At 36.5% G+C, this 72,089-nt stretch overlaps 3 protein-coding genes across 3 annotated transcripts; all 3 read left to right on the top strand.

Moving 5' to 3' along the window:
- The first annotated feature begins 38,818 nt into the window (after positions 1–38,818).
- On the top strand, positions 38,819–39,722 carry LOC131656348 (agamous-like MADS-box protein AGL80). Its single transcript, XM_058926083.1, has one exon. It carries the CDS (start codon positions 38,862–38,864, stop codon positions 39,504–39,506), a length of 645 nt encoding a protein of 214 aa, XP_058782066.1. The 5' UTR covers positions 38,819–38,861; the 3' UTR covers positions 39,507–39,722.
- A 1,219-nt stretch (positions 39,723–40,941) lies between these two features.
- On the top strand, positions 40,942–43,912 carry LOC131658562 (ATP-dependent 6-phosphofructokinase 1-like). The gene is made up of 6 exons (XM_058927841.1): positions 40,942–40,969; positions 41,348–41,427; positions 41,821–42,009; positions 42,073–42,121; positions 42,206–42,342; positions 43,841–43,912. Exons 1-6 carry the CDS (start codon positions 40,942–40,944, stop codon positions 43,910–43,912), a joined length of 555 nt encoding a protein of 184 aa, XP_058783824.1.
- A 17,859-nt stretch (positions 43,913–61,771) lies between these two features.
- Positions 61,772–62,478, top strand: LOC131656347 (agamous-like MADS-box protein AGL80). Its single transcript, XM_058926082.1, has one exon. The coding sequence runs from the start codon at positions 61,772–61,774 to the stop codon at positions 62,405–62,407; it is 636 nt and encodes a 211-aa protein (XP_058782065.1). The 3' UTR covers positions 62,408–62,478.
- Positions 62,479–72,089: the final 9,611 nt, after the last annotated feature.

Here is a 72,089-nt window from a genome sequence, read left to right as displayed (position 1 = left end):
TATAACACCTTGTCTTTTACATAATTTATTTTATAACATAAGAAAGCTGGACTCATTTCAAACAATTATTATCTCTCTAACTTATGCTTACAATGGAAAATAAAATTAATATAAAATTCATATTTGTGTAGTAGCACTCCATGTGGGTACGATACTCTTAATATTTATCACTTATTGCAATTGAAACATGTATACTTGCATGTGACACTATAGAATTGCAATCACCGAGATGTTGAGATATGGTGAATGATGTATGAGAATCACTCGAATATACCATTTTTATTTGATGAAATGATTATTCCGCTTGTGGCTTTGCATGTTATTTTAATTCCGTGTTACTTGAAAATGACCATTGCATGTTAAAGTGTTATTTTTGGTTTTAAAATGTGTAATGGCCTCATGTGGTGCATGCTTGTTACTCTGATATGTTCAAATGTATGTGTCATACCCCAATTTTTGTTCCTAAGAACATACATCATTTGCATCTCAATCATTATTCAAGAGCTCCATCTTGGAGATTAGTTTTCGGTATTGTGCCTACTTTATCTCTGAGGAGAACCATCAAGCACATATATTTATTTAATTGTTTTTATACTAACCAAAATCCAAAAATATGCATTTTGTTTCTTTTGTTTGTGTTTTACAGATAAGAGATCGAGCAAGAACCAAAGCAGTTCAAAAAAGAAATTTTTTTGAAAATTTTGCTAAGGAAATCGATTTACCCATATGGGAAATCGATTTCCATGGACGAAATTTAAAAAATAAAAATAGGGAAGCATGACATCATTTTGGAACCAATGAAATTTCATTGATTATTCATTGTCATTACCAATATTCCACCTCTCACGATAATTAATTTCTTTCATTAACCTCATTTTAACAATTAAATTCAAATTAATCTCCAAGAGACAATTACCAATTTGCCACTACCCTCACTTCCAATTCTATAAATAGAGGACTCTGCCTCTTCATTTAATAAGCTTGAAAAGCCAAAGAGAACTCTTGAAATTTCTCTTCTCATGCCCTCCCAAGTCACTCAAAGCTCTTCTTCCATAAAAAGTTAGTGAGATTCACATTGAATCTCACTAATCTTTGAGCTAAACCTTCATTCAAATACTCTTACTTCATACACTTTTGGTATATCAAAGAATTTGGTGGTTGTTCTTGAAGTAGATTCAAAGTTTGTGAAAGAATTGGTAAATCTCTAGATTCATATCCATTCTTCAAGATGTGATCCTTTGTTGATTATGTGTGCTACATCTTGTTTACGGTGAATTCCGGTAAACAACCGCTAGTCCTCAAAACTATGAATATACTTTGGTTACTAGCAGGATCGACTAAATTGATTCTAGGACATGTGTCGAAAAGTTATCTTTTATGATGATTGAATTCATATTTTTTGAGTTCTGAATTTTAACGAAATGATCCTAGTCTATGACTGGTTGTAAAGTAAAACATAAATACAATGCAACGAAAGAAATTGCAAAGAGTAAATCGAAATGATTAAACTAGAAATATAAATGGCTCGACAAGAAATATAAATGAATTTAAAATACTTTGTTTTTATAAAAAAGAAAGACAAATATTGAAAAGATAATGGTGTTACACGTACATTTCTCAGCGAAAACTCTTTCTCTTACGCTTGATACTTGAGTGATTTATGACTGATTTGTACAAAATGAACACCCTTGGATCCTACCACTAAGACCCTTATTTATACTAATTCGAACCTAACAGTCCTACTCTAACGATATGCCATGTTACTCATTTGCATGTGCCTCGAATTCCTGGGGCTCCACATGTCCTCCTTTGTTCAAACGAAACATTTTGAATTTCAAATCTTCTCACTTGAAAACTCTTCGACGTGTAGCAACGTGTTTTTTTCAAAAATATATTAGAATATCCTAAGTCTTTTTAGTCCTTAGGCTTTGAAGGTAACTCATTCATATTTAACGCCGATTCAAGAAACCATCCTGATACATAACAATCTTAAAAATAGCCATTCAACAACCATTCTTTCTTAGAAACCTATATCTTCGAAGAACATAATCATTAGTCGAAATCTCCAGCTAACACATCTATGGTGTTATTTTGATGTTATTTGATGGTGAATTGATGGAAATTTCATGCAAATTGGTATCCAAGATCATAAGATGTTTGTTTATATGTTTAACCAAGGTTTTGTGCTTCCTAATGTTGTCTCTTTGAAAATTGTGCCCAGGAAATTGATTCCATACAAAGATAAATCGATTTCCACTCTCAATTTTGCGCCAGATTTGAAAAACTGCACTCAGGAAATCAATTTCCTACAAAGATAAATGGATTTACTGCAGGCAGAATGTGTTTTTTTTGCTTTTTTAAACTTGTTTTTGGTTCTAACTTTTCTAGTGCTCCATTCTTTTGATAATTTATTTGAATTACAAGTTTAGAGGTCTAATTCCTCTTCAAAGTCAATGTACTTAGGGCGTTGATGGGATGAGAATCCTAATCCGCAATATTAAGTGATTGGACTTGAAGATGGATGAGCCTTTCAATGTGATTCCATCTTTAATTTCTTTTTATTTTGGTCGATGAAAATCTTAGATATCATTGGAATTATTTTGAATTCTTGATGAAGATGAGGCCGCTACCTATTTTCTTTTCGTGCGGTATTGCTTTTGTAGAACGATATATATATCGTTTCTCTCGCATGCATTAGCATAATAATTGTTGACCGGCCTCGTTGTAGGGCAACTTCTATATAAGTTACTTGGAGATCTTCTTAAGATAGCGTAACATTCATTGTCCTAAATCGGAAAAAAAATCAAATATGGCAGAGATTGTATGCGGTAGGTTTAAGACTTAAGGAAGTTTATCGTATATTCGCTGTGATTCTATCAAGCTTCTGATGAACATCCATTGAGTTTAAACCTGAGATCATCATTCACTCACCATCGATCTCTATTCAAAAATCGATGATATACTTGACAAGTTTCAAGATGGTCATCTTGCTAACATTTCCAAATTGATGATATACTTGACAAGTTTCAAGATTGTCATCTTGCAAACAATTAACAATTGACTTTAATTTCCGCACTTTAATATATTTCTCGCTTTATGCTTCATTTTATCATTCATCATGTTTAAGTTTCCTCTATTTTCCTTTTGTCCATTTGACGTGTGTTTATGTTTCCGCTATTTTCCCTTTGTCCATTTGGACGTATGTTTATGTTTACGCCATTAATCTTTTATCCATTTGGACCATATTTTATTTTTATACTAAAACATTAATAAACAACTTAAAATGATAAAAAATACTTAAGGCTCTTCATGGACTATTGGTTACTATCCCGAGCACTTTGGAGACTTGGACTTTTTGGACTTAATATCTCTGGACCTTTTATCATACTGTTATTCTCTCTGGAAGTCCTTGCAATTTACTCCAAGGAATTGCGTTGGTTTATGTTTGTGCATGCGGGTATTTCCTCGAAAGTCCTTGATGGTTAATTCCAAGGCATGATAAGGAGTTCATCTGGACACAGCCGATACTCTGCCTGATTTTCTTCAAGATTTTATGATATATTCCAAAGACTTGGTGCAAGTTGTGCTAAAGATATTAAGTTCATCTGGATCCCCAAGTGGTATTTTGTTGGTTTAGTTTGGTAGTCCAAAGGATGTGAAATCTACCGTGACTCTCAATGTCAAGTGTTAGCTTTTATTTTGGTTAGATCGTTCTTTTCCTTAGCTTTTATTTTATGCTTTAGGATAGTCCCTTCATCTCCTCCCCTTCTTAGATTTTCAAAATCTTCTCCCTTTTTCCAAAAACTTCTTATGTTAGAAAACTCTTTAAAAATCTTTCTTTAAAAAATATCTTTTGCCCTTGGTGGCATTTCTTTCAAAGTTTAGACACAATTAATTGTTGTAGTGAGTTGCGATACCCCACGATTTTGACATTGATTGATATGATGAAATCTTTTCCACTTGAGAGAGCTAGTGACATACTTGTTGATTTTACCCATTTTGGGGACCTTCTATCATGTGTGACCCAAAGGATCCATCTGTTCTCATGTTTAAGATCAATGATTGACTATTCTCTCCTATGATGATAAAGTGTTTATTCCTTTTAAAAATCTTCCCTTTTAAGTGGAACTACATTTGCTATGACTTCTCCATTGCACCGAGGAGGTATGTAGGCATAAGATGTAATGTCTTGTCGAGCTTATTTTAAAAATCAAACAAACCGTTTCTTTCGCACACGATATCTTTTTCATAAAACACAAATTTTCAAAAAGGTTCATGTGGAGTACCACAAATATGAGGGGTGCTTAAATCCTTCCCCTTGTATAATCAATACCCGTACCTAAAATCTCTTTTTGCTTTAAAACAAAATTTGGGTTTATTTAGCTCTTTTCCCATTCCTTTGGAAACAATAAAGCACGGTGGCGACTTTCACTAAAATAATGAGTCAAGTCAACCAATGGCTTTGATCTCATATTTTCCCGCTATAATATGCTTTAATTAGTAGTATAGATTTGGGGGTGTTACATAGTGGTATCAGGTTGTTAAAGATCGCTTTCCCCTTTTATATTCTGTTTCACAGTTGTAGGTCGTTATCGTGGCTCTCATGGGAGGGTTGTGCAATGGTGTTTGGGTGTGGGGGATTTTGGCATCCCACACAATCCCTCGAACAACTATGTTACTCCTGTTGTTTTTTCCTCCGTAGAAGGGCGTGATCAGCACATTGTGGCCTTAGCCGATCTGTCTAGCAGTAGCATTTTTTCTGAATATATATTGCGGCTGTAGTAGGTTGTTCAATCGATTTCTATTGATTATAACAGGACTGATATAATGAAATGGCAGGCTGAACTGATAGGTGTTTTTTCGGTTAAAAGTTGTTATAATCTTATAAATGCTAAGCGTATTCCGTATGGTCCTTTTGGGCGAATTTGATAAGGCTTTAACAATTGTTTGGAAGATGGACGTATCGATGAAGATTAGAGCTTTTGTCATCACTATTTTTGTCAATCCAGACCGTCATATAAATATGCAATGCATGTGACTCGCACATGCAACATCATATCACAACATTAATCATTCGTCACAAAGGCAAAAGCCTATATCACCATTGTGTTAGAAAGTATAGGATAAATATTTCTAGTATCGTCTCCTCAGGGATTGATGCGATGTTATCGCCGTTCTACAGCTTAGTGTATTTTGAGTTAAGATTCTGGATGTTTTTAGTGTCATGAAAGATAAATAGCATGAAAAGAAAGTAAAGACAATAGCTTAGGGTTTAAAAATGGTTTAGTAAAACTGTGTCAAGATTATTTTTCGTTAGCTTGCTTTTGTATATACTTTAATGATCATGTATATGAACATATCAATGATTAATATAATCATGTATCCTCTCGATACCGTTTATCTCTAAAGCAGTATCGTGATTGTTATTATATTAACCGTCAGATGATCTCTCATGCCGACAATTGACATAATAACCTTTAAAGTTTGATACAAGTGATTATCAACTCACAAATCTATCTCTAGAGTTTGATTATTGATAAATGAATACCCTTTTGGTCAAGATTTGAAACATATCTCTCAATGGTGTATCAAAACAACATATAAACATGAATACAAAGATATTCACCATATATTAATCATCAACAAGGTTCATATACAAAAGATCAAGCCAAATACATACTATACAAGCTAACTACCTCTAATATTGACACATGAGGAGTTTAGCTATCCATAGCTTCAACAACAAACATCAACCCAAGATCTCCTAGCATAGAAATCCAAAGATGATGAAGAAATATGCTTGAGAAATCTTGAATACTTAAGAGTTTTTCTCTCCTCTTCTCTTGCCCTAGAGTGTGTGGTTGGTAAGAATCCAAAGAACAGAATAAGAATGACCCAAAATATCTCTAAGTGCCTAAAAGTAGTCACTTGAAAAAGTACCTCCGCTTAGCGCCCAGACGGCCGCTAAGCGGACCTCACAAAATATCTGCTTCCACGCTGGAGGCCGCTAAGCGGGCTTAGGCCGCTAAGCGGGATTTGCTGATCACAAATTTTCCTTTCGCCCCTGGAAAGCGCGCTTACACGCCGCTGAGCGGCCCTTGCTGAACAAAACTTCTTCCCTTGGCCTCCAAACTTGCTCCAAAATGTCTCAATACCTCCTAATACTTCCCAAAATTCATAAAATCTACAAAAAACATAAGAAAAGCTTATAAATAATATATTTACTACTAAACTCGGCTTTATTTATTTACACGATTACGAACCGTAATTAAGTGGAAAAGAATTGAGAAAAGTTATCAAAATACCACAAAAGTTATCAACAATTATCCACATTTTGGATTCTAACAACTCTCCCCAACTTTGACCTTTGTTTGTCGTCAAACAAGAACAACTCAACAAGCACAAAAATAAAATTTACAAGGTTAGCAACATAAAGAGAATGGTTACATGCATGCTCCATAACCATCCCTTGCTTGTACAAGATCAAAACATGAATATGAGTTAGGTTCTAAACACAAACACTTCACCACACTTGCATTTTTCAAAATAATGTTCAAACTTGAATCACCTACAATCAACTTCAAAAATGAAGGACAAAGTGCTATAATCATGTTAACACAAAGGACTTATCACTCTCCCTAGCAATTATGCACATTCAAGACAATTCATACATTCATCTAAACTAAGTAACAAAAGTGATAGAAACAAAGATCACGAGGGCTTTTTCGGTTGTAACTTGGCTTGGTTCCAAACAAGTGATATTTCTACATGGCCAATGAATCAAAAAGGGACAATTGCATGAAGAGCATTTATTCAATCACACTATTTACACAAACATTCTTATTTCTCCCTTTTGACTTTACAACACTAATCACTACAATGCATTCTTTCTTTTATCTTTTGATTTTTCTTAACATTGTAATTTTTCTTTTCTTTTTCAATTCATTTTTTTTCTTTGTTATGAATGCATTGTTCTATTATGCCACCATTTCCCTTTTTTTTCTTTTTCTCAAGTAAACTCCTCTCCCCAACTTTGAACAATTCAATAATTCAACACAATTATGCTCTTCATTTAAGATTTAAGTGCAATAGGGTTAAGTATCTACCAAAAAAAATATTTTCCAAGTGAGTCAAAAGTTTTCTTTCTTTGCTTTTCTTCAACAAACTCAATAAGGGAGTACTTACTAGCTTGTCGGTTCTCATTCGACTCACTTGGCAAAATCAAAATTTAAGGCTCAAAATTGGTTTCAATTGATCACACTCTCACAAGTGGCCTTTTGGAAGGTGGTTTTTCTCGTACTACACAAATTTTTTTTGCCTCGATCACTTCTAAGTTCTAACACTTTAAACAAAGCAGATTAAGCATGAATCGTCCCAGTTAACACCAATTGCTAGCACACACAAAAGTTTCTAGTACACAATGGAAAGTCCTCTCACTTATGTAGTTATGTCCTAACTTGATTCAACTATGAACAAAATCTTTCAAATGCAAAGTGATGACAAGTTTTTGTATAAAGCACCTAAATCATATTCACACTAATATCTACAAAGCAAGAAACTCGTTACCTTAGCATACACCGCATCAAGAGCATTATCATCACCATCCAACTTTGATGTTACAACTCTTTGATGAAACTTTGCTTGCTTGAGTTTTCTATTCATCACAAGGACAAACAACAAAAAATTTCTTATGATTACTAATATTATATTAAAACATAATTACTACTATTATATTATTAATACTATTATAATATTACTAGCACTACTATTAGATTTACTAAATGATCGGGTGAGGGTCACCTAACTTAGAGGGTTATTTTTCAATTAAAACATTTATTTATTAAAAACTGGATCATTCACTTATATTCATCGACTCCCTACGTAGTTTGTGCTTAAGATGGTGCCGACTGCTAATATAAACTACTTAAGAGCTACTTTGAAAACTTGATCCTAAGGTCTCGGCATAATGGGTACTCAAATTGATATCACATAATTAGGGGGTTTAGGGTGTCAGGACGGTATCAATGTTATTGAAACATTCCTAAGTCTTTCCAACAAAGCCTAAAGTGTGACGACCTAAATACTTTCAGAGCGTGCATGCCATGTATCAAAAACCAAATAATTTTTGTTGGTGGAATAAAATTTTAAATTTCGGGGAAATTCAATAGCAACAGAAAATCACGTATAAAGACTCGACAACATAACTAGGATACAATAAATAAAGCAATAAATGAAAGCGGTAAAGCTTCTCCCCCACACTTAAACCAAACATTGTCCTCAATGTTTCGATCTGTAATCTCGGTGAACTGACTTTTATTTTTTAATGCAACAATGTTGCGGTGAGCATGAGTCGCCACCGACTTTTATTTTGTCCAATGTTAGGAAAGGTAAAAAGTACAGAAAAAGACCTTTTTGAAAGAAAACGGGCTCGGGGGGTACGTTATGAAAAGGGAAGGTGCAAGCACCCTTTTCATCCGCAGTTATCTACGGGATCTTAACTTGCTTAGCTCATGTTTGTTTGTTTTTTGAGTTGAAAAGGAGTATAAGGACTTTAGCGTAAATGCGTAGCCTTAGTTTTTTTGAAATGATATTGAAAAGATATTTTTATTGAGCTAGGCAGTTTAAGAGCACTACCCTATTTGACTGGTCTTTTTCTGTAAATTTTAAAGTTCCCAGGACTATCCATACTATATAGGAGTAGGTAGTCCTTGTTATATTGGACGTGTGCGGGACAATCAAAGGGTCATCAGATGGTCATAGAAGGAAACTTGTAAGGATGTCTTAGCATTCGAAGGGCCTATCATCATTCTTGTAGGCAACTCGAGGGACTAGATCATATTTCGTAGGCAACGTCGAAGGGACTATGATGATTTTAATCGGAGGCAACCTTGCTAAGACATCCCTACATTCGAGGGACTTGACCATGTATCGAAAGGCAACGAAGAGGGGCGTACCCTAGAGGTGAGTGCGTGCAAATGTGTTCAATTCAGATATTTATCTTTGAATTAAAGTTATTCTAAGTTCAGTTATCAATCTTGCCATACACACCCTAATTAGCATACATCTAAGCAGTTAAATGGTGCAGAAAGTTATTCTAAGTTCAGTTATCAATCTTGCCATACACAAATTTTTTTTGCCTCGATCACTTCTAAGTTCTAACACTTTAAACAAAGCAGATTAAGCATGAATCGTCCCAGTTAACACCAATTGCTAGCACACACAAAAGTTTCTAGTACACAATGGAAAGTCCTCTCACTTATGTAGTTATGTCCTAACTTGATTCAACTATGAACAAAATCTTTCAAATGCAAAGTGATGACAAGTTTTTGTATAAAGCACCTAAATCATATTCACACTAATATCTACAAAGCAAGAAACTCGTTACCTTAGCATACACCGCATCAAGAGCATTATCATCACCATCCAACTTTGATGTTACAACTCTTTGATGAAACTTTGCTTGCTTGAGTTTTCTATTCATCACAAGGACAAACAACAAAAAATTTCTTATGATTACTAATATTATATTAAAACATAATTACTACTATTATATTATTAATACTATTATAATATTACTAGCACTACTATTAGATTTACTATAACTATATTATATACTACCCAAACTTAACACTATAACAAAAACACAAAATATAACACACACCTAATATGATAATATATTAGAGACAAATTACCAATGGCAAATGCCTCAAAGATGTCTTAGTAACACCATTTGCCACTTCATTACAATAACAAAAACACACATCCCTAAGGATGGTAACAAAACATTCCTAAATGTTCAACATAAAATTAAAGTACTAATAAACAAGACACAATAAAACACAACAACATCACCATAAAGGTATCATCACTCATCACCATCTTCCTCTCCTTCTTGATTTTCTTCTTCACCTTCCTCTTCATTAGCTCCTTCCTCATTCACTCCTCCTCCATCCCTAAAGAATGGCCTATCCTCCGGATAGTTACAAATGGCCTCATACTGCTCATTTGTAGTAAACGAAGTCACACTGGAAGGATCGCTCATCTTCAGGTACAAGCGGTGCAAAGAGTCATGAATGGTAGCCTCCGACCTTCGCAAAGCATCCATATAATCCCAACTGTACCTGAACGCCATTTGTTGATTATACCTTGCTGGGCCGGCAGGAGGAGCTACTGCTTCAGGTTGCGGCTGATGACGACCCCTTACCCTAGGAGAACAAAACCGAGCAACATAATTGTCATCCACCTTACTAGTAATAGCCATCTGAACCTCATCTGGAATCTCCACCCTAGCCCTCCTGCACAATCCCATAATCATAGCAGGATAAGGAAGTTGACCAGCAGGTCGATTCCCTAAAGCATGCCCACTAGAAGCCACCTCTCGCATCTCCTCAGAAATAATCTGAGCAATGTCAGTTTCAACACCTGTCATCATAGCAAATAACAAACAAGATTTAGCTAATGTGAGATCACTGTTGTGGCTCTTTGGCTTCAAGTTGTTCAGAAGCAAGGTCAGGTAGAGTTGAGCCATCCGATTCATGTTCCCTCGGTCCATCTTCACTGGTATGCCAGCCGGGTTAAGAGAAAAACCACGACCCTGAAAGGAAAGGACCTCTGCAACTTGTTCCATATTCCATTGCCTTCCTCTATGCATCCTTGCATACTCACAACCATTTTCAGGAATAGCCATTGGATCACCAAGATAAGAACTAATGGCAGCCCGGTTGAATGAAATGGCTCTTCCCCTCACAACTGTTTTGCGCACATACTTTGTATCTTCCGTAGGCATTGCATTCGCATAAAACTCCCTCACAATATCAACATTAATATGAGTGTTCGGCTGAAGAAGAACATCCCACCCACAGTTATGCATGTCTTTCACAAATTGCCTATACTCCCCATTAGGCTTGAGGTCAAAGATTTTCTCCGGTAAAATTTTTCTTCCGCACAACCGTCCAAACCACTCTTGGTGCTCAGCACTCAAAAACCTTGCATTGTCAAATTGGGGTGCTTCGGGAACGGGAGCTTGTCCAGAACTAGAGCCTGGAAATCGTCCTCTTTTGCTTCGGCTTTGGCGAGAAGTCATATGCAAATCACAACAAAAATCACACCACACTGTTAAACACATAATATTGCATTTAAACAGAGCCATTTGATTGCATTGGACCCAACTTAGGGTGACTGAACCGCACCAGAAACAGAAAAAAATTTTCTGTCATCAGCATCAGCCGCTTAGCGGGGTTATGGCCGCTTAGCGGACCGACGATTTCTCAGAAAAATTTCTGCAGAAACGCAGTCTGCTATGACTTGCTAAGTCATACACTTTCTTCACTCCTTCTGCATTAGAATGGCAACCAGTGATGAATACTAACACTCAGTCTTATCCTAATCACTACACTAACCTAATTTACACAAACTAGGGTTCTTAACACACATTCCAGAAATTAGTTCACAAAAACAACAACCTAATCATAATCTAAACCCAAAATCTATATTTATGAACATATCTAAACATCAACTACTATTGCTATCAATTTATAAAACTTTTTCAAAGAAAATAAACAAAACATTTACCTTGCAAACACAAATGAAAGAGATACTTGATGGAAATGATTTGAACACAAGAACTTCCTTCCAATGATGGATGCAAAGATTGAGTTAGGAAAAGAGGGAACTTGGAAACACTTGAAAATTTTTGGGAGAAATGAGGTGGCTAGGGTTTCTGGCCGCTCAGCCCCTCATAACTTGTTTCTCTTTTGATCTGGGCCGGGTCAGACCCTCTGGCCCACTAAATTTTTTTTCTGCATTTTTGTATGGCCGCTTAGCGGCGGGACGGCCGCTTAGCGGTATCAGTAAAATTCTGTTTTCTGCAGAATTCTCAGCAGTCCCCCAAGTTCCGATTTTTCCCGACTTTCCTAACAGTCACAACACACACAAAGCATAAAATACTTACAATGTTGGGGTGCCTCCCAACTAGCGCTTTGTTTAACGTTGGTTAGCTCGACGGTCCGAGGCGGCTTTACGGATCAAAAATCGGAACGGCTTCCGAACTTCGATCGACTTCACCACCAAGATACGGCTTGAGTCTTTGACCATTCACAGTCCAACATTCATTTGTTGTCGGATTTTCAAGCACAACCGCTCCATAGTCTTTTAATTCCATGATTCGGAACGGACCCGACCATTTGGATTTCAATTTGCCCGGAAACAACTTCAATCTTGAATTGAACAATAGAACCATTTGGCCTTCCTTGAACTCCTTCTCCACAATCTTTTTATCATGATAACCTTTCACTTTCTCCTTGTAGATTTTGTTGGATTCATAGGCTTGTAATCGCAATTCTTCCATCTCAAGCAATTGCAATCTTCTCATTTCACCACTTGCCTTAGGATCAAAATTAAGCAACTTCAAGGCCCAAAAAGCCTTATGCTCCAATTCCACGGGTAAATGAAAACTCTTCCCGTAAACCATTTGAAACGGAGTAAAACCAATCGGTGCCTTGTATGCCGTACGGTAAGCCCATAAAGCATCATCCAACTTTTGTGACCAATCCTTTCTTGATGAAGAAACAGTTTTTTCCAAGATTCTATTAATTTCTCGGTTGGACACTTCGGCTTGACCATTAGCTTGTGGATGATAGGCCGTTGTTACTTTGTGCTTCACACCATATTGTTGTAAGACTTTTTCAAGTTGTGTGCTGCAAAAATGTGAGCCACCATCACTAATGAGAATCCTCGGTGTTCCAAACCTTGTAAAAATGTTTTTCTTCAAGAACTTGATTACGGTCTTTCCATCCGCCTTTGGACACGCTATTGCTTCCACCCATTTTGAAACGTAATCAACCGCAACCAATATATACTCACAACCAAAAGATGAAGGAAATGGTCCTACAAAGTCTATTCCCCAACAATCGAACACTTCCTTTTCTAACATATTTGTCAATGGCATCTCATTCCTTTTGCTCACACCATCACTTCTTTGACAATTGTCACAACTTTGTGCATGCAAATAGGCATCTTTGAATAACGTCGGCCAATAGAACCCGGATTGGAGAACTTTTGCCGCCGTCCTTTGTCCACCATAGTGTCCACCATAAGTTGAGTTATGACAATGCCATAAAATTCTCATTGCTTCTTCCCTTGTCACACATCTCCTTAACACACCATCCACACCAATTTTGAACAAATATGGATCATCCCACACATAAAATTTGGCATCATGAAGGAACTTCTTTGTTGCACTTTTACTCCAATCTTCCGGTATCCATCCCGATGCCTTGTGATTAGCCATGTCAACAAACCACGGCCTTTCTTCTACCATGAACAACTTTTCATCAGGGAATGATTCCAAAACTTCTTCCTCTTTGTTTGTTACCTCCTCATTCACTAACCTTGACAAATGATCCGCTACCAAGTTTTCCGCTCCTTTCTTGTCTCTAATCTCTAAGTGGAATTCTTGTAGCAACAATATCCACCTGATGAGCCTTTGCTTTGAATCCGGCTTGGTAAGCAAATACTTTATCGCTGCATGGTCAGTGTAAACAACAACTTTCGAACCAATTAAGTAGGACCTAAATTTTTCTAATGCATATACAATAGCTAGTATTTCTTTTTCAGTTGTTGCATAATTAACTTGTGCCTCATTAAGAACCTTACTAGCATAATGTATAGCATGAAAAATTTATCCTTTCCTTTGACCCAACACCGCTCCTACCGCATAATCACTAGCATCACACATTAGTTCAAAATCAAGTTTCCAATCGGGCGCTATGATTATGGGTGCGGTAGTCAATCTTTGTTTCAATTCATTAAAAGCTAAAAGACATGCATTATCAAAATTAAAAGGATTATCTTTGTTGAGCAAATTGCTCAAAGGCTTTGCAATCTTTGAGAAGTCCTTGATGAACCTTCTATAGAATCCCGCATGGCCTAAGAAGCTTCGAATTCCTTTGACATTTGTTGGCGGTGGCAACTTTTCAATAACCTCCATTTTTGCTCGATCGACTTCAATTCCTTTGGAATAAACTTTGTGACCAAGAACTATGCCTTCGGTAACCATGAAATTGCATTTTTCCCAATTGAGGACCAAGTTGGTTTCAACACATCTTTTCAACACGGCATCCAAATTCTTTAAACAAAGATCAAATGAAGCTCCAAAAACGGAGAAGTCATCCATGAAAACTTCCATTGTCTTTTCTATGAAGTCCGAGAAGATAGCTTGCATACATCTTTGGAAAGTGGCCGGTGCATTGCACAATCCAAACGGCATTCGCCTATAAGCAAAAATTCCAAAAGGACAAGTGAACGCCGTTTTCTCTTGATCTTCCGGATTGACCGAAATTTGGTTGTACCCGGAATAGCCATCCAAGAAACAATAGAACTCTTGACCCGATAACCTTTCCAACATTTGGTCCATAAAAGGTAAAGGGAAGTGATCTTTCCTAGTATCTTGGTTAAGCTTTCGGTAATCAATGCACATCCTCCATCCCGTCACGGTCCTTGTCGGAATCAACTCATTCTTGTCATTTGTAATCACGGTCATTCCTCCTTTCTTTGGTACCACTTGGACTGGACTCACCCATGCACTATCGGAAATAGGATAAATCACTCCGGCTTCCAATAGTTTCACCACTTCCTTTCTTACAACTTCTTTCATTGTAGGATTCAACCGGCGTTGAGGTTGAGCTACCGGTTTAAAATCCTCCTCCATCATAATTTTATGCATACAATAGGCCGGACTAATCCCTTTTAAATCGGAAAGAACCCATCCTATCGCCTCCTTGTTCGCTTTCAACACATGAATTAATTTCTCTTCCTCCTTGTTAGACAATGAACCACTAATGATCACCGGCTTCTTACCTCCTTCTTCAAGAAAAACATATTTGAAATGAGATGGTAACATCTTCAATTCTAACTTAGTTTCTTCCACCTTTGGCTCATCTTTCAACTCCTCCATCTTTGCTTCAAAAGGACTTATCTCTTCAAAAGCATCAAGATCTCGCAAACAATCTTCAATCTCTTTTTCTTCTTCTTCATTGAGAACATCAAGAGCTTTGGTTAATGTTTTCTCAAGAGGATTGAACACATGAGCTCGACTTTCAACTTGCATGATAACTTCCTCCATAGCATCAATTCTAAAACAATCACTTGTATCATTTGGATGTTTCGTTGCTTCCGAGAGATCAAAACACACTTCCTCATCTTGGAACCTCAATTTCATCAAACCATCATCAATGTCTATCATCGTCCTCGCCGTCTTCATAAAAGGTCTTCCTAGAATCAATGGGGTATCAACATCTTCCTCCATATCAATGACAACAAAATCAACTGGAAAAAAGAACTTGTCAACTTTCACAAGCAAATCTTCCGCTATCCCAAAAGGCATAGTTGTAGACTTATCGACTAATTGAAGTGACATTCTTGTATTTTTCATATCAACAATGCCTAACCTCTTGACCATGGATAAAGGAATCAAATTGATACTTGAACCCGTGTCGACCAAACTTCTTCCAATATAGTAACCGGCAAAGTAACTCTTCCCGGATCTCTTTCCTTTCTTGGTAAAGTACTTTGAATGATTGCACTACATTTAGCATCTAGGACAACCGTTTCGGGCTCAGTGTAACTTCTTTTCTTTGTGAGGATGTCCTTCATAAACTTGGCATATTTTGGCATTTGCTCTAAAGCTTCACCAAAAGGAATATTAATTTGCAATTGCCCAAATATGTCCAGAAAACGCGCATATTGCTTCTCATTATCTTTCTTTGAAGGAGCATGAGGGTAAGGTAGATTACGAACGGGAGGACTCATAACTTTCTTCTTTCCCTCTTGAATCTTTCTCTTTTTCTTCCTCACTTTTTTCTTCACTCTCATTTCCAACTAAAACTCCCTCATTTTTCTTTGGTTCAACTTCACTTTCTACCTCTTTCTCCTTTTCTATCCTAACTTCCTCCTTATCAACCTCCTTCTCCACTTCACTTTCAAGCACTCTCCCACTCCTAGTTACAACCGCTTTGCAATGCTCCTTAGGATTGGTTTGAGTGTTTGCCGTGAATGATGGTCCGATTTGCTTCTCGGCTAGTTGTTTCGCAAGTTGGCCGACTTGAGTCTCTAAATTCTTTATTGCCTCTTCATTACTCTTTTGATTCGCCATTGATGCTTGCATGAATTAATTTAGAGTCACCTCCAACTTTGAAGGCTTGTCTTGAGAAGGTGGTTGTTGTTGATAAGGACTTTGTCTTTGTTGATAATTATCTTGTCTCCACCCTTGGCCATATTGTGGTGCATTAGGCCTTTGTTGGTATCCACCTTGATTTTGGTAAGGAGCTTGTCTTTGTTGATAGCCTCCTTGATTTTGATTCGCCATGTAATTCACTTCATTCACCGGTGGACAATATCCGGTAGGGTGGTCTCCACTACAAAGCTCGCACAACGCAATTTGTTTATTCTTGTTAGGATCTTGTAGCTCTTTGAGTTGTTGAGGTAACCTTGCCATTTGTTCTGTAAGCTCCTCCACTTGTTGAGAAAGAAGCTTATTCTGAGCAAGAATAGCATCATTGGTTCCTAATTCAATAAGCCCCGGTTTCTTTTGAACAACTCCTCGGTTATGTTGCACCTGATGATCATTTCTGGCCATTTTCTCAATTATCTCTATGGCCTCCTTTGCTGTCTTAGCCATCAAGGAACCTCCAGCTGTAGCATCTAACAGAAGCTTAGGTTGTGGTTGTAAGACATTACGAAAAATGTGAATCTGAGTAAGTTCATCAAATCCATGACTAGGACACTTTCTCAACATTGACTTATACCTTTCCCATGCCTCATTGAGAGTTTCATTCACACCTTGAGAAAACACTGAAATTGCTGTTTTTGCTTCAAGTAACCGTGACTGAGGGAAGAACCTATCAAGAAACTTTTCTTCTAACTCATTCCAATTTGTCATGGTTTGAGTGGGTTGATCAAGGTACCAATCCTTTGCTTTACCAATCAATGAGTGAGGGAATAATCTCTTAAACACCTGCTCTTCCTCTCTTTCAGGGGCTCCGACTGCTCCAGCAATTTCATAAAACTTTTTCAAGTGTGTATATGGGTCCTCATGATCAAGTCCTGCAAAGGGACTAGCATAAAGTAGCTGAAGAATGCCAGTCTTCATTTCAGAATTTCTTGCATTGTTGTCATTTCGTGCAAACTGGGCTGCTCTTCTTGGACTGTTAGCACATGGTGCTCTAGGTGGTGGTGGTGGTGGATCTTGTTCTCCATGCCCTGCCATCTCTTCTTCTATAACTTGTGGTGCTGATGAAGTAGTTGCTTCTTGGGCTAATCTTCGTTCTTTGGCTAGTTTCCTTCTTCTTCTGGTTTTACTGTTCAATCTCCTTGCGGTTCTTTCAATTTCTAGATCAAACAGAAGCTGATCTGCTGGTACACTCCCACGCATAAACCAGAGCTGAAACACTACCTAAAAAGTGAGCAAAGACTAGGCAATAATAATAATATTTATACTCAAAACACACAAAAACTATTGCTATGCTTATAATATCTTAACGCCAATCCCCGGCAACGGCGCCATTTTGTTAGAAATTATAGGATAAATATTTCTAGTATCGTCTCCTCAGGGATTGATGCGATATTATCGCCGTTCTACAGCTTAGTGTATTTTGAGTTAAGATTCTGGATGTTTTTAGTGTCATGAAAGATAAATAGCATGAAAAGAAAGTAAAGACAATAGCTTAGGGTTTAAAAACAGTTTAGTAAAACTGTGTCAAGATTAGTTTTCGTTAGCTTGCTTTTGTATATACTTTAATGATCATGTATATGAACATATCTATGATTAATATAATCATGTATCCTCTCGATACCGTTTATCTCTAAAGTAATATCGTGATTGTTATTATATTAACCGTCGGATGATCTCTCATGCCGACAATTGACATAATAACCTTAAAAGTTTGATACAAGTGATTATCAACTCACAAATCTATCTCTAGAGTTTGATTATTGATAGATGAATACCCTTTTTGGTCAAGATTTGAAACATATCTCTCAACAGTGTATCAAAACAACATATAAACATGAAGACAAAGATATTCACCATATATTAATCATCAACAAGGTTCATATACAAAAGATCAATCCAAATACATACTATACAAGCTAACTACCTCTAATCTTGACACATGAGTGATCGCGACTTTGCGTGTCTATTAGTCGGGATAACTGCAAGTGCACAGTCGTGTCGTGTAGTTTTAAAAGATATCGAATCCACAGGGACTATAAATCGACCTACCGTTATCTAAAGTTACTATGTAAGGCTAAGGCTAATGATATTTGGTTTTTTTATAAATGGGGAAACTAAAATCTTAAATCTAGGTAAAATATAATAAGAAACGGATATGAGTATGTATTTCATCTAACTTAGGTGATCCGAAGTTCCATTGGCCAGATTCTAATTAAATCAAAGATCTTTACTAACTATGTTATTTAAAGGTCCTCCTCTCAAACTCTCGCTCTATTGATTCAGACTACGATCCTAACTCTTAATGTACGCTTTCGCCATCCCACCAGAATTAGAAACGCTTTTTGAAAACAACATAGTTAATAAAATGCTTGTTTTATGAAGTCGTTATCTACTTAAATCTCCTAATCTCAAACTCTCGCTCTGTTGACTCGGAACATGCTAATATCCCTAACGTACGCTTTCGCCATCCCGCGCGGGTTTAAAAACACTTTTTGAAAATAAATAAGTTCTAATTAGTTCTAATACGCTTTCGCCATCCTTAAAACCAATGTCCTATGTCTACTATCCAGTTAAAGATCTCAAACTTTCGCTCTATTGATTTTAACCTTTGACCGTCTTAACCCCTCAAACTTTCGCTCTATTGGTTTTAAGACTTACTAATTAAATTAGACATACAAACCAAAAACAAGTGATATTTAATAAAATATAATTAAGCCAATTTATTTCGGATCCCTTTAATTAGAATACTTTACATACGGACATCTAAGTAAATTAGTCAGACATATTGATACGGTTAAACATGCATAAATAGATTCGGTTTATAATAATAGGCATATTAATTGGCATACAATATATCATGCATATAAATATAAATAAAGGCGGTAAATAATAAACCTGAATAATATAAATATGAAATAAAACTTGAATCTTGGAGTACTTGAACTTCCACCACAGGTTGATTGGATTGTTCTTCAGAAATTATTCGGCGTAAATTAAACAAGGAAATTAAAAACCAAATCTAACGTAAGGTTAGATCCGTTAAAGATTCACAACAATTTCCGGTGTAGAAATTGTTGTGAGAAAATATGAACGAAAGTAGAAATAAAAGCTGGAATTAAAAATGCTGGAATGAAAGGGAAATAATACTGAACTAAAAATGGTGGCTGGGACTAAGCATGGTCCCACCCTTTTTCACGTGAACATCTTGTCCTTTATATAGTGCTGCTTTGTAACTTCCGTTCTAGCTGATCCCTTTTTTTTTTCTAAAATGTAGCACATTAATTGACTCTGCAGAAGTACGTTGCGGCGTGTAATTCTCCACTTTCAAAACAGACTTGAGACGTGCGTCTCAAGTAGACCTAGTGGGGGAAGACGGTCGTCTCCTGAGGAGACGTGACCCCCTAATATATAGGAGACGGACGTCTCCATGTTTAACCACTATATATATAAGTGACCTCACGTCACTATATATATCACATTATATATATATATATATTTAATATATATATTAATGTGGCGTGGGGCCCACGTTCTTATATATATAATATATATTATATATTTATATATATATATTTTCATTTCTTCATTCTTTGTGGTTTGAGCTTGCATCTTTGCACAATTGGGTCTTCTTTGCACCTCCTTTTCACTTCAGCACCCATTTTTCATCTTTTAGGCACAATTTGTAGTCATTTTAGCTCTATTTCTTCTCCTTTTCACAAATAGTCTCAATATGAGCATAAAACCTGAAACAAAGCAAATACTCGCATAATATCACAATAAAATAACATAATTATAATAAAATAAGGAAATAATTGATATAAATCGAGCCAAATAAACGATACATTTTCGTGTTATCAAATACCCCCACACTTAAACCATTGCTTGTCCTCAAGCAATCAACCACACGGTAAAAGAAAATGATTAAGCAAGTTTCGAAACAAGGGAATGACACGACTCCTAATCATATTTATGTTAGGCAAATGTTACATAGATAGGTAATAGATATCAACACCAAGGATACCGTAACGACACAATGTTCAAAAACTCCCTCCTTATACAAACCAATTCGAATTATGTCATTATAACTCAACCTATATCTCTCGTTTTTTCCTTTCACTCTTTTCATTCAAGCGCAATCACATTAAGCCCGTTATCCGTACACTCACATAGTAGGGGAAATCGGTTAGCGACTATGATCCTTTTCTTTTCTTTAGCACGGGGTTCTGGTTTTTTTTTAAATGGTGAAGCCCTGTCATTCCCAACTGCGGTTGCGGGGGATCGGACTGTAGTCCACCCTACCAAGCCCAGTACCAGCGACCTCTAGGCCAACAAACAGTGGGTGCTAATTATTAAATCCTTATAGGCGTAACAACCGTTGGGCTAAATGATCGGGTGAGGGTCACCTAACTTAGAGGGTTATTTTTCAATTAAAACATTTATTTATTAAAAACTGGATCATTCACTTATATTCATCGACTCCCTACGTAGTTTGTGCTTAAGATGGTGCCGACTGCTAATATAAACTACTTAAGAGCTACTTTGAAAACTTGATCCTAAGGTCTCGGCATAATGGGTACTCAAATTGATATCACATAATTAGGGGGTTTAGGGTGTCAGGACGGTATCAATGTTATTGAAACATTCCTAAGTCTTTCCAACAAAGCCTAAAGTGTGACGACCTAAATACTTTCAGAGCGTGCATGCCATGTATCAAAAACCAAATAATTTTTGTTGGTGGAATAAAATTTTAAATTTCGGGGAAATTCAATAGCAACAGAAAATCACGTATAAAGACTCGACAACATAACTAGGATACAATAAATAAAGCAATAAATGAAAGCGGTAAAGCTTCTCCCCCACACTTAAACCAAACATTGTCCTCAATGTTTCGATCTGTAATCTCGGTGAACTGACTTTTATTTTTTAATGCAACAATGTTGCAGTGAGCATGAGTCGCCACCGACTTTTATTTTGTCCAATGTTAGGAAAGGTAAAAAGTACAGAAAAAGACCTTTTTGAAAGAAAACGGGCTCGGGGGGTACGTTATGAAAAGGGAAGGTGCAAGCACCCTTTTCATCCGCAGTTATCTACGGGATCTTAACTTGCTTAGCTCATGTTTGTTTGTTTTTTGAGTTGAAAAGGAGTATAAGGACTTTAGCGTAAATGCGTAGCCTTAGTTTTTTTGAAATGATATTGAAAAGATATTTTTATTGAGCTAGGCAGTTTAAGAGCACTACCCTATTTGACTGGTCTTTTTCTGTAAATTTTAAAGTTCCCAGGACTATCCATACTATATAGGAGTAGGTAGTCCTTGTTATATTGGACGTGTGCGGGACAATCAAAGGGTCATCAGATGGTCATAGAAGGAAACTTGTAAGGATGTCTTAGCATTCGAAGGGCCTATCATCATTCTTGTAGGCAACTCGAGGGACTAGATCATATTTCGTAGGCAACGTCGAAGGGACTATGATGATTTTAATCGGAGGCAACCTTGCTAAGACATCCCTACATTCGAGGGACTTGACCATGTATCGAAAGGCAACGAAGAGGGGCGTACCCTAGAGGTGAGTGCGTGCAAATGTGTTCAATTCAGATATTTATCTTTGAATTAAAGTTATTCTAAGTTCAGTTATCAATCTTGCCATACACACCCTAATTAGCATACATCTAAGCAGTTAAATGGTGCAGAAAGTTATTCTAAGTTCAGTTATCAATCTTGCCATACACAAATTTTTTTTGCCTCGATCACTTCTAAGTTCTAACACTTTAAACAAAGCAGATTAAGCATGAATCGTCCCAGTTAACACCAATTGCTAGCACACACAAAAGTTTCTAGTACACAATGGAAAGTCCTCTCACTTATGTAGTTATGTCCTAACTTGATTCAACTATGAACAAAATCTTTCAAATGCAAAGTGATGACAAGTTTTTGTATAAAGCACCTAAATCATATTCACACTAATATCTACAAAGCAAGAAACTCGTTACCTTAGCATACACCGCATCAAGAGCATTATCATCACCATCCAACTTTGATGTTACAACTCTTTGATGAAACTTTGCTTGCTTGAGTTTTCTATTCATCACAAGGACAAACAACAAAAAATTTCTTATGATTACTAATATTATATTAAAACATAATTACTACTATTATATTATTAATACTATTATAATATTACTAGCACTACTATTAGATTTACTATAACTATATTATATACTACCCAAACTTAACACTATAACAAAAACACAAAATATAACACACACCTAATATGATAATATATTAGAGACAAATTACCAATGGCAAATGCCTCAAAGATGTCTTAGTAACACCATTTGCCACTTCATTACAATAACAAAAACACACATCCCTAAGGATGGTAACAAAACATTCCTAAATGTTCAACATAAAATTAAAGTACTAATAAACAAGACACAATAAAACACAACAACATCACCATAAAGGTATCATCACTCATCACCATCTTCCTCTCCTTCTTGATTTTCTTCTTCACCTTCCTCTTCATTAGCTCCTTCCTCATTCACTCCTCCTCCATCCCTAAAGAATGGCCTATCCTCCGGATAGTTACAAATGGCCTCATACTGCTCATTTGTAGTAAACGAAGTCACACTGGAAGGATCGCTCATCTTCAGGTACAAGCGGTGCAAAGAGTCATGAATGGTAGCCTCCGACCTTCGCAAAGCATCCATATAATCCCAACTGTACCTGAACGCCATTTGTTGATTATACCTTGCTGGGCCGGCAGGAGGAGCTACTGCTTCAGGTTGCGGCTGATGACGACCCCTTACCCTAGGAGAACAAAACCGAGCAACATAATTGTCATCCACCTTACTAGTAATAGCCATCTGAACCTCATCTGGAATCTCCACCCTAGCCCTCCTGCACAATCCCATAATCATAGCAGGATAAGGAAGTTGACCAGCAGGTCGATTCCCTAAAGCATGCCCACTAGAAGCCACCTCTCGCATCTCCTCAGAAATAATCTGAGCAATGTCAGTTTCAACACCTGTCATCATAGCAAATAACAAACAAGATTTAGCTAATGTGAGATCACTGTTGTGGCTCTTTGGCTTCAAGTTGTTCAGAAGCAAGGTCAGGTAGAGTTGAGCCATCCGATTCATGTTCCCTCGGTCCATCTTCACTGGTATGCCAGCCGGGTTAAGAGAAAAACCACGACCCTGAAAGGAAAGGACCTCTGCAACTTGTTCCATATTCCATTGCCTTCCTCTATGCATCCTTGCATACTCACAACCATTTTCAGGAATAGCCATTGGATCACCAAGATAAGAACTAATGGCAGCTCGGTTGAATGAAATGGCTCTTCCCCTCACAACTGTTTTGCGCACATACTTTGTATCTTCCGTAGGCATTGCATTCGCATAAAACTCCCTCACAATATCAACATTAATATGAGTGTTCGGCTGAAGAAGAACATCCCACCCACGGTTATGCATGTCTTTCACAAATTGCCTATACTCCCCATTAGGCTTGAGGTCAAAGATTTTCTCCGGTAAAATTTTTCTTCCGCACAACCGTCCAAACCACTCTTGGTGCTCAGCACTCAAAAACCTTGCATTGTCAAATTGGGGTGCTTCGGGAACGGGAGCTTGTCCAGAACTAGAGCCTGGAAATCGTCCTCTTTTGCTTCGGCTTTGGCGAGAAGTCATATGCAAATCACAACAAAAATCACACCACACTGTTAAACACATAATATTGCATTTAAACAGAGCCATTTGATTGCATTGGACCCAACTTAGGGTGACTGAACCGCACCAGAAACAGAAAAAAATTTTCTGTCATCAGCATCAGCCGCTTAGCGGGGTTATGGCCGCTTAGCGGACCGACGATTTCTCAGAAAAATTTCTGCAGAAACGCAGTCTGCTATGACTTGCTAAGTCATACACTTTCTTCACTCCTTCTGCATTAGAATGGCAACCAGTGATGAATACTAACACTCAGTCTTATCCTAATCACTACACTAACCTAATTTACACAAACTAGGGTTCTTAACACACATTCCAGAAATTAGTTCACAAAAACAACAACCTAATCATAATCTAAACCCAAAATCTATATTTATGAACATATCTAAACATCAACTACTATTGCTATCAATTTATAAAACTTTTTCAAAGAAAATAAACAAAACATTTACCTTGCAAACACAAATGAAAGAGATACTTGATGGAAATGATTTGAACACAAGAACTTCCTTCCAATGATGGATGCAAAGATTGAGTTAGGAAAAGAGGGAACTTGGAAACACTTGAAAAATTTTGGGAGAAATGAGGTGGCTAGGGTTTCTGGCCGCTCAGCCCCTCATAACTTGTTTCTCTTTTGATCTGGGCCGGGTCAGACCCTCTGGCCCACTAAATTTTTTTTCTGCATTTTTGTATGGCCGCTTAGCGGCGGGACGGCCGCTTAGCGGTATCAGTAAAATTCTGTTTTCTGCAGAATTCTCAGCAGTCCCCCAAGTTCCGATTTTTCCCGACTTTCCTAACAGTCACAACACACACAAAGCATAAAATACTTACAATGTTGGGGTGCCTCCCAACTAGCGCTTTGTTTAACGTTGGTTAGCTCGACGGTCCGAGGCGGCTTTACGGATCAAAAATCGGAACGGCTTCCGAACTTCGATCGACTTCACCACCAAGATACGGCTTGAGTCTTTGACCATTCACAGTCCAACATTCATTTGTTGTCGGATTTTCAAGCACAACCGCTCCATAGTCTTTTAATTCCATGATTCGGAACGGACCCGACCATTTGGATTTCAATTTGCCCGGAAACAACTTCAATCTTGAATTGAACAATAGAACCATTTGGCCTTCCTTGAACTCCTTCTCCACAATCTTTTTATCATGATAACCTTTCACTTTCTCCTTGTAGATTTTGTTGGATTCATAGGCTTGTAATCGCAATTCTTCCATCTCAAGCAATTGCAATCTTCTCATTTCACCACTTGCCTTAGGATCAAAATTAAGCAACTTCAAGGCCCAAAAAGCCTTATGCTCCAATTCCACGGGTAAATGAAAACTCTTCCCGTAAACCATTTGAAACGGAGTAAAACCAATCGGTGCCTTGTATGCCGTACGGTAAGCCCATAAAGCATCATCCAACTTTTGTGACCAATCCTTTCTTGATGAAGAAACAGTTTTTTCCAAGATTCTATTAATTTCTCGGTTGGACACTTCGGCTTGACCATTAGCTTGTGGATGATAGGCCGTTGTTACTTTGTGCTTCACACCATATTGTTGTAAGACTTTTTCAAGTTGTGTGCTGCAAAAATGTGAGCCACCATCACTAATGAGAATCCTCGGTGTTCCAAACCTTGTAAAAATGTTTTTCTTCAAGAACTTGATTACGGTCTTTCCATCCGCCTTTGGACACGCTATTGCTTCCACCCATTTTGAAACGTAATCAACCGCAACCAATATATACTCACAACCAAAAGATGAAGGAAATGGTCCTACAAAGTCTATTCCCCAACAATCGAACACTTCCTTTTCTAACATATTTGTCAATGGCATCTCATTCCTTTTGCTCACACCATCACTTCTTTGACAATTGTCACAACTTTGTGCATGCAAATAGGCATCTTTGAATAACGTCGGCCAATAGAACCCGGATTGGAGAACTTTTGCCGCCGTCCTTTGTCCACCATAGTGTCCACCATAAGTTGAGTTATGACAATGCCATAAAATTCTCATTGCTTCTTCCCTTGTCACACATCTCCTTAACACACCATCCACACCAATTTTGAACAAATATGGATCATCCCACACATAAAATTTGGCATCATGAAGGAACTTCTTTGTTGCACTTTTACTCCAATCTTCCGGTATCCATCCCGATGCCTTGTGATTAGCCATGTCAACAAACCACGGCCTTTCTTCTACCATGAACAACTTTTCATCAGGGAATGATTCCAAAACTTCTTCCTCTTTGTTTGTTACCTCCTCATTCACTAACCTTGACAAATGATCCGCTACCAAGTTTTCCGCTCCTTTCTTGTCTCTAATCTCTAAGTGGAATTCTTGTAGCAACAATATCCACCTGATGAGCCTTTGCTTTGAATCCGGCTTGGTAAGCAAATACTTTATCGCTGCATGGTCAGTGTAAACAACAACTTTCGAACCAATTAAGTAGGACCTAAATTTTTCTAATGCATATACAATAGCTAGTATTTCTTTTTCAGTTGTTGCATAATTAACTTGTGCCTCATTAAGAACCTTACTAGCATAATGTATAGCATGAAAAATTTATCCTTTCCTTTGACCCAACACCGCTCCTACCGCATAATCACTAGCATCACACATTAGTTCAAAATCAAGTTTCCAATCGGGCGCTATGATTATGGGTGCGGTAGTCAATCTTTGTTTCAATTCATTAAAAGCTAAAAGACATGCATTATCAAAATTAAAAGGATTATCTTTGTTGAGCAAATTGCTCAAAGGCTTTGCAATCTTTGAGAAGTCCTTGATGAACCTTCTATAGAATCCCGCATGGCCTAAGAAGCTTCGAATTCCTTTGACATTTGTTGGCGGTGGCAACTTTTCAATAACCTCCATTTTTGCTCGATCGACTTCAATTCCTTTGGAATAAACTTTGTGACCAAGAACTATGCCTTCGGTAACCATGAAATTGCATTTTTCCCAATTGAGGACCAAGTTGGTTTCAACACATCTTTTCAACACGGCATCCAAATTCTTTAAACAAAGATCAAATGAAGCTCCAAAAACGGAGAAGTCATCCATGAAAACTTCCATTGTCTTTTCTATGAAGTCCGAGAAGATAGCTTGCATACATCTTTGGAAAGTGGCCGGTGCATTGCACAATCCAAACGGCATTCGCCTATAAGCAAAAATTCCAAAAGGACAAGTGAACGCCGTTTTCTCTTGATCTTTCGGATTGACCGAAATTTGGTTGTACCCGGAATAGCCATCCAAGAAACAATAGAACTCTTGACCCGATAACCTTTCCAACATTTGGTCCATAAAAGGTAAAGGGAAGTGATCTTTCCTAGTATCTTGGTTAAGCTTTCGGTAATCAATGCACATCCTCCATCCCGTCACGGTCCTTGTCGGAATCAACTCATTCTTGTCATTTGTAATCACGGTCATTCCTCCTTTCTTTGGTACCACTTGGACTGGACTCACCCATGCACTATCGGAAATAGGATAAATCACTCCGGCTTCCAATAGTTTCACCACTTCCTTTCTTACAACTTCTTTCATTGTAGGATTCAACCGGCGTTGAGGTTGAGCTACCGGTTTAAAATCCTCCTCCATCATAATTTTATGCATACAATAGGCCGGACTAATCCCTTTTAAATCGGAAAGAACCCATCCTATCGCCTCCTTGTTCGCTTTCAACACATGAATTAATTTCTCTTCCTCCTTGTTAGACAATGAACCACTAATGATCACCGGCTTCTTACCTCCTTCTTCAAGAAAAACATATTTGAAATGAGATGGTAACATCTTCAATTCTAACTTAGTTTCTTCCACCTTTGGCTCATCTTTCAACTCCTCCATCTTTGCTTCAAAAGGACTTATCTCTTCAAAAGCATCAAGATCTCGCAAACAATCTTCAATCTCTTTTTCTTCTTCTTCATTGAGAACATCAAGAGCTTTGGTTAATGTTTTCTCAAGAGGATTGAACACATGAGCTCGACTTTCAACTTGCATGATAACTTCCTCCATAGCATCAATTCTAAAACAATCACTTGTATCATTTGGATGTTTCGTTGCTTCCGAGAGATCAAAACACACTTCCTCATCTTGGAACCTCAATTTCATCAAACCATCATCAATGTCTATCATCGTCCTCGCCGTCTTCATAAAAGGTCTTCCTAGAATCAATGGGGTATCAACATCTTCCTCCATATCAATGACAACAAAATCAACTGGAAAAAAGAACTTGTCAACTTTCACAAGCAAATCTTCCGCTATCCCAAAAGGCATAGTTGTAGACTTATCGACTAATTGAAGTGACATTCTTGTATTTTTCATATCAACAATGCCTAACCTCTTGACCATGGATAAAGGAATCAAATTGATACTTGAACCCGTGTCGACCAAACTTCTTCCAATATAGTAACCGGCAAAGTAACTCTTCCCGGATCTCTTTCCTTTCTTGGTAAAGTACTTTGAATGATTGCACTACATTTAGCATCTAGGACAACCGTTTCGGGCTCAGTGTAACTTCTTTTCTTTGTGAGGATGTCCTTCATAAACTTGGCATATTTTGGCATTTGCTCTAAAGCTTCACCAAAAGGAATATTAATTTGCAATTGCCCAAATATGTCCAGAAAACGCGCATATTGCTTCTCATTATCTTTCTTTGAAGGAGCATGAGGGTAAGGTAGATTACGAACGGGAGGACTCATAACTTTCTTCTTTCCCTCTTGAATCTTTCTCTTTTTCTTCCTCACTTTTTTCTTCACTCTCATTTCCAACTAAAACTCCCTCATTTTTCTTTGGTTCAACTTCACTTTCTACCTCTTTCTCCTTTTCTATCCTAACTTCCTCCTCATCAACCTCCTTCTCCACTTCACTTTCAAGCACTCTCCCACTCCTAGTTACAACCGCTTTGCAATGCTCCTTAGGATTGGTTTGAGTGTTTGCCGTGAATGATGGTCCGATTTGCTTCTCGGCTAGTTGTTTCGCAAGTTGGCCGACTTGAGTCTCTAAATTCTTTATTGCCGCTTCATTACTCTTTTGATTCGCCATTGATGCTTGCATGAATTAATTTAGAGTCACCTCCAACTTTGAAGGCTTGTCTTGAGAAGGTGGTTGTTGTTGATAAGGACTCTGTCTTTGTTGATAATTATCTTGTCTCCACCCTTGGCCATATTGTGGTGCATTAGGCCTTTGTTGGTATCCACCTTGATTTTGGTAAGGAGCTTGTCTTTGTTGATAGCCTCCTTGATTTTGATTCGCCATGTAATTCACTTCATTCACCGGTGGACAATATCCGGTAGGGTGGTCTCCACTACAAAGCTCGCACAACGCAATTTGTTTATTCTTGTTAGGATCTTGTAGCTCTTTGAGTTGTTGAGGTAACCTTGCCATTTGTTCTGTAAGCTCCTCCACTTGTTGAGAAAGAAGCTTATTCTGAGCAAGAATAGCATCATTGGTTCCTAATTCAATAAGCCCCGGTTTCTTTTGAACAACTCCTCGGTTATGTTGCACCTGATGATCATTTCTGGCCATTTTCTCAATTATCTCTATGGCCTCCTTTGCTGTCTTAGCCATCAAGGAACCTCCAGCTGTAGCATCTAACAGAAGCTTAGGTTGTGGTTGTAAGCCATTATGAAAAATGTGAATCTGAGTAAGTTCATCAAATCCATGACAAGGACACTTTCTCAACATTGACTTATACCTTTCCCATGCCTCATTGAGAGTTTCATTCACACCTTGAGAAAACACTGAAATTGCTGTTTTTGCTTCAAGTAACCATGACTGAGGGAAGAACCTATCAAGAAACTTTTCTTCTAACTCATTCCAATTTGTCATGGTTTGAGTGGGTTGATCAAGGTACCAATCCTTTGCTTTACCAATCAATGAGTGAGGGAATAATCTCTTAAACACCTGCTCTTCCTCTCTTTCAGGGGCTCCGACTGCTCCAGCAATTTCATAAAACTTTTTCAAGTGTGTATATGGGTCCTCATGATCAAGTCCTGCAAAGGGACTAGCATAAAGTAGCTGAAGAATGCCAGTCTTCATTTCAGAATTTCTTGCATTGTTGTCATTTCGTGCAAACTGGGCTGCTCTTCTTGGACTGTTAGCACATGGTGCTCTAGGTGGTGGTGGTGGTGGATCTTGTTCTCCATGCCCTGCCATCTCTTCTTCTATAACTTGTGGTGCTGATGAAGTAGTTGCTTCTTGGGCTAATCTTCGTTCTTTGGCTAGTTTCCTTCTTCTTCTGGTTTTACTGTTCAATCTCCTTGCGGTTCTTTCAATTTCTAGATCAAACAGAAGCTGATCTGCTGGTACACTCCCACGCATAAACCAGAGCTGAAACACTACCCAAAAAGTGAGCAAAGACTAGGCAATAATAATAATATTTATACTCAAAACACACAAAAACTATTGCTATGCTTATAATATCTTAACGCCAATCCCCGACAACGGCGCCATTTTGTTAGAAATTATAGGATAAATATTTCTAGTATCGTCTCCTCAGGGATTGATGCGATATTATCGCCGTTCTACAGCTTAGTGTATTTTGAGTTAAGATTCTGGATGTTTTTAGTGTCATGAAAGATAAATAGCATGAAAAGAAAGTAAAGACAATAGCTTAGGGTTTAAAAACAGTTTAGTAAAACTGTGTCAAGATTAGTTTTCGTTAGCTTGCTTTTGTATATACTTTAATGATCATGTATATGAACATATCAATGATTAATATAATCATGTATCCTCTCGATACCGTTTATCTCTAAAGTAGTATCGTGATTGTTATTATATTAACCGTCGGATGATCTCTCATGCCGACAATTGACATAATAACCTTAAAAGTTTGATACAAGTGATTATCAACTCACAAATCTATCTCTAGAGTTTGATTATTGATAGATGAATACCCTTTTTGGTCAAGATTTGAAACATATCTCTCAACAGTGTATCAAAACAACATATAAACATGAAGACAAAGATATTCACCATATATTAATCATCAACAAGGTTCATATACAAAAGATCAATCCAAATACATACTATACAAGCTAACTACCTCTAATCTTGACACATGAGTGATCGCGACTTTGCGTGTCTATTAGTCGGGATAACTGCAAGTGCACAGTCGTGTCGTGTAGTTTTAAAAGATATCGAATCCACAGGGACTATAAATCGACCTACCGTTATCTAAAGTTACTATGTAAGGCTAAGGCTAATGATATTTGGTTTTTTTATAAATGGGGAAACTAAAATCTTAAATCTAGGTAAAATATAATAAGAAACGGATATGAGTATGTATTTCATCTAACTTAGGTGATCCGAAGTTCCATTGGCCAGATTCTAATTAAATCAAAGATCTTTACTAACTATGTTATTTAAAGGTCCTCCTCTCAAACTCTCGCTCTATTGATTCAGACTACGATCCTAACTCTTAATGTACGCTTTCGCCATCCCACCAGATTTAGAAACGCTTTTTGAAAACAACATAGTTAATAAAATGCTTGTTTTATGAAGTCGTTATCTACTTAAATCTCATAATCTCAAACTCTCGCTCTGTTGACTCGGAACATGCTAATATCCCTAACGTACGCTTTCGCCATCCCGCGCGGGTTTAAAAACACTTTTTGAAAATAAATAAGTTCTAATTAGTTCTAATACGCTTTCGCCATCCTTAAAACCAATGTCCTATGTCTACTATCCAGTTAAAGATCTCAAACTTTCGCTCTATTGATTTTAACCTTTGACCGTCTTAACCCCTCAAACTTTCGCTCTATTGGTTTTAAGACTTACTAATTAAATTAGACATACAAACCAAAAACAAGTGATATTTAATAAAATATAATTAAGCCAATTTATTTCGGATCCCTTTAATTAGAATACTTTACATACGGACATCTAAGTAAATTAGTCAGACATATTGATACGGTTAAACATGCATAAATAGATTCGGTTTATAATAATAGGCATATTAATTGGCATACAATATATCATGCAAATAAATATAAATAAAGGCGGTAAATAATAAACCTGAATAATATAAATCTGAAATAAAACTTGAATCTTGGAGTACTTGAACTTCCACCACAGGTTGATTGGATTGTTCTTCAGAAATTATTCGGCGTAAATTAAACAAGGAAATTAAAAACCAAATCTAACGTGAGGTTAGATCCGTTAAAGATTCACAACAATTTCCGGTGTAGAAATTGTTGTGAGAAAATATGAACGAAAGTAGAAATAAAAGCTGGAATTAAAAATGCTGGAATGAAAGGGAAATAATACTGAACTAAAAATGGTGGCTGGGACTAAGCATGGTCCCACCCTTTTTCACGTGAACATCTTGTCCTTTATATAGTGCTGCTTTGTAACTTCCGTTCTAGCTGATCCCTTTTTTTTTCTAAAATGTAGCACATTAATTGACTCTGCAGAAGTACGTTGCGGCGTGTAATTCTCCACTTTCAAAACAGACTTGAGACGTGCGTCTCAAGTGGACCTAGTGGGGGAAGACGGTCGTCTCCTGAGGAGACGTGACCCCCTAATATATAGGAGACGGACGTCTCCATGTTTAACCACTATATATATATAAGTGACCTCACGTCACTATATATATCACATTATATATATATTTAATATATATACTAATGTGGCGTGGGGCCCACGTTCTTATATATATAATATATATATTATATATTTATATATATATATTATATATATATATATATATATATATATATATATATATATATATATATATATTTTTTTTTTTTTTTCATTTCTTCATTCTTTGTGGTTTGAGCTTGCACCTCCTTTTCACTTCAACACCCATTTTTTATCTTTTAGGCACAATTTGTAGTCATTTTAGCTCTATTTCTTCTCCTTTTCACAAATAGTCTCAATATGAGCATAAAACCTGAAACAAAGCAAATACTCGCATAATATCACAATAAAATAACATAATTATAATAAAATAAGGAAATAATTGATATAAATCGAGCCAAATAAACGATACATTTTCGTGTTATCAATGAGGAGTTTAGCTATCCATAGCTTCAACAACAAACATCAACCCAAGATCTCCTAGCATAGAAATCCAAAGATGATGAAGAAATATGCTTGAGAAATCTTGAATACTTAAGAGTTTTTCTCTCCTCTTCTCTTGCCCTAGAGTGTGTGGTTGGTAAGAATCAAAAGAACAAGATAAGAATGACCCAAAATATCTCTAAGTGCCTAAAAGTAGTCACTTGAAAAAGTACCTCCGCTTAGCGCCCAGACGGCCGCTAAGCGGACCTCACAAAGTATCTGCTTCCACGCTGGAGGCCGCTAAGCGGGACTTGCTGATCACAAATTTTCCTTTCGCCCCTGGAAAGCGCGCTTACACGCCGCTGAGCGGCCCTTGCTGAACAAAACTTCTTCCCTTGGCCTCCAAACTTGCTCCAAAATGTCTCAATACCTCCTAATACTTCCCAAAATGCATAAAACCTACAAAAAACATAAGAAAAGCTTATAAATAATATATTTACTACTAAACTCGGCTTTATTTATTTACACAATTACGAACCGTAATTAAGTGGAAAAGAATTGAGAAAAGTTATCAAAATACCACAAAAGTTATCAACAATTATCCACATTTTGGATTCTAACACATTGTTACCAATAATTATAGGTAACACATCGTCACTAAATTTTCTGCACATCACAAGGTTAACAGAATAATAACACCACAACGTCATTGAACATAGGCCTACAACTCAATATTAATCCGGCACGACACCGAAATCAGCCAGAACATTAACAACAAAATCAACGACAACAACTATCGGCAATAACAGGAATACATCACAACAATTCACAATAATCGCAAAAGCATCACAATACACATCAACAACAACGGTAAAACACCGCAATAAATTGGTACAAATAATTCCAAGACAATTCATATATTTTCAACAATTAGTCAATACGCCAATTTCGACCCATAAACAATCCACGCGCATTCCATAGTTATTTGGACAATTCTCGTCCCAAATCGGTTAATTAATTTTATCGGTTAAATATTTTAATACGCATACGCGGTACTGTTTTCATTAGTCCTATTATTATTACTAGTCCCTGATATTTAAAATTGCTTATTCTACGAAAGTCTGCTAACATGTTATTACTCCTTCTGTCATCAAGGTACTACTTCCACCAACCAATGCTTCCTGGCAAAATTCCAAACTTTGTCACAGTTATGAGGTACTTTTACTACTCCTAATGATTTTACTGCTGCTAATATATTACATCTGTTATTCTATTCCAACTATAGTACCAACCAAACTGCATGTATACTTCAGCTATCTTGGCTAGACCCGTATCAATCTATTTTCTGCCACTCATTTTCTATTACCAATTTTCAACATGCTCTGCTACAACAACACTAATTAAACTATCTTAATTCTCTATTATTTATACTAATTCTATTAATTATGCTGCAAACTACATTAGTGTAGCATTTAAATGGTATTAGTTATGAGTCCGTTTTGGTGAAATGTTATCCTCATACCTGACTAAACAAATAAGTAAACAAACCACTTAAAAAAATAGTGTGGCCCCCGCCACAATCATAAGGGAAGTTCGTTCCACAATGGAAAGAGCTAAGGCGCCCACCCCTCTCTTCTGGTGGTCCCTACTACCAATTTTCTCCCTTCTCTTTGATTCATTCTTTCATCTTCCTCCTCTCAGTTCCATTCTTTCCCATATTAATTTTCATCAATTTTAAATCTTCCAGACACCATTCCTTACAGCATTCATATATTTAATAAAACGAAATAATTACATTCACCGCATCATCAACTAATATAATGTAGTTAATAAATTTTCAATACAACATCAGTCATCATGAAATTTCTTTCCAGAACATCACATACAACAAATCACCAAAAGCATATTCCCAGTTATAAAGATCGAACCCCACCCTTACCTTGGATTGGAGACCGCTCTCAATTTCCGGTCGAATTTCAAGCTTTCGGCTCCACAAACTTCTTTTGTTTTCTCCTTCCCGGAACAACTCCTGTATCTCTTTTTCCTTCTCTTCTTCACGGCAACCCATCCTCCAAAACCATTGCTTTTGATAGTCACATTCCTCTAACAGTTACTGATAGCTCAATTTTTCTCTTTTTATCAAATATAACCAAATAACATTATTCCTCTTAGTGGGCCTACAATTACACGTCCATTTTACTAATACCAACCAATCACACGTAATTGAATAATTATTCCAAAATAATAATATTATTCCTAATATTATTTCTCAGATTAAACTGACCATTTTAATTTGACTTTCCACATAACCGCTCGAGTTGTATAGTAACTCACTTATGGGACGGACCAAGTTACACATGGTTGGGTGTTAGCAAGGGGGATCTGTGTAAGGGATGGGACACCGTGAACCAAATGCTCCAAAATTAACATAATTAAATTCAAACAACGTTTGGTCGGAGCAAGACGGTTGCGGAACACCGGTTTAAGGGAAAAAATCTATACTCACAATTGATTTACAACATATCTCGTGCGGGATTGAATTTTATTTTTCATGAAGCGAAGCGGGCGGAGACAACGGGTCCGGATAGTTCAAAATATGGGTGCACAATTAGAAAAACTTACGGGCTTCCATGTGCTTGTATACTTTCCAAAAATATGAAGTTGAATTCACCGATACGCATGGATGAAGTAATCAATCATTAGAAAAAGCTACGTTTTGATTATTTTGAACCGGAAAAAGAAGGTGAATCCAAAATTACCATCTCCGAAGAGTATGAAGAGATAATGGATAAGTTTTCTAAAGCAGATGACACCATGAAATTGCACATAAAAGAACAAGGATTAAATACGTTTTTAGTCCCTATAAGTATGTGACCTTGCAATTTTGGGATACTTTACAATGAATATTTCCTCAATTAAATTCACATATCTTTCAAGGTATTTTTTAGGATACTTTACAATGAATATTTTTATAAAGCGTACTTTTTTTTGGCTTTATACCATCGGTTTAGTCCGGTTCGGGGGCGAGTTCTGGCATCAAGTGCTTCCATTCCCCTCCCGATCGCAGTTGCGGGGGATCGAACCGTAGTTCTCCCTACCAAGTCCAGCGCCAATCACCACCGGACCAGCGTACTTAGTTGTGGAAGAATTCTAACCATTTCAAGAGGGAAACGACTTTTCAATTTGTTGCAGCTATAGACAAACATATCTTTTAGCTTTGGAAAATACAATTCCGAATTAGGAAGTTCCAAAAGTTCTTCCTTTACTGCAACAATTTGTTCCAATTCTTGACAGTCGCGAATGCCAAGATACATCAACTCTAGTAAGCTTCTGTGTGTTTCCATGGAGAATAAACATTTCAATTTTGCAAAATTGCCCACTGTTAAACGCTGAAGATATTGGAAACTCCAAATCTGAAATGGAATATCCAAAGGTAGGTAGTATTATAAAAAAGGAAATTGTATATATACTACAAAGCATTTCAATGTGAGTACTCACTTCATTTAGATGATGATGTTGTCTCTTATCATAGCCAACCTGCAAATTCAACCATGGTACATCAATTTTGGACAATTAATTATGGTTATTGTCCTCATAGACTGAGATGGCCACTTTGCTTGACAAATCACCAAACACATATTCCAACTTAGGAGATGATGATATTTTCAGCATTTGCAACCGTCTAAGTCCATCAACATAGCCAATTGGAAATATTGACTCTAAACTTCCACAACTAAAAATCTCAACTCCCCTTAGATTGGTCATCAGAAAATGAGAATTCACTGAACTTGGAATTATTTCTTCACTTCTTTTACAGCCATCGTGTTCATTTCCACTTTCTGCAATTATATGCTTCAATTCATTGCATCCACTTATTTTTAGTTGTTCTAATTGCTGCAGACTTTGAGCAACAGATGCTGAGAAAAGTACTTCATCACTCCTGCAATATTCTAACCTGAGGATTTTAAGATCTCGTAACTTAAATTCCTTGGCAAAAATGATGTGCAACCGGTTTTTTTACCATTTGTGAGGGGATTATCCCCTGGCTAATTACGTTTTTTCTCGTAGTGTTTAGAGGAGGTTTAAAACCCCCACAATTTGTGCCACGTCAGCTTCTGTCAAGGAAACTTGATGACAGGGACCAAAATTGCGGACGCAAAAGTTTGCGAGGACCATTATTCGAAGAAATTTTTTAAAGGGATCAAAATTGCAGAGTCGTATATTTATAAAGACCCCAGACATATTTAACCCAAAGAACAATTGCAAGAAATTGTGTTTCTGGAGACCACCGATTTGAAACCTCCATCTCAACTGGTTAAAACCAAAGGTGCGCCTAAAAGCCGAAAAGTATCCAAGATGACACATCAAATAAACGAGATCCTTCTTATTATGCACATGTTGATGCATTGATCCTGGATTCACCCACACCAAAGTCCAAGTGTAGTGCAAACAAAGGAGCACGTATTTCGAAGCCGCCTTACACACCTCCGATTAAAAAACCTTCGATGATCTACATTGATGAGATGCCGATATTTATGCACATATATATTGATAATATAGTATATGTGGGTACCGATGATAATTATGGGTATCAGGCCATTGCCGATTTGCTCAGAAAAGGAGAAGAAAATCACACTCTTATTTGACGGGCACTTATTTCGGAGTTGACTTCGCATATGAACATCTACGACCGACTTTATGAGAATCAAGAAAACTTTGATAAAATTCATAAATCACTAACCGGTCACGCACCGATTTCAAAGTGGATGTCATTTTCCGATATGGGTCATCTTATAGCATGTGCGTACAACCGGGTGTGTGTCAATTTGACGAGATTTGGATTTTCGGAGATATTTTTTCTGCTTCATAGTTGCCCCACCTTTGGACGTGTCCATCCGCATCATTTGTATCGGGTTCTAAGATTGCGTCACTTTGTGCAAGTTTTTTTTTGAAACTAGGTGTCCTATTCCGGCTACTTCTTGTCAGTGGACGACACATCATACAAAAGAGGCGGACGCTTGGCCGGATCCCTTTTTTGAAAGAATGGCGGAGTTCAAAAAAATGATGAAGCAAGAGCGAGAGGAAAATAGAGAGAGGTCGAAGAACTTACCGGTTTTAGATTTAAATGCCACTGGATCGTTCGGGGCATTTTAGGTTAGACCGGATCTTTTTTGTTTGTTATGACCAGATGTGTGTCATTTTTTGTATGTATTGTCGTCTAGAATGGAAAATCAAATCGATTCAATACATATATAATATACCTATTTTTAATGTTGTCAATGTTTATGTCATTCTCATTTACTTGTTGTCATTTGGTTCAATTTGTGGAATTTAACAAAAAAGACTGCACACAACAAAATATTTTTTTTCTATTTTGCCTCTGCTTAATTCGGAAGTGCAAATTCAAAATTAACCTTTTTAAAAAAAAAATGTATTCGAAAATGCACTTTCAAAATATAGGAACGTATTTCAAATTTCTCAAGAAGAGGGAGGTGGGTGTGTGGGTGGGTTTGGCTAAAGAAATTGTTGCAAAACAAAATCCAAAGAAGCCCACCATTTACATGTAGCCCAACCAACTCCAATCTTTCTCCATTATGAAATAGTCCACGTGTTGAATTTAAGAAATAATGATGATGTAGATATTCCGTGGATCCCAACATAATTATCCCAAACGTACATGAATCTAGAGATTACGTATATCTATTTTATGGTATATCTACATGGATGGAATGAAAATAAATTCATTTTACCGTTACAAATATGCCAGTTGGAAAAATAAAGATCCATGCACCTAACCACGTACGTATATCCAATGTGGTCTCTATATATACAAGACATTATTCACAAATTGAAAATCACATCCATCAACTTTTCTTCTTTTTCTCTATCAATTTTCATCTTATTCTTTTCAAAAACCATGACTAGAAAGAAGGTGAAGCTTGCTTTCATTGAGAATGATACTGCAAGGAAAACAACTTACAATAAAAGGAAGAAGGGTTTATTGAAGAAGGTCAATGAAATATCAACCCTTTGCGGTATAGAAGCTTGTGGGATTATTTATGGCCCATACGATCCTCAACCTGAGATGTGGCCATCGCCGTCAGGAGTTGAAAAGGTGCTTACGAAATTCAAGACAGCGCCTGAGTTTGATCAAAGCAGAAGGATGGTGGATCAAGAGAGTTTTCTGAAACAAAGAATTGGGAAGGCTGAAAAGCAGCTTAGAAGGCAATGGGCAGATAACAAAGAGAAAGAGACAACCATGTTGATGTTTCAATGTCTCAATGCTGGGAAGGTCGTGCAGAACGACATGTCGATGGATGATTTGAATGATCTTTCAAGCATGATTGATCATAATTTGAGGAAGATTGGTAGAAGGATTGAATCAGGTGATAGTGAAAATGTTATTCACCAAAATGAAAGTGAAAGTCAAGTCATGGCTGCTCAAAGCCAAGTCCAACTCCCCATGGAACCACCACTGCCATTACTACCACCACCGCCGCCACCTCCAACCGCACCTGATAATGATGAAATTGAAATGATGAGTAGGTTGGGATGGATATGAATAATAATGTCATTCAAAAGCAGTTGTTTATGGACTTGATGATGCATATCCTTTGAGGTGGATATATCACGACTTTAGTCCAAACTTCTAATTATATGATGATTTATATTTTTGGTTTTTTATTTTTTTTGTATGTGAAGATACAATTATTGGTCATCATAGTGTACTTTTCACTTGTTTTATGTATTGGTGTTTGATTGAGTAAAGAGACTATTGCGTGTGTTTTCAATACTTTTGCAGTATCCTTAGCCTTGACTTTTAGTAACAATTACATTTATCTATAAAAATAATGAAACATACGAATTAAAGGGTTGTGAAAGTTGAGTTCATGTTTTGAGATGCAACTGAGGGAAAATGAAAACAATTAACTTTTGCAACCAATTAAGATCCCTGTATTATTCTAAGGGGCCGGGAGAGATAAGGATCATAGAAAAAAACTGAATTAATAAATGATAATCAACCAACAATAATAAGTTGGGAATTGGTCTTGAATGAAGTACTGTCTTGTGACCTCCAAACTTGTTACTACTGCTTAAAAAAAAAATTATGAACTGAATGGATCTATCAACCGAACTAAATTGAAGTCAAAATAACTAAACTGTTATTTTTGATTAGGGAATCGAATTGATAATTTATTAACGGTTTTAGAATGGAACCAATTTGCAAGTAACCAATCATAAATCAAAACTGAACTATTATTTTAAAAAAAAAAAAACTGAAAAATTTAAGTAACCAAACATATTAGCACTTATCTGTATAGCACTGGACTTAACTTTAGTGAAATGATAAAAAGAAGAATACACTGCAGAATAGAATGAATTGTTTCAAATTGCAAATTAATAAATAGGGTTAAATACGTTTTTAGTCCCTATAAATATGCGACCCTGCAATTTTAGTCCCTCTAAATTTTTCTTTCAATAAATGGTCTTCATAAACTTTTCCGTCCTCAATATTGGTCCCTCCCGTTAGTTTCCACCAACAGAGGCTGACGTGGCATGCCACGTAGAAGTCAGCTTGACAACAATTTGAAAATGTTTGAAATTGCGGGGGTTTTAAACCTCCTCTAGACTAACCCAGAAAAAAAAATTGGTTCTGAACTTTTCTCAAACACCTTGTAAGCAAGTTTGGCAACACATAGTTCTGAACTTTTCTTGAAGAAACTATGCAAGCCAGAAGTTATACCCATTAATAGATGTTGATACATACAAGTCACTTCAACACCAAACAAGTCAAATTGATACAATAATGATAGCTGTTTTATCCCTATGAACGTTTTTGCCCACACAAAATGCAGTCAAGATTTAAATATGGTATTGTGACCTGGAATGATTTCTGAACATACTTAAATTGAAACCAAAATGAACAATATGAAAACAACAATTCTACTTTTTGGTGCTGAGATAAGATGAGAAGAAGAAAAGTCAGTTTCATAAACATGGCTAAGGAACAAGATTCAAAAAGTGGTCGTAGATAAAAGACACACACAATTTAGGTGACTACCAAGAACTGAAATGAAACACCAACTACTTCTACATGATAGAGCGTTTTTCCAATTGCAGGCTAAAGGAATCAATTATCTCCATTGTCTTAAACCTCCAATTGTGCACTGGGATCTCAAATCCCGAAACTTGTTAGTGGACAAGAATTGGACTGTGAAGGTGGAATGGAACTGATTTATCAGTTTATAATAAGATTTCATAAAATTTTGTACATGTATGTGATTTTTTTTTTCAATTCAACGAGACTACAATATAACCGAAGTCACATCAACCTGTTCAACTTGGTTTTTAAAACACTGCTAAGCACTCATGGTTAATTGTTATGGTGGCATATTGATGCAGGATTTATAGCCATGTATGCGACTCTTGCGAGCCGAGATGTGGACTGTAGTTTGATTCCAGAATCACCCTTTTACCTTGAGGCTATGTTTGGGAGTTTGGAGGGGAAGGGAGGGGAGGGTTTTGAAAAATAAGAAGAATTGGGTGAAAAGGATAAAAAGATTTTGGGTAGGAGGGTTTTGGAGGGTTTGAGTTTATTCATAACACAAAAAACCCCATAAAATGGGGGAACTCAAAAATTGTATTGAAGGAGGGTTTTGGAGGGTTTTGAAGGGCTTACATAAATTTTCCAAATATCTTTTAGGTTGTTATAGTATTCTGAAAATTAAAAATTTAGTAATGATAATGATTCTTTTATCATTCTAAACAAAATCATTTTTTCAAAAAATGTCAAATATTTTTTTATCTTTTTTTAAAATTTCATTTTTGAAAGCCTTCCCCTCCCCTCCCCTTCAAACTCCCAAACATAGCCTGAGGGATCAGGTGGAGTATTGGAGTTCATTGAGAAAAGACTGAGAGAACAAGGACATATGGTTATAGTAATAGCTGAAGGTGCAGGTCAGGAGCTAATTCTTCATAATGACAAATTTAATAAGAATAGGCCAGATGCTGCTTCAGATGACTTGTTTCATGATGTTGGTCTTTGGTTATCTCTCAAAATTAAGGTAAGAAATCTCAAAGTTTCTTTTAGTTTTTATTTTAGATTAAAAATTTTGTTTCCATTGTAGGATCACTTTGCAAGAAATAAGAAAATGACTATATATCTGAATTATATTGGTGAGTTCTTTATTTGGAGCTGTATTTGTATTATTAATTAAAGAACAAAATGCAGTGAATTAAAATGAAAAAAATATGTTGCAGATCCTACTTACATGATTCCTGCTATTAATGTGTTTTGCACCTTACTTGCTCAAAGTGCCGTTCATGGTGCAATGGCTGGATACACAGGCTTCACAGTTGGTCCAGTTAATGGCAGAAATTGCTACATTCCATTTCATGTAAGTTATTGTGACTGTTATCACATTAACATAGTTTTTAGTATCAAAGTAAATACATCTTAATTCATGTAGAAAAAACTGATTGTTACTTCTTCTTAATCTTTGACTTTCAATATCGTCTTAAGACCAATGATACAATTTTGTTTATAATATATGAATGATTGTAGTACTGTGGATGTTAATCATTTGATGTTTGTAATATTTTGTTTGAAAAAAATTCAAAATCAATATTTTTTTTTCTTAGGTTAGTTTAGAGGAGGTTTAAAACCCCCGCAATTTCAGACATTTTTAAATTTTTACCCGCTGTCTTCCACGTGGCGTGCCACGTCAGCCTCCGTTAGTGGAAACTAACGGGAGGGACCAATGTTAGTGACAAAAAAGTTTGTGAGGACCATTTATTAAAGAAAAATTTTAGAGGGACTAAAATTGCAGGGTCTCATATTTATAGGGACCCCTGGCATATTTAACCCTAATAAATATAAACATAATCTTAAACTTTTATCTCTAATAAATTTAATACAAATTAAAGATAGTTTTATATAACCAAACAGTAGATGTGAATTGAGAATTTAATTTTAGTTTTAAAAATATTTTGGTCATTTTAAAATATAAACGATTTATAATGAAAGTAACTAAAAAATCACTGTATAATTTGAAAATTTTTTACTGTAAATATATAGACAATATAGTAAATGAATATCTAATAATACGTTATTCTTTTGTTACAATGCAAATATATTTTTATAAGATTTCATCGTATGAGGCGCACCACCGAATTGACAAAACTGTCCTCGTGTTTCCGTAGATATATCTCCGGAAGCACTTTTTTTTTTGTTTAACGTTGTTTTGTTTCGTAGATGCACTTACGGAAGTCTTCCGTAGATGCATCTACAGAAAGGTTTGACGTTATAACTCGCGCCAGACCTTTCGCCTCCCTCATTCTTCACATTTTCAAACTCAAACTCTCTCAAACTCTCTGAACCTTCAAATTTAAAATTGACGTATTTCTTTATCCCGAGTTCGGAAGACGTTGTCAACTCAGGTATCAGCTTCCATCCATTTTCTATATTTATTTAACCGGTATGTTTTCGACATTCGGATTAATTTTAGAGTATTTATAAAATCGAATTAGAATTCGATATTTATGTGTAGAAATGAATTGATAGGTTTAACAATAATGTTTAGAGACAATGTAGGGGTTGTTTGAGGTTTTACACGGACGATCAAGCCACAAAAATAGAGTTTGTAGTGGCTGGAACAGTACTCAGACGCCATTGTTGCGTTTCTAAGTTTCAGTGGCTTTCGTAGATCCATCTACAGAAGAGATGTATGTTAGGGCATTCCGTAGATCCATCTCTTCTGATTGGATATGCAGATCATGCAGCCAGACGTATATGAGATGGAGATGTACGTTTTATTTGATAATTACTTATTTATTTATTTTCTTCAGTTCTGACCTTTCTTATTACTAAACGTTTGAATTTTTTTAAAATTTCAGAGTAGGGATCCCCAGAAATTCTACAACCATGGGCGAAAGATTAAGTATCCCGCGCAGCCTGACGAGCAGTAGTTTCAGGAGGTATTGGCAGCTTCAGGCATGAGGGACCTCTGTATGCTCGGCTACCATACTATACATAATTGTATGCCTGCGGCCTTTGCGGAGATATGGCATCTTGAGACCTCTTCATTTCATCTACCCACAGTGAGATTACCATCACCCTTGATGATGTGGCATGCCTACTTCATCTACCTATCAAGGGTACCCTCTTTCGTCACGGTAGGATGACGAAGGCGGAAGCTCGGGAGATGCTGATTGATGACCTAGTGGATGATCCTGATGACGCCCTTGAGGAGGTGGAGAGGACACGAGGGGCCCACGCCAGGTTTAGCTTCCTGTAGAGACAGTATGATGCGGAGCTCACTGCGGCAGAGCAGGCTGAGGGGGACAAGTTGGAGCAGGCTACACATTGAGAGGTCAGTGAGATGCTACTTCCTATATTTGATAGGCACTCAGCTCTTTATGGACAAGAGCTCATCGTACACAGACGTCGTCTACCTGACGTACTTATCCAATAAAGCACGTATCCATGAGTACAACTTGAGAGTGGCTGTACTAGCGTACAGTTACCACAAACTTGGAGAGAGATGCCTGTGGAAGGCAAAGACAGTTGCAGGCAACTGTACTCTTTTGGTGGTAACAATCTTATACTCTTCTACTACAGCATTTCCCAAACATTATTGGTTGGGGAGAGGTTCCTACCAACACGGAGGTCGTGCCGCGTGTCAGTGTTTTCACCCCCTTTGAAGGAACCAGGTTCCAGATCCCTACAGGCGTGGTCTTGACCGCATGGCCGCCGAGGACATCAAGTACTACTACTATCGTGAGCATTGGGAGACAGTTCCATTTGACGAGATAGCTCTATATTCAGGATGGTTGGACGCCAGCTCGACCATTGTTGTATGCAATATTCTGGAGCGCATCATCCGTCAGTTTGGATATGAGCAAACGATACCTCACGATCCTACTATCTCAGCTCCTATCGCCATGACCCGCAGGCAGTTAGATGAGGTCTTTGCAGACTGGGAGCATCACATGGTCCATTAGGAGGCACATACGACGCTAGTAGAGCACGACTGGAGCTATGCTGAGGGGTATATCTCCTGGTACTATGGAGTGTCACAACAATACATGCTTCCAACTGCAGAGGGAGGTTCGTCCAGAAACAACAATTGCATAGCATAGTGACAAACACATAGGAAAATTAACAAAGATTTGGTATTGTCTGGAACAACAATTAAACACATAACAACAATTTTACACCACCCAATTCCTACATATTATTCATCATATACACCATTATAGAGTCAGGACCTCACCCTTACCTTGGATTGAATGTCGTTATACGATTTATCGGTCAAACCTAACCATTTTTGCCTCTTCTCTCAACCCCGCTTCTTTCTCTGCAACTTTCTCACGTGCAATACTATTCTCCAAGACTTTTTCTTTCTACTACCAATTAACCTAATTTCTGTTTAACTAAACATCTCAATTTCTAATATTATTGGGCTTAATTTTCACACACCCCCTAATTCTACTGTTAACACTCCAAAAATAGCTCAATATTAAATAAAATCCACTCTCTTATTATTAATAAATTACTAATCAACTAAAATACCAATAACAAATATTCAACAATTAACAGCATTTTGCAACTTTGACAAAAAATTCAAAATAATTAATTAAATAATTAATTAATTTAAAGGGCGTTACAAGGGGGTTGAATTAGGTTTGCAAAAATTTTCTTGCCTTTGCGCAAAGTTTCTTAAGATTAATGTAAAATGCAAAATTTTAAAGGCATAAATTAAAAAATACAAATGAATTATTCTAGTTCCCCTAATTAACTCAGGGGTACATCTAGTCCCTCTACTCCTTAGAGGATTATCCTTTATATTTAGTTTCTTGTACTAGTCTTCCCTAGGACCTCTTTTACAACCTTCTAAAACATGCACAAAGAAAAAACACTACTTTATTTTTACAACAACTTTTATAATTAAGTCAACACACAATTTGTAAATGATTTTGAATAAGATTTCTTCTTGGATTAAATTCGAAGTTGAATGATTGATTTTTCTTTCTTTATATCACTATTCAAACTTATATACCTTTACTGCTTAGAAAGTTTTAATGAAAGTTTTGAATGATTTAAAATTTATGCAAAGTTCTAATAATTTGAAATTGTATGAACACTTTAAAAACAATGTTTGAATTGTTTTCAAAGTATCAGTTAAAAGAGGTGATTTTGTTTTCTAGTGTATGATACTCTATATATACACCTTTAGAAGCTTTATTGAATGATTGTTAAAGTTAGAAAATTCATCGGAGTGATTTTAGTTCATGAAAAATCACACTTATGTAGGTGTTAGTCGGTTACAACACACTTATAATTGACTACAACAATGTAATGTTTCAATTTTTTGAATTTTGGCAGCCTGTAATCAATTACGAGAATGATGTAATCAATTATAGCTTTGCTTCCAACATAATAAATAGTTATTAAGGCAATTCTTGCATGGATTTTCATGCACAATGATGTAAGAAGGTTGTAGATGAAGTATGGGACAAAATTCTAAGAATTCAAAGTATTATAACATGAATGATAATGAGTAATTTAATCATGATCAATCATCTAAATTTTTCACTTGATTTTCAATACTCAATCTTCTTACTTACATTAACTAGATAGAATAAACTTCTCCATAGTCTCCCCCCTTTTAAATATGACAAACAATTTGAACATGGGCTTTTTGATAAGAGTTGAAAAATGTTGGAAATATCCCCCTATGTTGTATGACTCCCCCTAAATTTCTAAATCTTGTAACGTTGAGATCTTGTAATCATGCAATTTAATTTAAGCATAGAAAAACACAACCAAATTTTTCTCCCTCTTTTGACATTATCAAAATGAAGATAAAATGGAAAAAATAAGGTGTAGAAGAGCATATTGAAGATGAGAAAAACACAAGAAAGGGGTTAAATTGTCTTGACTTTTAATTTTTCTTTCTAAATCTCTTATCATATTTCGAACATTATCTCAAGAATCTGAGTTAAAAGTACTTTGTTATATCTTCAAAGAAGTACACTTTACAGATTCTAAGTAAAAGATTAATAACCTGAGTAAGTTCAGAAACTAAAAGAAAACCTTAACCGATATTGAACCAGAAACTGATTCAGAGTTGAGATATATATAGCAACAAATAATAAGTTCATAGTCAAAAAGAAAAGAGGGACACAAAGAAATTATCATAATTCCTCTCACAAACCGAGAGTAATCCAGTCTCTTTGCACTTCCAAGAGATTTCCGCTATAACCAAAATCTGATTACAAAATGCTTAAGCGCACAAACAAAAGAATTCCAATGCTCAATCTCTCAAATAAGAGACTTTTGAATATTTAAAAATAGTTAAGAGATTTGAGAAAGAGTACACTTGATATTCAATCAGAGGTGTTTACAAAATACAACTCAATAAGACTCTAAGACTTAGAGATATCTAGAATTTGCAAAGATAGGAAATCCACTAAATTTTGTTTGTGATGTAGTTTTAATATAGTAATTCTAATAGGTAAGATGAAATGAATTTGGTAAATAGCATGAAATTTTTCTCTCAATAGATAAGAGTGTATGTAGATAGGGATGCATCAAGACGAATTCAAGTTGTTCATTCTATATGCTATACAGATACAAATGAAGAAACTTCATAAGTTTGGTATGTTTATGCAGATGAGGCGGATTTACATGTTATACTCTGAATTCATATATTTAATATTTATAATTTGTTAAGAGTCCCACATCAGATATATGGCCTGAACATGTGCTGATACATGGGGGGATATCGTCACCCTACAAGCCAGTTTTGTAGGATTGAGTTAAGCCCAACCACATTTCTTAACATGGTATCAAGAGCCTCGTTTCAGCTCCGGTGGGCCACCTATTATGGTTTCCGCTATCGAGTCACCCATCATTTATTTCCGCGCTCTAGTTGTCTAGTATTTGGTATAAGGGGGTGTGTTAAGAGTCCCACATATAGCCTAAACACGTGCTTATAAGTGGGGGCAATCCTCACCCTACAAACCGGTTTTGTAGGGTTGAGTTAGGCCCAACCAAATTTTTTAACATAATTTGATTCTCTTACAGAATAAATGAATCGTGAATTACATCCAAACTTAAAGTTATGTTTTTTTTATACTCAGACTTTGAATTACACGCAGTAAAAATGATTATCGTTGATACGTTGTCAGTATTCTTAAAGTTATACTTTTTTTCTCGTGGTTATTATTTGAGTTATTCTTGTCTTTATAGGTTTACCGGGAGATGATGAGTGTGATAAAATCATTACAGTTCCTTTTTTATTTTAATCAACTAAATATTTGGTAATATTTATATTTATTGTTGATATTTGTAAATATTTATAGATATTAGACATATTGGAATTTAAAAGTTGGTGATTTGCTACGTGTAAAAAAAAAATTAACTATTAATAATTTTATAATAATAATAATTTTATATCAGCAACAATCAAGTCTTATCGAATGATCTAATAAATAAATGAACTTATTCGTGTCAAATTGTGATTATAATATGATATTGAAGATTTAGAATCAATATGAATAGTGTTAGAAATGAAATGATTTCATATTAGTTGATCAATTTTAAGCAAAACGTTATAGTAAGTACTATTTTTATGTATAGTAAAATATTCTTTCTAAAAGATATATTTTATTATTATTTTTTTGATAATCAATGCTATATATAGCTGAGAATAAAACATTCTCAGAACAAAACAAACTGTTACAGATTTGAAACCTTACAAACCATACCTTCCTATCTACATAACACATAATATCTATTACATAAATTGCAATGGACAATGATGCCACTCATAAAAATTACATAGAACATTTTGTTTGTTTCCAATGGCCAGCCACCACCAAGAGAACATCTTGACTTTATGAACGATTTCATCAATATCGGGCACCCCATTATTGAATATTTTATCGTTTTGTTGTTTCCAAATGCACTAACAGGTTGCTGCCCATATTACTCCAACTATTATTGTTGAACAATCTCTTTTCAATATCCCTACCATTTGTAAGAAGTGGTTACAACATTGAGTCTCTCCTATCTGCACAACACCCAGCCATGCATATATTTTGGACCACACACCTTTAACTATTGTACAATTGAGGAACAAATTATTTATGTCTTCCATATCCATACACCCAAATGCACAGAACGATGTGTTATTATCCTCCAAAATGCCCCTTTTAACAAGTTGAGCTCCTGTTGTAAGTCTATCCTTTAAAAGTCTTCACACAAATATTTTTACCTTCGACGACATCCAAGAGTTCCACACTACATGCCACGCTTCTTTATTATTAGAGGGAGCTGAAGGATAGAAAAACACTTAGAAAGGGGGGGTTTGAATAAGTGTAGCTTTAAAACTTGTAAGATAAAAACAATTTGCACAATGATTTTTATCCTGGTTCGTTGTTAACTAAACTACTTCAGTCCACCCCCTTGGAGTGATTTACCTCACCTGAGGATTTAATCCACTAATCACACAAGATTACAATGGTTTTCCACTTAGATAACCTCTAAGTCTTCTAGAGTATTCTGACCACAACCTGATCACTCTAGGAACACACTGCTTAGATACCATCTAAGACTTTCCAGAGAATCCGATCACAACTTGATCTCCTCTAGTTCTTACAACTTAATGTAAACAAATTCTTATAAGAGTTACAATGCTTCTTAATAAGCTATTATCACAACTGTGATTTTTCTCTTAAGTTTAAGCTTACTCTCACTAAGATATTACAACAGCAATGTAGTGAGGTTGAAGATGAAGTTTGAGAGCTTTTTGAATTTGACAGCGTTTCTGTAAGTTTGCGCAAAGTGTTGTATTCAGCTTCTCTTCAGAACTTCTATATATAGGCACTTGAGAAGATGACCGTTGGGAGCATTTAATGCTTTGCGTGATCCGTACAACATTGCATTTAATGTTTCACTCTTTTGTCAACTACCTCGAGCCTTGCTTTCGCTGTGTCTACTGACGTTGCCTTTAATAGCTTCTAACGTTCCTTTTGTCAGTCAGCGTAGCCTGCCATCTTGTACTTACTTCTGATCTGATGTTTGTGTAAACAACGTTTGAATATCATCAGAGTCAAACAGCTTGGTGCAGAGCATCTTCTTGTCTTCTGACCTTGAAGTGCTTCTTAGCGTGATACCATGAGAACTTTAGTGCTTCTGCTTCTGATCTCAAGTTCTTCTGATGCTTCCATAGACCATGTTCTGATTCTGCTTGACCATCTTCTGATGTCTTGCCAGAGCATGTTCTGATGTTGCATGCTAAACCTTCTGAGTCAGTGCTTCTTGCGCTGATTTTGTGCATACTCTTTATGTGATTCCTGAAATGGAAATTGCATAGGATTAGAGTACCACATTATCTCATACAAAATTCAAATACATTGTTATCATCAAAACTAAGAATATTGATCAGAACAAATATTGTTCTAACAATCTCCCCCTTTTTGATGATGAGAAAAACATATATAAATGATATGAATTTGCAATCAGAATATCAGACGGCTAAAGACAATTACACAGTTATAGCATAAGCATATAAACATAGTGTGTGAATATGTCTCCCCCTGAGATTAACAATCTCCCCCTGAGATAAATAATCTCCCCCTGAAATAAATACTGGAAGAAATTTATAAATAAAGGACTTCCCTGAGTATTTTCCATTTCAGTTGAGACGATCACATATGCTTAGATCTTCAGAACATTTATAGCTTCTGCTTCTTGCTTCCAAAGGACAGCTTCAGAGCTTTGAATTTCTTCTTGAATCATTGCATGCTAGATTGTATCAAAACATTGTTGAATGTACCAGAGCATCATCAGAGCATCTCTACATCCTGAAATGTTGCAGAACAAACTAAACGACAAAAGTCAAAGCATGAATGAGTCAGAACATAAGATATGTATCAGAACATATAGTATGTATCAGAGCATAAGAAGAATGTATTAGAGCATGTTAAGAATGTTTCATCTGTTAGAGCATATTCTGCCACAAGAATATCAGAACATTCTTCCTTCTTGCTTCTGATCTTGAAGCTTCACAGCACTCAGCTTGCTTCAATTTCAGAACATTCTTCCTTCTTGCTTCTGATCTTTAAGCTTTACAACACTCAGCTTGCTTCAATTTCCATGAGCTTGTTTCTGTATAGAATTGCTTTTTCTCATGTCTTTGCTTCTCATGTTGAGCTTTTCAGAAAGTCTTCAATCCTGCAAAACACACAAATACATATAACTTCACAAATTCTGTTAGAAATATGGAGACTTACTCCCAGCAACTGATAATATAGATCAGATCATTTATCACATTTTCTCCCCCTTTTTGTCATAACATCAAAAAACACAAAAGATTCAGATGAAAAACAAACAATATGAGAGAAGGATAAAGGATTTTATTCATTGGAAATAATCAGAAGATACAAGGGATGAGAAGATAGATGCACAAAGCAGATGCACAAAGAAAGAGACAACTAAGACACAACAGACTACGACTGGCCTAGTTTGGAAACTATCTTCGCCAGAAGGTCTTGAATCCCAGCATAGCTCTCAGCTTGCTTCTCCATAAATGAGCGAAACTCATTGTTGGTATCTTCTTGCTTGTCCATGCGGGAAGCTAGTTCAACTTGATTCTTTTGAATAGCCTCTAAGGTCTTCACCAGAAGAGAGGGTTCTCTAGAAGAAGCTTCACAACAGGAATATGTCCAGCAGGATGATCTTCAGCATCAGCTTCTTCCCTAGAAGCATCTTCTTCATACTCAGGAGCAGGAAGATCAGAATCTCCATTCTCAAGGGCTTGAAGAATGGCAGCAAGATTCCTTGGTGGAGTAGGACCTTCAACTTCTGGAGGGTAAACAACTTCTGGAATGGCCATATTGGGGGACTTCTCAGAAGGATTCGCCCTCAGAAAGTCAAACAACCACTTGAAGTCTCCAGTCAGAATTGGATACTTAGGTCTCCAAACCACAATATCCCTGCAAGGGTTAGCTTCTACAAGTTCATCAATGAATTCCTTCTCTTCAAAACAATATCTCCCTCCAAGACGACTGAACCAAAAATCTTCATAGGGCCTCAGAAATCCACAAGGACGTGGAGCAAGTTCTACACAAATTTCCTGAAGTTCTTGAAAGTAAGCATCTGCTCTTCTTCGGAAGATCCTCCAGAAAGTTCGCATAGCAACATCATTTAAACCAGAATGATAAGCTATTCTGAGAGCATCAAAGATTCTGCTGACATTCCTCTTTACCATTTCATAAATTACACCAATATGGTATGCTCGGCGAGATTTTATTTTGGTTATAGCAGAATCTGGTTTTAGGACAAAATAAGGTTGAGGTTCTCTATCAAGACAGAGAGATGATTCTGCTTCATTCTCAGATTCTAACACTACCAGCTCAGGTTCAGGACGAGGTTTGGGTGTGTAGTTGCAGTCACGAAGCAATTGCTCATGTGATGCAGAATCTGGAAGGTCAGATACAGAAGGATTATTTTGGGAGGTAGAAGGAATGGGTTCATAGTTTGTGTGAGGTGGAGGTTGAGAAGTGGATACATTTATGTGAGGTGGAAAGAGAGTTTGAAGGGGTTGGATATTAAGAACAAGGGTTTCAAGGGAGTGGTCAGAAGTAACATTTGTTTTGGGTGGAGAAGGAGGAATGAGAACGTTTGAGGTAGGTGAAGGAGGAGGGGTAAGAACATTGGTTAGAGGAGAAGAAGGAGGTGTGAGAACATGGATGAGTATAGGTGATTCTGATGGGGCTGTTTCTGGTTGATTTTCTGGTTCAGGGGTTTGAGCAACATTTATTGGTGCAACTTCTGAACATAAAGCAGGAACAGAAACAGGTTCAGAAAGATGTATACCTTTAGACAAATTCTGAATCGCTTCAAACTCAGCCTCAAGTCTTTTCTGCTTCTTGCTCTTCTTCTCTTCCACAATCTTTGCCTTCCCAAGAGAAATTTCTCTTCTTCTGGCAGATTCCAATATTTCCTTCTCATTATCAACAGCTTTTTGACCTCCAATTGCTTGAGTTGCAGGTTCTTGATTTATTTCTTCTTGCTGATTCACAACTTCTGGAACTTCTTCTTCTTCATCCGAGGCTTCAATGATTAATTTTCTATTTCTTTTATTCTTCTTTTCAACATCCTTTCCATCTTCCACATTCTTATTTTTCATCTTTCTCTTCTTCTTTTTCTTCTTCTCAGCAGTCTCTTTTTCACTATTCTCATTTTCAACTAAAACATCCTGAACTTCTTCAGCAACAACTTCTTCTTCAACAACTTTCTCAACAACAACAGCAGCAGCAGCAGCTACACCTTGGACTTCCTTCTCCTAGTTAACAGTAGGATGATCAAATTTACGCTTTGTCCTTCTTTCCTTTTTGACAACAGCTTCTGGTGCAGCTTCAGAAACATCTTTCGAAGCAGCATGCCTGAAAGTAGAAGCTTTCTTGCGACCACCTTTTGCAGGAGCATTTTTGTCTTTTTCTTCTTTGAGAGAGTTAAGATATTTAGTCCTAACTTCTGGTAGCTCACTTCTGAAGAAGGATTAAAAATCAGCAAGAACAGGATCTCTTATGCTTCTTGCTCCTGGGAGAGGTTGAGGAGTGTCTAAAACCTCTTGAATGAGATTCATCTTTCTCAGGGTGTGAGCATTCAAACAGCTTCCTGTGACAGTGACAAGATCCTTGATGACTTTTTGAGCTTCCAAGTCTTCAACAATATTGGTATGAATCAGAAGATTAGTAATTATTCTTCCAAACGGAACAATATTACTCTTCTTAATTGTGAAAGCGTTTCTGGAATCCTTTACAGCATTCCACATGTGATTGAATATTATGAAGATAATATCAAACTTCTTCTGAGTGGCGATACAATACAAAATATATTGCTGCTCTTTGTTGACAAAATCTGCAGAATGGGTTGCTTTCCTGTGATAGAAACACCCTAGAAGAGTCTTGGTCCAGATTTTGTAGAGATCCTTCATGTCCTTGACACGCTTTGTATTCTCCACATCTTTATAAAGAGTAGCTAGAACCTCTTCCCAATCTGCTCTTTGATCAATTTCATAGACACCTTCAGGGTTTCTTAGGTCAAACATCATTCTTAGGATGTTCTCAGTAACAACAACAAATTTTCCATGGACAAACGACAAGATTGATTTAGGGGCAACTACAGCGTGCACCCAAAATTCCTTCACTAGTTCTGGGTAAACAGGTCCACAGAACTCAGAGAACAGAGAAGTCCATCCTTGAAACAACACATCCTCTTTCAGATGAAACTGATGTTTTTCAAGATTATCAAAGTCCACCCTTAATTCACAGATAACTTCTAGCTTGTTTTTGGGAATAGAGCAAGAGACAACAGGAACAATTTGTTCTTCTTCTTGAAGATGTAGAGGAACGGAGGAACCAGCATTGAGAGAAGATGAAGCAGCCATTGAAACAGTACTGAGATTACTTGAAACTTTTTTGGGATTGCGTTTAGGGTTTGAGAAAAGGGCAAAAAGGTTGCAAAAATGCATGCAAGAAGAGAGAGAGAATGGGAGCAAAAAAGATAAACGTTATGATTTGAAATATATTTATAGAGGCGGATTTGAAAAAGATTGCAATTAAATTATGAGAATGAACAGTTACAAAATCAATTGAAATCAAATGCATTAAATGATGAGTGACGTTAGGTGAGAGAACATGGTAAATGAAATGATTTACACAGTTACCTAGGGCGGCGTCCCATCAGTTTCACTCACGCTTTTACCAACCCTGCAGACACGTGTTCACCATCAGAAAACACTTGATGACAGCTGTGTTGCATTGTATTTGCTTCTATAGACAAATAGAACTTTTCATCTTTTGATTCTGATAATTGATTCTGACTACCATTCTTTAGAAATGATATAGTTCTGATAGGATCATCTTTCTTTCCAAGAATCACATCTTCTGAGTGAGCTGAGGTGAGTCTAGAAGATCTTCTGACTGTTGGCTATTCAGAAATTCTGAGATTCTCTAAAGATACAGCAACTTGATCTTCTGATCCTTTGCTTCTGAGACTTTCAGCTTCTGAAACTTTGCTTCTTGGTTCTTCAGCTTATGATATATCAATATCTATATCTGCAAAATTCTCAAACTGCTTTGGCTTTTCAAGACCAAGCTTATCATTAAATCTGATATTGATTGATTCTTCTACAACCAATGTTTCAGTATTGTATACTCTGTAGCCTTTAGAGCGTTTAGAATATCCAAGAAGGAAACATTTTTGTGCCTTAGAATCAAACTTACCAAGATGATCTTTAGTATTCAGAATAAAACAAACACATCCAAAAGGATGAAAATATGAAATGTTGGGCTTTATGTTCTTCCACAATTCATAAGGAGTCTTATTTAGAATTGGTCTTATAGAGATTCTATTCTGAATATAACATGCAGTATTTATTGCTTCTGCCCAGAAGTGCTTAGCCATATTGGTTTCATTGATCATGGTTCTGGCCATTTCTTGTAGAGTCCTATTCTTTCGCTCTACAACTCCATTTTGCTGTGGAGTTCTAGGGCAAGAGAAATCATGGGCAATACCATTTTCTTTGAAAAACTCCTCAAAGAATCTGTTCTCAAATTCACCACTATGATCACTTCTGACCTTTATGATTTTGCATTCCTTCTCAGATTGAATCTGAGTGCAGAATTCAAAGAACACTGAATGAGACTCATCCTTGTGTTTTAAGAACTTTACCCATGTCCAGCGGCTATAATCATCTACGATGACTAATCCATATTTCTTCCTTCTGACAAATGCTGTTTTGACTGGTCCAAACAGATCAATGTGCAGAAGTTCTAACGGCCTAGAGGAAGAGACAACTTTCTTAGACTTGAATGCAGGTTTGGAGAACTTGCCCTTTTGACATGCTTCACAAAGAGCATTTGATTTGTATTTCAGATTTGCGAGTCCTCTGACCAGATTTAGTTTGTTAATATGAGAAATCTTTTTCAAACTAGCATGCCCTAATCTTTTGTGCCAGACCCATTGCTCTTCAGAAACAGACATAAGGCAAGTCACCTTCTGCTTCTCAAGATCAGAAAGATCAATCTTGTAAATGTTGTTCTTTCTCTTGCCTGTAAATAGGATTGAGCCATCCTTCTAACTTACAACCTTGCAAGACTTTTGATTGAAGATTATATCATAACCATTGTCACTTAATTGACTTATGGACAATAAGTTATGCGCTAATCCTTCTACAAGAAGTACATTAGTTATGGAAGGAGAGTTACCAGTACTTATGGGTCCAGAGCCAATTATCTTGCCCTTCTGATCTCCTCCAAACTTGACTTCTCCACCAGACTTAAGCACTAGGTCTTGGAACATAGACCTTATTCCCGTCATGTGTCGCGAGTAGGGGTGGGAATAGGCCAGGCTGGCCTACAGGGGCCTACGGCCCAGCCTACATAGGCCTAGGCCAGGCCAGACCTATTTAATAAAGAGGCCAGGCTTAGGCTTTTTTAAAAGCCTATTTTATTTAATAGGCCAGACTTAGGCTATTAAAAAAGCCTATAAAGCCTTATAGGTCGGCCTATATTTTCATATATATTAGAGATATGTTAAATAAGTTGGTTCATGTATGCATATATATTAGAAAAAAAAAGCTAAATAGGCTACCATATATATATATATATATATATATATATATATATAACAAATGCTAAATAGGTTCACTTATATATGTATATATAGGTCGACCTACAAGACTTCTTAAGTTATACAGATTAATTGAAAACTTTAATTAAGATACAGGCTTTTTAAATAGGCTTTCAGGCCAGGCCAGACTTTTAAAAAGGCCAGGCCAGGCTAAAAAACTGAGCCTATGATAGGCCTTAGACCAGGCTTAGGCCTTTTAAGTTTATCGTAGGCCAGGCTCAGGCCTTCTAAAGCCTAGCCTAGCCTAGCCTATTTCCACCCCTAGTCGCGAGCACCCAGAGTCCAGGTACCATGACATTTTGTGCTTTGTCTTCTTTGCTGCCAAGGATATCTGCAACAGAAATTATCTTCTCCTTAGGTACCCACAACTTCTTGGGTCCTTTCTTGTTAGTTTTCCTCAAGTTCTGATTGAACCTGGGTTTAGCATAATAAACGACAGGAGGAACAACATGATATTGTTTAGGTTTGGCAGCATGATATTTTCTAGGTTGTGTCACATGCTTCTTAGTGTGTGTAGCATGAAAACTTTTGGCATGTGAAGTGAGCCTAATATCATGTGAGTGGCCATATTTGAACTGATCATACAATGGCTTGTATGTGATTTTCATATCATCTACAGGTTCAAATTTGTTTGGGGTATGACCCTCATAGCCAACGCCAATCCTTTTGTTTCCAAAAACACCATATATCATAGAAGCAAGATGGCTTCTGCCAATACTTCTAGATAAAAACTTTCTGAAGCTCGAGTCATATTCTTTCAAAATATGATTGAGGCTAGCTAGGAATGGATTTTTCTGATTCAGAAGGAGATCCAATATCTTTGGATAATTTTAAAACTTTTTCCTTCAGTTCAGAATTTTCCACTTTCAGCTTCTTAGTTTCAGAATCAAATAGCTTCTTCAGCTTTTTGTATTTGATACTAAGATGAGCCTTGAGTTCCAGAAGTTCAGTTAAACTGGAAACTAACTCTTCTCTAGATAGTTCAAAAAATACTTCTTCAGAATCTGATTCTGATGTAGATTCTGATCCATCATCCACTGTGGCCATCAATGCAAGGTTTGCCTGCTCGCCCTCAGAGTCTGATTCTGATTCTGATTCTGAATCATCCCATGTTGCCATAAGACCTTTCTTCTTATGAAAATTCTTCTTGGGATTCTCCTTCTGAAGTTTTGGACATTCATTCTTGAAGTGTCCAGGCTCATTGCACTCATAACAAATGACCTTCTTCTTGTCAGATCTTCTGCTTCCAGAAGATTCTCCTCTTTCAGGCTTCTTTGAGCTTCTGAAGTTTTTGAACTTCCTTTGCTTGCTCTTCCAGAGTTGGTTTACCCTTCTGGAGATCATAGACAGTTCATCTTCTTCTTCTAATTTTGATTCTTGAGAATCTTCTTCTTCAGCTTGAAAAGCGTTAGTGCATTTTTTATAATTAGATTTTAATGCAATAGACTTACCTTTCTTCTGAGGTTCATTAGCATCCAGCTCAATTTCATGACCCCTCAGAGCACTGATCAATTCTTCAAGAGAGACTTCATTCAGATTCTTGGCAATTTTGAAAGCAGTCACCATAGGACCCCATCTTCTTGGCAAGCTTCTGATGATCTTCTTGACATGATCAGCCCTGGTGTAGCCTTTGTCCAAAACTCTTAATCCAGCAGTTAGCGTTTGAAATCTTGAGAACATCTTCTCAATATTTTCATCATCCTCCATCTCGAAGGCTTCATATTTCTGGATCAAGGCAAGAGCTTTAGTCTCCTTGACTTGGGCATTTCCCTCATGAGTCATTTTCAATGATTCATATATGTCATAGGCAGTTTCCCTGTTAGATATCTTCTCATATTCAGCATGAGATATAGCATTCAACAAAACAGTCCTACACTTGTGATGATTTTTGAATTGCTTCTTTTGATCATCATTCATCTCTTGTCTTGTAAGCTTTACACCACTAGCTTTCACTGGATGTTTGTAACCATCCATCAGAAGATCCCATAAGTCACCATCTAGACCAAGAAAGTAACTTTCAAGTTTATCTTTCCAATATTCAAAGTTTTCACCATCAAATACTGGTGGTCTAGTATAACCATTGTTACCATTTCCATTATGTTGCTCAGCAGAGCCAGATGTAGATGTATGTGTTGGATCTTCACCAGCCATCTTGACTTAAGCGTTTTTCTCTTCCTGAATATTTTCTAAACACGGTTAAGTGCTTGCACCTTAGAACCGACGCTCTGATGCCAATTGAAGGATAGAAAAACACTTAGAAAGGGGGGTTTGAATAAGTGTAGCTTTAAAACTTGTAAGATAAAATCAATTTGCACAATGATTTTTATCCTGGTTCGTTGCTAACTAAACTACTCCAGTCCACCCCCTTGGAGTGATTTACCTCACCTGAGGATTTAATCCACTAATCACACAAGATTACAATGGTTTTCCACTTAGATAACCTCTAAGTCTTCTAGAGTATTTTGATCACAACCTGATCACTCTAGGAACACACTGCTTAGATACCCTCTAAGACTTTGTAGAGAATCCGATCACAACTTGATCTCCTCTAGTTCTTACAACTTAATGTAAACAAATTCTTATAAGAGTTACAATGCTTCTTAATAAGCTATTATCACAACTGTGATTTTTATCTTAAGTTTAAGCTTACTCTCACTAAGATATTACAACAGCAATATAGTGAGGTTGAAGATGAAGTTTGAGAGCTTTTTGAATTTGACATCGTTTCTGTAAGTTTGCGCAAAGTGTTGTATTCAGCTTCTCTTCATAACTTCTATATATAGGCACTTGAGAAGATGACCGTTGGGAGCATTTAATGCTTTGCGTGATCCGTACAGCATTTCATTTAATGTTTCACTCTTTTGTCAACTACCTCGAGCCTTGCTTTCGCTGTGTCTACCAACGTTGCCTTTAATAGCTTCTAACGTTCCTTTTGTCAGTCAGCGTAGCCTGCCATCTTGTACTTGCTTCTGATCTGATGTTTGTGTAAACAACGTTTGAATATCATCAGAGTCAAACAGCTTGGTGCAGAGCATCTTCTTGTCTTCTGACCTTGAAGTGCTTCTTAGCGTGATACCATGAGAACTTCAGTGCTTCTGCTTCTGATCTCAAGTTCTTCTGATACTTCCATAGACCATGTTCTGATTCTGCTTGACCATCTTCTGATGTCTTGCCAGAGCATGTTCTGATGTTGCATGTTGAACCTTCTGAGTCAGTGCTTCTTGCGCTGATTTTATGCATACTCTTTATGTGATTCCTGAAATGGAAATTGCATAGGATTAGAGTACCACATTATCTCATACAAAATTCATATACATTGTTATCATCAAAACTAAGAATATTGATCAAAACAAATCTTGTTCTAACAGGAGCTTCTTCAACTATGAAATCCTTAGTTATCTTTCTGTAATATGCCCGAACCATAAACTCTCCTGAACCATCCAACGGCCAAACAAACACATCCCTTCCATATCTATTTGGAACCACTTCTGCCAGAATTTGTTGCAGCTCCACCATTTCCTCTCTTGCTTCTTGGTTCATGACAGCCTCATCCACACCCAAATTCCATTGCTAGTTGTCTCCCTCCCAAAGAATCCTTTCTTGAACGCTGCAACTTTCGTTTGCACAAACATGAAAAGGAACAGGGAAAACTCTGCACAGAGGAAAATTGCCCAACCACCTGCTTTTCCAAAAAGACACCTTACTACCATTCCCTAATTTTCCTGATAGAATTTGCGTGAAGCCACCCTCCTGCAAATATTCTCCAATTTTCATTAAATCTCTCCACCAAATAGACTCCACAACATGCCTTCCTTCCTTCCTTTTGAATATAATCCTTATATAAGGTAAACCATATCTTTCCTCCACAACACCTTTCCAAATTGACTCCTCTTGACTTATAAGTCTCCACAGCCACTTTGTTAGAAGCGCTTTGTTAAACACCTTCATATCTTTTACTCCTAACCCATCCTCTTCTTGATGTTTGCATATTGTGCTCCAACTAATCCACCCCACTCCACTTCTTTCAGCTGCATTATGCCATAGAAAACTTCTCTGTATTCTTACCATAGCTTCCACCACTTTTTTAGGTAGTTTGTAAATATACCGACAGATTTGTTAGCACATAATTTATTAGGGAAACTCTTCCTCCTATAGATAACATACTCCCAATCCAAGGTAACAATTTGGCCCTCATGTTGTCAAGAACCGAATCCCAGAATGAAACCCTTCTCGGATTTCCACCAACTATTACACCCAAAAACTTAAAAGGCATACTATCCAGCTTACAACAAGAACTGACTCGCCGCTTGCAAAATTTTTTGATCAGTTTCTATCCCATACATCTTGCTCTTCCACATATTCACTCTCTATCCTGACACCATCTCAAATCCTGAAGGAAGACTTTTAGTGCCCACAAATTCCTCCAAGAGCACTCCCCCAACATAATGGTATCATCTGCAAATTGTAATAAATCATATTTCAATCCTTCATTAATTTGAAACCCTATATATTTTATTATTTAAATAAATCAATAATATGGTATAAAAAATAATGAGTTTTGAGAAAAGAAAAAGTATGCTTTGTTCAAATATAAAGCAGCATATGGTGTCAACATAAATTTAAAGAAGAAGATAAAATAAAACTGACTAAATGAATATGGGGTAATAAAACAAATCAAACGTATGTATAAAAATTTGAGAAAAAATCTTACCAAAAAATAAAAAATAAATTTGAGAAAGAAAATAATTAATTGGTGGCACACAAAATAGGGTAATTTACCGCGTGCATGAATCACGTTCGTATTAAAAAAGGTAACCTAGGCCAACAACTAACCACGTACGTGCATGAATCAAATATTGCGAATGTTAAAAAGTAAATGTCATTGAAACTTTGTTTTTATACATCGAGCGACATAGATGGAATAAACATAAAGAGGCATTTTACCGTTGTAACATGCCAGTTGGAAAACACGTATACTGATATACATGCACCTAACCACGTACGTATATCGAATTTGGTCTCTATATATACAACACGTTAATCACAAAACGAAAATCTCATCCATCAACTTTTCTTCTTTTTCTCTATCAATTTTCATCTTATTCTTTTCAAAAACCATGACTAGAAAGAAGGTGAAGCTTGCTTTCATTGAGAATGATACTGCAAGGAAGACAACTTACAAGAAAAGGAATAAGGGTTTATTGAAGAAGGTTGATGAAATATCAACCCTTTGTGGTATCGATGCTTGTGCGATTGTTTATGGCCCATACGATCCTCAACCTGAGATCTGGCCATCACCGTCGGGAGTTGAAAAGGTGCTTTTGAAATTTAAGACAGCGCCTGAGTTTGATCAAAGCAGAAGGATGGTGGATCAAGAGAGTTTTCTCAAACAAAGAATTTCCAAGGCTGAAAAGCAACTTCAAAAACAACGGGGAGACAACAAAGAAAAAGAGAAAAGCATGCTCATGTTTGAGTGTCTCAGTGCTGGGAACATCGTCCAGAACAATATGTCTGTAGGTGATTTGAATGATCTTTGTTGGATGATTGATCATAATTTGAGGGTGATTGGGAGAAGGATTGAATCACTTGATAGTGAAAATATAATTCACCAAAATCAAAGTGAAAGTCAAGTCATGGCTGCTCAAATCCCAATGGCACAGCCACTGCCACTCCTACCACCACCGCCGCCACCACCAACTGTGTCTGATAATAATGATGAAATTGAAATGATGAGTAGGTTGGGATGGATATGAATTATAATATGATGATTTTATTTTTGTATTTTCTTTTTTGGTGTATGTGAAGATTCCATCATTGGTCATTATGGTGTATTTTTCAAATCTTTTATGTAATTGTGTGTGCTTTGCTTTCAATACTTTTGCACTCTCATTAGTTTTGACGATTAGTTACATTTATCTAAAGTTGCTGAAAGTTGTTCAATTTTTGACGAATTCAAATTATGAAAACACGAGTGAAAGGGTTGTGAAAGTTGAGTCCAAGTTATGAGATACAAATAAGGAAAAATGGAAAAAATTAATTTTGCTTTCAATTTATGTTATTTTAGAGAATAGTGTTTCATGAAGATTGGCTTATTGTGAAATGGAAAAAAGACTAGATAAAGAAGGAATTAAAACCAATGCTTTTTCACAATAACAGTATGCATTTCTCTTTTCTCTTATCCATCGAGATTTAATAGTCTCTTTCATGCAATAACAGTATGCATAAACAGAAAATCATTCGCATGCATTTCTTTAGGTCGTCTGAGTCTTTTACAGCTTTCATTTCAAAAGGAAGTGTGGTTAAGAGTGAAGGGCAGACTAGTGCATGTTGTTAGAACATATATAATTTGAATTCGTGAATCAATGGAGGTTAGGGAAGTGTGGTTAAGAGTGAGGCCAGGGAAGATTAGTGCATGTTGTTAGAACATACAAAATTGAATTGGTGAATCAATGGAGGTTTTGGTGTGTGTCTGGAGAAGATGAAATGAGAGGTTTTAGTGCAAAACTCGGGTTTGTAACCGTTTATGCACTATGTCAAATTTGTCTTTTAGCAGCACCCCTACGAAAGCGCTTTTAGGAAAAAGCGCTGGTATAGGTTTCGCTAAAAACAAAATTAAAAAACACGCAAAAAAAGCGCTCTTATATGGGGGTTACGAAAGCGCTTCCAAAAAGCGCTGGTAAAGGGACGGGTACGAAAGCGCTTTTCAAAAGCGCTCTTATAGGTGGGTTTTGAAAGCGCTTTCAAAAGCGCTGCTATAGGGGGTTGGGTACAAGAGCGCTTTTACCCTAAAAAGCGCTGGTATAGCCATGTGTACTAAGGCGCTTTTCAAAAGCGCTTTCATAGATGTTTTAAAATTAAAATTTCTGAAAAACAAAATTAGACAGAACGCGCGTTTGCCCCAATCCCAAATTCCCTCTTTCTCTCAGAATCCAAAATTTTGTCGTCGGAGAAGAAGACCAAGACCATTTCACCACCGGAGAAAACCCACCGTCTTCGTTGCCACTGTCTTCGTTGCCACCGTGTTCGTTGCCTGTACCATTCCAAATCAGAAAACCGTGAGCCACCGGAGAAGAAGACTAAATATATCGTTTGGTTCTGTTGTTGAGGAAGAAGATTCACCATCTCAACCACGTTAGAGGTATGTTTCTTAAGGATTCTAGTTATCTCGGTGTCCTAAAGGTTAATTTCATCGGCTTGTGATAGAGCTTTATACCTGTATGACCTTTGAATTTTTTTGAAGCCTTGGTATGTATTCTTGTTTCTGTTTTCAGTGGCTACCTCGCAAAAAAATTCCAAAATAAAGCTTTAGACTTGTTTTATTATAAGTTTTTTGAGCAATATCTTTTGAATGTAATAGTGAGGTATTCTTTGTGTGTATTTTTAGTCTGAAATTGTTTGTTAGTCTTGCTGTGAGATTAGTTTTTATGTTACTTAGATATTATTATTTGTTTTCTGATTTCCCTATTTGTTTAGGATTAGGACCTGTTTGGATTGACTTTTTAAAACTTATTTAGTGGCATACTGCCTTATGAGACTGGTTGTGAGAGTTTAAGAAAAAAGTTTACAATATATCCATAAACTGTTTTCAGCTTATTTGGTATGCTCTCCCAGATATCTTATGAATACAACTTATAGCTTATATGAAAACAATCTGACTATATTTTATCTTTTGTTATATAATAAATTCTTATACATAAGAACTTATATGATAAATACCTATACCATAAGCACTTAATTATGTTTTTTATCCAAATAAAACCTTAGTCTTTTGAATGAAGTCAATATCAAGCATATTTCACTATAATTATATTTCTTATTATAAGCATATCTCATAACTTCATTTGAATAGCTTTTGCGACAACTTTTTGTGTGCTTTCTCGTTAGACATTAATGCTGCTCCATTATGAAAATACATGCTAAATTGTTGTTTTCTCATGAGATATAATTGCTCCACCTTGATTTCTCCATTTGTATGACTCGACTATGATTTGTGGTCGTTTTCACGACGATGTTTTGACATGGGTAGTTGCTGCCCCGGTTTCTAAGTAGGTGTTAAACTTTGATTTACCTTGCGGTACTATGTATCTAGATTTGCTATAACATCTGGGTGATGATTAGTTTGATTTCAGATCATTTTCTTAGCCATGTTATGTCATTATTTAAGTTGGAAGAAATCAAAGAGGATTTGTGTCAATTTTATATTCATCAGCTATTCATGCAGTAGGATTTGTGTCGATTTGAAGTATAATATTATAGTACTCTAGGATATATGGTTACTAACTTTGTTCATACTGTTTCCAATATTTGAAGTATAATATTGTTGATGTTACAGATTTAGTTTGTTTGACATGAGTTAGTTACATGTGAAACTTTCTGTATTCATACTTTACATGATTTAGTTTGTTTGACAGGAACTATAATGATGTATATATATAATTTTGGATATTATAATGGTATTATATTAGTATATATATAGTCCTACCTATGGTTGAAAATATATCATCGAAAATATATTACAGGTCGAAAATATTACAGGTTGAAAATATATTACAGGTCGAAAATATTACAGGTCGAACTGGGAGGCTGAAATTACAGGTTGCACTTTAAAATACCTCATTTAGCAACGACAACGCTTTTAAAAAACGCTCTTAAAGGGCCACGTACTAAAGCGCTTTATTACTAAAAGTGCTGCCTAAGATTAAAAAAAAACATAAAAAATAAAAAAACGCAACCTACGAAAGCCGCTTTTGGAAAAGCGCTCTTATAGGGGGGCTACCAGAGCGCTTTTTCTGGAAAAAGCGCTCTTATAGGGGGGCTACCAGAGCGCTTTTCTGGAAAAAGCGCTCTTATAGGGGGGCCTACCAGAGCGCTTTTCTGGAAAATGAGCTCTTATAGGGGGGGCTACCAGAGCGCTTTCAAAAGCGCTTTCGTTACCTACGCCAGCGCTGGCTTTGGCAGCGATTTAAAGCGCTCTAAAAGGCCAAAAAAAGAGCTCTAAAAGGCCTTCCGCGTTGTAGTGATGGCAAACTTCGTAACTAGTTACCACTCAAATGAAACAGAAATAAAAATTAAAACAACTTTTTGCGTAACCAGTTGTGGGCTTTTGGGTATCACATGCATTTAGGTGATGGTGATGGAATAAATTGCATTGGATAAGCCTTACATTGCTATTGTTATTGAGTGTGACTGACGGTTTTGTTTTTGAACTATCACCATGTATGCCTAATTTCACCATTATTGCATCGTGAGTACCATGGAATAGCACTTTTATGTTTCATTTTATTTTAGAGGAACAAAATGCCCTGAACTGTAACACCATGGGTTTGGGGCATTTGTGTTTATTTTTTTATGTTTTGGACTACAATCCTCATATGGATTTGTTTTTAGATATTATTCAGAATAATTATATGTTTATCTTTACTTTCGTTGTCTTTTTGTTAAATGAATGGTATTTGATCGTATTATTGTGACGAGTAACATCCTAAGTGCAAGTTCATTTATAAATATTTTATTGTGGGGTTTAGGATGTTACAGTTGTCACCTTGGTGACGACTTGGTCGTCACGACAGTCATGGGCTATATTTATGTATATGTGCGATGAATATAATTACATGTGTTTGTGTTGTGTTGTGTAGTGTAGTTCGGAGTGGGAACTAATGTGAGTGCCTTATGGCATGTTGTATATTGTTAGAACTGGAACCATATATGTTGTTACATTAATTGTATGTCAGCATTTTGAAAGAGGCAAGCCACGTGTTCTAAAGTGGGGACTAATGGCTAGTCTTGGGTTCAAAAGTGGATACCTAGGGTTCATAAGTGGGGGCTTGGTTTGGATGAGGAACCATTATTGATTGGAAGAGATAAGTAACAAACCTCTAATATCCAAATTGGTACCACATGCGTAGAGTCGAGTTATGAGTTACATTGCATACATAAGGGTTATGTGAGATGATTGTTGTGTTGTTGTGTAATTGAATATGTATTGTTGATTGTGCGATTCATGCTATCCTTGCATTATTTTATGACGTTAATATATTATAGTGTATTCTCCCTCTGTTGTAGTTTGTTTTATGTTGTTTTGTACAATGTTGTACATATATTCAGAACGAGTAAGTACTTCAGTGAGTTGGACGAGGACTATGAAGCTCTCTTCATTTTATTTTTTGTTTTATCATTGTTAGTTGGAAAAATTTCTCTGATCTGTAACATTGGGGAATATGTCATTTTAATTTTTTTTGTTTATGTGTGAATTTGGTTAATTTCATTAAGTTCTTAATTTGAGAATATAATGGAAGTTTATCCTATTTATCTGAGTTTCATTGTGAGTTTCTGAAATGAATTTGGAAAGTCTGTTTGTTATGACGAGTAGCATCCTAAAATGATGATTTTATTCTTTTAAATGAAAATCAGGATTTTCGGGTGTTACATCCAACACCCCACCCGAGGGACTTAGGGTCTCATTAACCGAACAACATATAGCTTCGGTTGAGAGATTTAGATCTACCAGTTGGGCTACATATAACTTCTTCTTAGGGACTTAGATCTTCTGGAATGATTAAACTCTTGCCTGATGAAATTAGGGTTTTCTCGGACAAGATCAGACATAGAAATCACGCCCAAGAGGCTCTACCAAAGTTTATAATAGACTTAATCACAGGTCTTATATGAGGGCTTGATAAACATCCTACCTGAGAGGTCCAAAACCTCGCCTTAAGCGCTTATGGTCTCATCTACTAGGCTGATTAAACTCTCGTATGAGGAACTTAAGGTTTCCTTGGAAGACATAAGACATTAAAATTACACCTAAGAGGAGCAACCAAAGTCTAGCCTAAGAGAATTCATCTAAAGTCTTGTCTTAGGGCTTGATATAAGTTCCATCCAAGAGGTCCAACACCTCCTTGGATGATTAAAATCTTGCCTGATGGAATTAGGGTTTTCTCGGGCGAGATCAGACATAGAAATCACCCTAAAAAGGCACAACCGAAGTCTAGCCTAAGATACTTAATCACAAATATTATATGAGGGTTTGATAGAAGTATTGTTGGAGAGGTCCAACACCTAATTTGAAGAATGTAGGGATTAACACCCCAATAATTAAATTTAATTATTTAATTATTATTTGATGTTTTTGATGGGATTATGTGATGCGTGATGTTTATGTTGATGGGTGTCGGGTAGTAGAATTGAGGTGTTAATTAGAATAATAATATAAGTAGTCTAATTAGCATAATTATTATTTAATAAAATAAAATAAGATATATTGTGAGGCAAGTTAGTAAGGGCGGAAGAGGAAGTTCATAAAAAGGGTCCGAAGGCGAAGTTATATGATGATGATGATGATTATTGTATAGGTGGTTGATCACATGAAATAGATTTAAATCCTCCAGCAACATGATTTAGAAGGTTTAGGTTGATGAAGATGATTGGGGATATGATGAATGCATGTAATTTGATGTTTACAAAGAGTTAAGCATGTTAGAACTAGGATTATAGAGCTTAAATCGCAGAAAAAGAGTGTTTAAAATCAATCTTTTGGCAAAAGATTGGGACTGTATTGATGCAGGTTGCACAGGAAATTTCTGCAGAATCGCAGAGCCCACTTAGCACGGTGGAGCCCGCTTAACGCGCACTCTATGAAATAAAATGGGTCTGATTATAGTAGGTAGACCGCTTGGCGTGGTACCTAAAATTTGAAAAAATATATTTTTAAAAATTGATTTCAGAATATGGTAACTTATATTTTATTAGAATTTTTGGGAGTTTTATGGAATTTACTATGCACATTTGGGTAGGTTTATGGGACATTTTGTATGCAACTTGACTTTGTGAAATCTTATGTTTCTATATTTGATTTGGTGAATGTTAATTGTGTGGATTGATAACATAACTATTTGGTGATTTGTGTGTTGAGTTGAATAAGATGCTTATGATGTGTATGTTGAATGATGACATCAGGATGATGAAAACATGAATGATGATGCTATTTTAACTAGCCGTGGTCGTTGATTTTATGACGTTGAGCATCATGCATTCATAGCATAATTGTAGGACGGATGTCTAGTGATGTTGTAGTGCGTTTGGTCAAGCGTTGGCCTTAATCCCATTGTGTGGATTAAGTGCATTTTATGTTGAGCTCCGGTTTCAAGCGGGAATCGATCATATGATGGGGATCTTTGGAGAATGATGACGGAGTCATCAGTGATGAATCGGTACCACATGCATGAGTCCATTGTTGTGATGATATATGATTTGATGATTTGACTCTTTGTGAAATGATGTACCTAATTGATAATTGTTATTGAATTATAGAGTGACGTTTTGAATAGACGATGATGTGCCGGTGTGGGTAAGTAGGTGAATACGATGAATATGTTGTCTCAGTATATGTTTGGTTGGTTATTTGTTTACAACTTTTATATATATTACTTATGTCTTACATAATGATCATGAAATAATCACCCTTTCTGTTTGAATGTTGCCTCCACGTGGGTAACGTGCAGGTAATCAGGAGTAGTTCGTTAAAGTTTAGGAATAGCTTCATAGCATCCTTTTTCTGTTGTTTATATTGAAGGGAGTCTTGCTCTGATATGTAACCTCGGGGATGGGTCGTTGTGTTTTAGAACTATTATGTTCACTTTAAGTATTTGAATTTGAATTACATGTTGGTGTTGATATTTGATGTTATAACTCATGAACCATGAGATTTATTTGATGTTTTAAGAAGATCTTCCTAAAGATGTTTGAGTTGTGGATTCCACTACAAATTATTTGAATAAAAATGTTGAACTGTCATATGATGTTTGGTTTAAAATGTATGCAACCCGTGATACAGAGCAGGACTATTGTTTGTGATGTTTGTATGACGATGTGACACCCTTGTTGGTGATTTTATTGATGTTTGTTCATATTATATTACGAATACTCCTTATGTGTGAGAAGGGTGTTACATTTGTGGTATCAGAGTAGGTCGTCCGTCCGACCTAGTTATTGAGTCTGTAGTGTTACAGTTGGATTACTGTCGGTAGATATTTCTAACCTTGATGCTAAATTTTTGGTGTGAACAGAGTATGGCTAGAAGGAATGATGCCGCATAGTTTAAGTATGTTCTAGATGGAGAATCCGTCTACCTTCAAGGGTAAGTACGATCCTGATGAAGTGCAAGAGAGGCTTAAGGAGATCTAAACGATCTTCCGGGTGATGGACTATTATGCAGCGCAGAAGGTACGCTATGGTACACATATATTGGCTGGTGAAGTAGATGACTAATGGGTTAGCACTCGTCAGAGATTGGAGGTTGTTGGTGAAGTGATTACTTGGGCTGTGTTCACGAGGGAGTTCCTCAGGAAGTATTTTCCCGAAGAGAGGAAAATCGTATCATGATCGTAAGAAGCCTTATGATTCTCCTGCTAACAAAGGGAAGCAAAATGTTGCTGATGGGAAGAAGACAAATGGGGGATGAGCTCCTTTTACTGTCATATGTTGTAGATATGGTGAACAAGGCCACCGTTCAACGAGTGTAAGAACAAGGTGCTTATATGTTACAGATGTGGTAAGACCGGTCATCGTGTTACTAATTGCAAAGACGATGGTCAGACTTGTTTTAATTATGGTGAGCAGGGTTATATCAGTACCCAGTGCTTTGACTAATGGTAGAGTGTTTGCTTTGAGTGGGGATAAGGATTCAAAGAAGGACAACTTGATTCGAGGTACTTGTTTTATTAACAATATCGAATTGGTTGCTATTATTGATACTGGTGCTACTCATTCGTTTATTTTGCTTGATTGTGCTACTATGTTGGGATTGCAATTGTCTTCCATGGATGGTAGTATGGTAATAGATACTCCTGTTAGTGGTTCTGTTACTACTACTTTTGTTTGTAAGGGACGTCCTTGGCTATCTTTGATAAGATCTTTGTTATGGATTTGGTGTGTCTACTCTTGCACCAAATCGATGTGATTCTTGGTATGAACTGGTAGGAGTTCAACTATGTTCATATTAATTGTTTTAATAAGATGTTGAGGTTCCCCAAGTTTGGTGATAACGGGGAAAAGATGTTTTTTTCTATGGTAGAAGTCAGATGTGTTTGCTACATTTCAGAGTTTCAAACTTATGGTTAAAAAAGAAGTTGATTGTAAAAATAAAGGAAGAACATAAATTTATTGTCAAATTAAAAAAGATCTGATAATGGAACTGACATAAATTTATTGTTCCTTACACTCCACAACAAAATGGAGTGAGTGAAAGGAAGAACATGATAGTTATGGAGATGGCTCGATGTTTGCTTTCCGAGAAAGATATTTCTAAAACCTTTTGGGTTGAGGGTGTCAACACCTCAGTGTACTTGCTGAATTTGTTCCAACCAAAGCCTTGAAGGAAAAAAAACCCTTCGAAGCATGGTATAAAAGAAAGCTGTCTGCTCAACATTTAAAGATATTTGGATGTGTGAGTTATGTCCATGTTCCAAATGTGAATAAATATAAATTGGAAACAAAGTATGTGGCTGGTATACTTTTGGGGTTCAACAGTAACTCCAAAGTGATCGAATTTATAATTTGGAGACCAAAAAATTCTCTTAGCTGAGATGTGAAATTTGATGAGTTCACAAAATGAAATTGGAAGAAAAGTCAAGCTGAAGGTTCAAGTAAGGTATTTTCCATGGAAGATAGTTTGGAGGATCAAAATTCAAAAGATGAGGGAGAAAATAATGACAGTGATGTTGATTTTCCAACCAAAGGTACTTGATAATTGGTTGATATTTATGCTAGGTGCAATGTATCTACGTTACAGCCTACACGGTATCATGAAGCTACTAATGTTGAGGAATGGGACGCTTCCATGCAGGAGGAGATGACGATGATTGAGAAATATCAAACAAGAAAGCTTGCAGACAAACAAAAAATCAAAAGATTATTGGTCTTAAGTGGGTTTATAGAGCCAAACTCAATCCTGGTGGTTCTATAAATAAGCGTAAGGCCAGATTGGTGGTAAAAGGTTATTTTCAACAACACGGTGTTTATTTTTCAGACACTTTTGCACCTGTTGCAAGACATGATACAATTAGGTTGTTGGTTGCCTTAGCAGCAAAATTGGGATAGAAAATTTATTATTTTGATTGAAAATTCTAGTAATCAGGTAATCGATGTTGTATCGGATGTAATGACATCAACTACTGAACAGATTATTACTTTTAGCAGTAAGTAGATAAAAACAGTAAACATCACTGGGAATTGTTTACCCAGTTCGGTGTACAACAACACCTATTCTGGGGGCTACCAAGCCAAGGAGGAAATCCACTATAAGCAATATTAATTCAGAGTTAAACAACCAGTTTACCCTATTCACTCAAGACCTACCTAATGCAACTTCAATCTAGTGCTAGACCTGAATTCCTACTCACCCCCCCAATCACTGCAGTGGTGACAAACATAGAACTA

The sequence above is a fragment of the Vicia villosa genome, linkage group LG3 (genome assembly GCF_029867415.1).
Source record: "Vicia villosa cultivar HV-30 ecotype Madison, WI linkage group LG3, Vvil1.0, whole genome shotgun sequence".
NCBI classification, from domain to species: domain Eukaryota; kingdom Viridiplantae; phylum Streptophyta; class Magnoliopsida; order Fabales; family Fabaceae; genus Vicia; species Vicia villosa.
Note: the sequence above shows the minus strand (reverse complement) of the source record. Positions and strands in the feature narration are given on the sequence as shown.

Bases quoted from the DNA above. Each gene is read 5' to 3' on its own strand.
- LOC131656347 (XM_058926082.1), top strand. From the start codon at position 61,772: ATGACTAGAAAGAAGGTGAAGCTTGCTTTCATTGAGAATGATACTGCA.
- LOC131658562 (XM_058927841.1), top strand. From the start codon at position 40,942: ATGGCTAAGGAACAAGATTCAAAAAGTG. The intron at 41,428-41,820 runs GCTATGTTTGGG...ACATAGCCTGAG, and splicing joins AATCACCCTTTTACCTTGAG to GGATCAGGTGGAGTATTGGA. The intron at 42,010-42,072 runs GTAAGAAATCTC...TTTCCATTGTAG, and splicing joins GGTTATCTCTCAAAATTAAG to GATCACTTTGCAAGAAATAA.
- LOC131656348 (XM_058926083.1), top strand. From the start codon at position 38,862: ATGACTAGAAAGAAGGTGAAGCTTGCTTTCATTGAGAATGATACTGCA.